The 72,089-nt window shown below is 39.1% G+C and overlaps 1 protein-coding gene across 1 annotated transcript; it reads right to left on the bottom strand.

Moving 5' to 3' along the window:
* Positions 1 to 43,820: 43,820 nt before the first annotated feature.
* Positions 43,821 to 70,631, bottom strand: LOC145979829 (arylsulfatase B-like). The gene is made up of 9 exons (XM_083112855.1): positions 70,528 to 70,631; positions 68,039 to 68,147; positions 65,161 to 65,320; positions 58,766 to 58,992; positions 51,424 to 51,676; positions 48,499 to 48,659; positions 47,431 to 47,566; positions 46,575 to 46,733; positions 43,821 to 44,532 (listed from the first exon to the last, which is right to left on the bottom strand). Exons 2-9 carry the CDS (start codon positions 68,132 to 68,134, stop codon positions 44,084 to 44,086), a joined length of 1,641 nt encoding a protein of 546 aa, XP_082968981.1. The 5' UTR covers positions 68,135 to 68,147; positions 70,528 to 70,631; the 3' UTR covers positions 43,821 to 44,083.
* Positions 70,632 to 72,089: the final 1,458 nt, after the last annotated feature.

Below are 72,089 nucleotides of genomic sequence, written 5' to 3'. Positions count from 1 at the left end.
GTTTGTCCATGACAATACCCCTGCCCATCGAGCAACAGCAGCAGAAATTGCGAGACTTGGGCTTTCAGTGTATTGATCATTCACCCTATTTCCCCGATCTGGCTCCATCGGACTACTTTTTGTTTCCTCAGCTCAAAAAACACCTGCAGGGACACCATTTTGCCTGAGATGAGAAGGTGAATACTGCCACAGAGCAAACTTCAGAATTTCTTTTAGGCAGTTCGCAAAAGTTGGATCACCGGGCCAGAAAGCGCATTGAGCTTCGAGGGGGCATGTTGAGTAGGGTGGAGTGAAATTTTTTTTTCTTGAATTTCGAAATGCCTGTAGTCAGAAAAGTTGCATTTTGGTATCAGATAGTCAAATGAAAAAAATCAGCTCTTTAAGTCAATTTCTTCTGGTGCCCCAAGCCCTCCTAAGTTTTCATATTTCCACTTATTTTCGCGTATTGAAAGATACATGGAGATTTTTTCTTTTTTTTAATTTCGAAATGCCTGTAGTCAAGATAGTTGAATTTTGGTATCAGATAGTCAAATAAAAAAAAATCAGTTCTCTAGGTCAATTTCTTCTGGTGCCCCAAGGCCTCCGAAGTTTTCATATTTCCACTTATTTTAGCGTATTGAAAGATACATGGAGAATTCTGGATGTGATGAAATTATATCTTCATATCCGCCTTTAAAAGCAAAATGACAAAAACTCGGGAACCTCATGTTTCAGAAATTAGTGAAAGTGTTTCTCACCAAGTGGTAGGAATTTTGATGAAAGCTTCATTGCCATCAGTGTCACATCAGCAAGTCGTTGCAAAAGTGAAAAAACTTCACGAACAATATCGAAATCTCTTAAAGCCCTTTAAGCGTAGACAAAATGAAGAAAACTAGAAGAAAAAATTGCATTGTATTGCTCACATGCTAACTCTACATTATTTGATATATCGTGTTGCAAGTGTAAAGACTTTTCAACCTGTGTTTGTTCTAGAGAGAAGAAAGTACCTATTCAAGAAAGAGAATTTCTTTTGGATCAAAGAACAACGAAAAAAATGTTCATTGGAAAAACTGATTTAAAAAAATCCAAAGAATTGCAGAAGAAGCAAGCAAGAAAAGCTATGGAAGAAGCAAGACTTCAGAAACATTTGTCAAGCTGTAGTGTCAATGCTGCTACTAGTAGTCCTCAATCGAGTCCATCATGTGAACTGGAGTTTGAGTTTGAGTTGGTGTTTTAAGTCCACTTTATGCACAGTAAGGCTAATCGGGACTGGACCTACAGTTTAAAGTGGGATCCGAACCACTTGTGCCTCCACCGGGTATCGAACCCGGGACCCCTTGATTACAAGGCAATGACGCTACCACTGCAAGTGAACTGGAGGAAGAAGGTTGAGATACTGACAGCGACACGAGTAAAGTACTTACAACCAAATCGGAAATGCCCTCCACTTCAGCGAATTCCTCATTAACCTCAAACGAAACTCAAATGCGGTCGCCTCTTAAGAATTTTGCTAGAGTGTGTGACAGACATCGCATTATCTGACAGAAGTGCAGCTAAAATTGCTAGTGCAGTTCTTCAAGATGTAGGTGGTATTAGTGATGCAGATGTTTCTAAAGTGATAGATGGGAGCAAGGTTAGAAGGGAAAGAAGTAAAGTCAGGAAAACAGCTGCTGATAGTTTGGATACTCTGACTGGAATGTATTTTGATGACAGGGAAAATTAATGAGAAGAGAGGAGTGAAGAATTATGGTCGCGTCGTAACAGAAGAGCATGTGACTTAATCCAGGAGCCAAATTCCAAGTATATAGGACACGTTACTGTATCACTATAAAAAATGAGACCTTGAGCTTCTGTGCTAGGAAGGAAATAAGTATGGACGATCGTTTAGCAGTTGGATGTGATGGTACAAATGTGAATACAGGAAACAAAGGAGGAGTTATGGTGTTACTCAAAATAGAACTTGGTAGACCCCTCCAGTGGCTTATTTGTTTCCTGCATATAAATGAACTCCCACTGCGCCATCTCTTTCAGAAAATTGATGAATTCACAACTGGTCCAAAAGATTTTTCTTGGGAAATAGGAAAAGCTCTACAAACTTGCGAAAAACAACCTCTTGTGCAATTCGATCCAATAAATGTTCCTTCCTCTTGTCAGCTTGTTGGGAATGTTGACTTTGAAGACTTAAGTACTGATCAGAGGTATCTCTATAATTGGTGTATTAGTGTAACAAATGGACACTGCAGTTATGAATTAGCGAATCGCAAACCAGGCCCATTAAACCATTCCAGGTGGCTAACATCAGCTGCAAGACTGCTAAGGTTGTATGTATCGACTGATAAATCCTCAAATAATTTGACAACTCTTGTGACCTTTGTGGTGATGGTATATACTCCAGTGCAAAGAGATGGATTTATCTTTTCAACTATCATGTCAAGAGCATTGACGAAAACATTTCACACTAAGAAAGAATATAAGTATTCTTGGGCTATATGTAAATGTAAAAGTTTAACATTGTTACATATTTTGGGTACTAATGAGTACTTGGGTAGTTTATTTTATGTATTTCGGTAGCACAACTTTATGGTTGTATTCAAATATCTATTTTTTGCACTTGTTTACTTAAAAAACAGTGTATTCTGTGTTTCAGTTCAGGAAAATAAATAAAAAGTTATAATTTTCGGTGAGTAAATGCTGATTTTCAATATGAAATCTTCAGTGACCCTGGGGCACCACTAAAAATCAATAATTTTTTCTGAAATAGTTAGGGTTAATTAACTGTATAATAACACAGCTTTTCCCACTACAGGCATCTTCATTTTTTGTAAAAAAAAAATTGCCCTATATTTTCACTCCACCTTAATGTTGAGTAACTATGAAGTTTCATCATTCCAAGTGCATTCCTTCTACGTCGGGCTACGAAATTTTCAGCATCCCCTCGTATATGTAACGTTTATGAAAAGTTGTTAGACTCGTGAGGCGTCATCACTACTACATGCTGGCATTGACGTCCTTCAAAGTTAAGTCATTTCGCCGGTAGCTGTGTGGTTCAATATTATTGATCAGTGCAACTAATGTTGCCGTGCAAAGGTCAAGGCCAAATGCTCTGCTTGCTATCGGTCAATCTTCAAACAACAAATTACATGAAGTAAAATTTGAACAATGCTACCTCATCTACGTGCAGATGTAAATTGTATATACTTTTTACCAGCCCTCAGTGAGCACGGAAAAGATAAGGGTTGTTGAATCTTTTATAACTATCCAATGATTGAGAGCTATATTTTTTTCAATTAATCCTGTCGGAGCAACATTTGTATTTGACACATTATTTATGTCATTCCATACGAAATCAACACAGCCCACAACCTGACCATTTAAGATTTTCATGAAATTTGGGTAGTTGAAAGTACGTATGCATGAAACTTACTAACTGTGAAAATTTTGAGACTCGTGCGTCTTGTAATTGTCAAATTATTCAAGGTCAAAGTTCGCATAAATTGCCATTTTTGAGACCGCTTAGCTATACTAAATGTGCTGTAACTCCCCCCCCCCCCCTATTTCGCCTAGGAAGCTCAAATAAAGCTTATTGTGCAAGGAATTGAGCAAGCGTTCCAGTGATTTATAACAAGCCTACCTTTGGATAAAAATGAAATTTTGTCACGTGACCCTTACTTTTGACCTTGAATATCTCAAAACATGTCATAACCAAAAATCGAGAAAAAAATATATTTAGTCCGTCATGCCATACTCTAAAACATATCTTGTTCTGGAACTACAATGGAATCAGAAGAAACAAAATAATATGTGTAACTATGTGACTGATAAAAGCCTCATTACATGAACTATGATGAGTTAAATGTCCCTTAACACCCCCTACAAAATGTAAAGAAAGTTATCCTGGTCATGAAAGAAATAGGTTATGCACAGAGCGATACCTAGCTGTGTGTGTCAAGCGCAGGTCCGGCACATTGTTGGACACCATATTGAATTCAATGCAAAACATTTTCGAAGGAAAGAGGGTGATGTGATATATCAAATCAGGCTAGAATTTCACGAGAAATTAAGTGACGAATGTTTTTCCAACATATCTTTAACCAGCAAAAAGTTATTACTACATGCTTGTAACCATTTTCTCCTTTTTGAAGTGTTAAAAAACAACGCCTTAGAATGCTCCTAAGATGTTAGAATCACACTGACATCTCGGGAGAGACGTTTAAGCACCATTGCATATGATTTTAATCAGCCACTTCTACAAACGTTGAATAGTGAAGAATATTGGGAAAGGTGTCTCAAACAATTTCGTGACACTTCCTTTGGAATTTTTATGTTCACGGTGAAGTTAATAAGAAGAATATGCAATACCTGTGATTTGATAATCTACAGTAGACAGATCCCAGCCGAATGGTTGTTGCTGGTAAGTTAATGATGTGGTATGGTGTATGGAGAACGGGAATGGTTGGTCCATATTCAACAACGGAACCTTAAATGAGGAGGGCTCATTGGATTTGTTAAGTGAACAGGTTTTTCATCCTTGCTTATGGGATATAGCACTTTCCAGAGTTTTGAAACAGGACAGAGTGTGACGACACTATGGGAACATTGTGGCAATTTCTTCATGTAAATTTCTAGGTAGACTGATTGGCAGACGGGTATTTATTAAAAGGCTTGTACGTTCTCCAGATCTACGTAACACCTAAGGAGGACTTTTACCTTCAGAAACATTTGAAGAGAATGGACCATGCACTAAAAGTCCGTAAATATTGACCATCTCAAAGAAGGCATCGTTGCTGCTTGCGATGATGTTGCACCTGCTACATTGCAAAATGTTCTATGTTGTTACGCGCTAAAATAAAATTAACTAAGCAACGCAACAACGCAGAATCGCTCCACGTGACACCTGTCAAGCGGATTAAACATTACATGAATTATAATACGGTCAGGATAAGTGCCTACAGTCGGAGTTACCGAGAATAAACCTAGGAGGATTTGATTTTAAGTACCTGAAATGACGTTACATAATACTACGGTGGTTCTGAATATACACATATATTAAAGCACAGATAAATACACAGTACATCTTGCCCTCTTTCACTCGATCTCTCATTCATACTCTCATTCCATGGCATATTGCGACAATATGACAATTACAAAGGTTAGATTAATTAATACTTTGACTGTACTCATGCTACTTCTTGGCTACATTGCCGTTTACAATTTACCGTTTAGGATTTTAAGTATAAAGTGAATAATTGTTCCTTGTGCGAACCCCTTTTATCTTTTCTGAAGGTATAAATATATTTCAATGAACTATTGTTTAGCTGTAAACATAAACTCTGATCTTTAACATTGATTGCCCGCCGGAATAACGATGTCTAGGTATGCCCTAGCACTGATTTAAGTTATGCAATGATTTGATTTACGCAGATTCGCGGTAGATTGGCGTCATCTCTCTCACACACGCACATGGTTGGATCTTACCTTCGCTGCATTCCCTCTGACCTGGGTAGGGTGAAAGTGGTCCTACAGTTTTGGAAGACGTCCGCATTCCATTGTTGCACTTCGCGGTTATCCTGGTTGGCGAAAATTGATCTCCCGGCAGTTCCGTCTGGCATCCTCGGATCCTGGCTTCACTCGTTCACTTCTCGCGGTTTCCCATGGACACACATGGATATTAAATGTTATTAACTTCTGCTAACTTAGGACGTTGTTTCGGACGATTGACACAGGTGGACGTGTCTGGCGTTATTCTCACATACCACACGTATGTGTACGAATGCGTTGACGGCGAGGGGGAAACGACCCCCTGGTTCTACTCTGCTCTACTCCATGGCTCTGAAACACTCACGCGAGTAAGAGACAAATCCAGACCACGAGTCTGATCGCGACTCCGAGCTAGGTCGCAGCTAGCTCACACTCCGGTGGCGATTGTAGGCAAACTGTTTTTCGCTATTCCGAATCATGCCTTTTATTCCAGATTTGAACGAAGGGACGCTCTAGCCTCAGTGTTTAGGTATTTATTTATTGTTTCTGGTGCTTTGACCGTTGTCCTCCTATCCTGGTCAACGCTCACTCCGGTCCTTAACCTCTGGTAGCAGCCCCTCGTGCAGAGATTAGGTTAAATCCTCGGCTATTGTATTCGCCACGTACAGAGAAGGCCAACTCAGTAGGGTAGCGTCTTCCATTGAATCCAGCGATGAATCTTTAATAATTCATAACTCCCGTAGTTCTGTTCTGATTAGGCTCAAATCTTGGAATCAGTACTTTCATGATGTGGTCTTCCGCTGGTGAAAATCTCATCCAATTCGGTCCATTGGTTTAGAAGTTGCTCTTTTCCTGCTATTTCCATAAGAATGCATGTAAATCCGAATTCGAGCGAAAAACGGTGGTTGAGCAAGCTAGTGTTGGCTAAGACAGTCGCTAGACATCTTTATTCGCGACGGATTTTAATATTACCAATTGTAATTAATTCTTAATAACGGGCAATTAGATTAATTACCTGTTACTCAATATTTGACCGTTATAATGTGAGTGTGTGCTACGACCCTGGGGGTACGTACTTAAATGTTATTTACCACGGCTATAGAAATATCTTAATCTCAGGGGATAGGTTCTTTATTCGAGAATTCCAAATAAGAAAGCGTTTTATAGCCAAGAGGATATAGTTAAATGCGGATCTATATTTTGAAAACTGTACCAATACAGACAAAATATATAGCGAAGCTTGTATATACATTGAAATATATATATATATATATATATATATATATATATATGCTGATTCCAAATTTACGTCGGTTATATTCTTCTTATAAATATATGTATAATTGAAAGGAAATCATCTTCTTTTCTTCCTTCTATTTTGGTAAAAGGCTTCTTCTTCTTTTCTATCTTTGATTAGGGAAAAGGCTTATTCTTATTTTCTTTCTTCTAATTTATTGTCCTTGCCTTTAAAGCGTAATCTCATTTTTACATGTATGCGCTCGTTTTCCCCGCTTCTTTGGCATTATACAAACGACACAAGCTATACTTATAAGAAAATTAGGGGCGACTAAACTGACAGTAGCGCCACCTCCTATGTAACGACCAAAAGGGGGAATAGCCCAGGATCGCTAACAGCAAGCGCTGCCTATGGCCCAATGCGTCTAATAAGGAGCGCAACCGTAAGTGCTTCGGGTCGTCTAATTTGACACAGCGCCATCGAGGGACGGACAAACACAAAAGCTGACGATGTTCTCCTCGTGAGAGGTATTAAATCAAATTTTGATCACTAGGATCAAAAAGGAGATACATTTCTGAATTCATTTGCTCACTTATTAACTTTCTAATTATTTCATATATGAGCATATTCTTAATTATCTTAATTGGATATATACAACATTTTATTCACTCCTTCTATAATTTTTATACTCTTCCTTTATATATTTTGCATTTACTATAATATATATAATCGCTCTTCTCCGCTCCTAGTTTCTACAATGAACGCTGCTCTTCTTTATATGGCGTGCTGCCATCTATCGTCGCTTTCGGGAAACATTTCTTCCTTGCATTTTTTATTGTGTCGTCGGAACTGGCACGTGACATGTGAGAGACGTCAACGACTGTGTACGCAGGAACATTGACATTATAATGTGCATATATCGTAAGTGGAAGATATGCGCATAACTTTTTGCTGGCTAGAGATACGTTGGAAAAACCTTCGCCGCTTCATTTCTCGTGAAATTCTAGCCTAATTTGATATATCACATCACCCTCTTTCCTTTGAAATTTTTGTGTTGAATTCAATATGGCGGTCAACAATATGCCGGATCTGCGCTTGACACAAACAGCTAGGGATCTCCCTGTGCTTAACCTATTTCTTTCATGACCAGGATAACTCCTTTACATTTTGTAGGAGGTGTTAAGGGACTTTTGACTCGTCATAGTTTTACCAGTCTCATAGTTACACATATTATTTTGTTTCTTCTGATCCCATTGCAGTCCCAGAATGATTTTTTGATATGTTTTAGAGTATGGAATGAGAGACCAAATATATTTTTTTCACGATTTTTTGGCTATGACATGTTTTGAGATATTCAAGGTCAAATGTCAAGGTCACGTGACAAAATTATATTTTTATCCAAAGGTAGGCTTGTTATATATTACTGGAAAGCTTATTCAATTCCCTGTACAATAAGCTTTATTTGAGCTTCCTAGACGAAATAGGGGCGGAATTGCAGCACATTTAGTATAGCTAAGCGGTCTCAAAAAGAGCAATTTATGCAAATTTTGACCTTGAATAATTTGACAATTTCAAGACGCACGAGACTCAAAATTTTCTTAGTTACTAAGTTCCATGTGTACTTTCAACTTATCGGTGATGGTCAGGTTGGGAATTGCACATATCTGTGTTGATTTGGCACTCTTGTACATTTGGCCTATATTCAAAAAGGTAATTAAAGAATGAAAATATAATTGTACAAAGAGATACTGCGCAGTCGTTCTTCATATATACAGGGTGTCCAAGAAACAACTCCGCGGTTTTGAATTCAAGTTATTTTGTTTCTTTCTGAATTATACGCGTGTGTCACGTATTTCATGGAACTACAATGTTTAAATTTCCTTAACCTTTTTATGCTATCCATTTTCCTGGGACTCGGTTACACGGCTTCGATGAACAGTTTAGGTCGTACAGCTACGCGAGGAATGTGTGAAATAAAACTTGCTTGTTGTCGTTTCACGGCTAGCCGGACAATTGCGATGAACACAGTTAGAAGTGAAAGGGCGGGTGGACAATTGCAATGACATTTTAAATCTTCTTTCAAATTGAAGGGTAACTTAACACCCCGTACAATACGTCTTACAAGAGAATTAGGGTAGGTTGCTATAAGAGTACGCACTTAGTGTTTAAAGTCTTATTACGGAAACGTAAACAAACAGAAACACAAAACAACTGCACCTACTTCATAAGTAGTATCTTTATTTTCGTATGGAACTAAAAATAAAATGAATGGAAACAAAATATAGGATATACAATTATATTTTTAAATGAATGCAAAATAGTACTCTTAGGGGACTAGTCCTTAAAGAGAACGCAACACGTCCTCTAAATGTACGCACTTGAAAGTGTCGTGGAGATGAAGGAAATGAAACCTCTAACTACATGCCACGCTGAAAGGCACCCTGTCCTTCATATGAAGAGCAAGCTTCATGCCACCATTGCTCGCAACCTCCACATTGAATCCAGTCTTCTGCAATTGGTTCTCCGTAGATTTCGCGGCATCCTGGGCAGTTGACAATATCTTGAAGGTCTGTAGATGTGGAAGGTACAGCAGCATCAAATTTCAAATGCTTTTTCCGTATGCAGCGGTTGCCTCCTTTACTTGGCTCCGTATTTTGGGATGATGCAGACTCCAATGTTGTTCGATATGGTGATGTTGTCATTATGCCTCCATGATTGGAAAGGAATAGGCTAGTTAATTTTTTGTAACATGCCAAAGATTTTGTTAAACAATGATTTTTTTGTAGGAAAACGGACTTACAACCTTCATTCTTTTCTGGAGTGTGCACTCATTTACTCCCATCGATGCGGCAGTTTTCCTTTTGCTTTCTCCCAGTTGTAATCGCCTGTAGCAGTCATTCAATACTTCCTCCATTAACACCAATTTACGGTTTGTTTTCCTTTTGTAGCCCGACATATTTCCTGTAGATGAAATAATGACTATTGTCAAAAAGTTTGTCATTTATGTATGAATTTATGTATTTTGGTCTAGGAATTAATTCGTGCGCCTGGATAAGAGATGGCGTAACGAGCGTATCGTCCCACAGTTCCGTGTAGCCACACATGCGTTGAAAACTCCTGTCAGCGCTCATCGTTCGTAGTATAGGGCAGTTGATTGACGCGTCAACAACAGCATTTTGTAGTCAACTGAACATGGCGCAGTTCGTGCCAGACAAAGTGTTTTTGCGGGGTGTTCCGCTTCATTACTTTAACATGCAGAAAAGTGCTACAGAAAGTCATCGTATTTTGGTGGAAGTGTATGGCGACCATGCGCTAGCTGAGCGAACGTGTCAGAAGTGGTTTGCACGGTTTAGAAGTGGTGATTTCGGCCTGGAAGACCAAGAGCGACCTGGACAGCCAAAAAAATTCGAAGACGAAGAATTGAGAGCATTGCTCGATCAGGATTCGTGTCAAACGCAGGAAGAACTTGCAGAACCATTAGGCGTTGATCAAACAACAGTTTCCAAACGCCTCAAAGCCATGGGAATGATTCAAAAGATGTCACATTGGGTTCCACATGAATAATTGAAAGACAGAGACGTTGAAAGACGAAAAACCATTTGCGAATTGCTGCTTCAAAGACAGAAAAGAAAGGGGTTTTTGCATCGCATTGTTACTGGCGATGAGAAGTGGATCCATTACGAGAACCCGAAACGAAAAAAGGCCTGTGTGAAGCCAGGTGAACCAGGTCCATCACAACCGAAACGAGATATTCACTGTGCAAATGTTATGCTGTGCATATGGTGGGATATGAAAGGTGTGGTGTACTATGAGCTGCTGCAACCGGGTGAAACTATTAATGGAGAACGTTATCGACGACAATTAATGCGTTTGAAGCAAGCTCTGGCCAGGAAACGACCAGAATGGGTGAACAGACATGATAAACTTATTTTTCAACATGATAACGCTCGCCCACATGTCGCAAAACCGGTCAAAACCTATTTAGAAAATGTCGGATGGGAAGTTTTACCCCACCCGCCGTATTCACCAGACGTTGCTCCTTCGGACTACTACTTGTTCGATTGTATGAATAACGATTTGATTGGACAGCGGTTCACTTCTTCAGAAGATATCGAAAAATGGGTCTCTGACTGGATCGCTTCAAAGGATGAGGACTTCTTTCGCCACGGAATCCGTAATTTGCCTGACAGATGGGCGAAAGTGGTGGCTCGCGATGGACAATATTTTTCTTAAGGTATTTATGTATTTTATGTTTGAACTACAGCTTCAATGTGTGCGTAACAACCGCACGAATTAATTCCTAGACCTAAATACATAGGATACTGTACTTTCATTTTACGTGTGATTCAATCTATGTAAATTCTTCTAATTTTACAGAAAATTGAGAAATTGTGACCTCAGACATCTTTTTAAAAAATCACGGATTCAAGGAATTTTACTACGTAGAAACTGCCCTGTCCCTCAAGAGTACGCATGCGAACTCTTTGGGTCCTGTTCAATGCGTACTCCTTGAGGACAACGCCACATTTAATGTTTGGTCATCAGATGGCAGAATCAATCAGACTAGGCATGTGAAATCAACACCTATGTATTATCAAGGGGTGCACAGATATTTACTATACAGGTCATTGTCTTCCCGTTTTAGCGTTATTGTGCAGACGTTATATTCTGCAAGCGTAATATTACACTGAAATGGCATTAAAGTACTTACATGCTAATTCCTCAGACCCTGCCAGCTGCTTGTTACCTTCATGCTCATACACAACCTTCCGCACTGCTACTTGCTAACGTCTAGAAGCTACCATCCCACAATGCTGCCAACTTTGAAAATTGGCACTGCGTAGTCTTTCAAGAACCTACCCTATATGAAATATTGATATTTTCGAATAGAACACTGATTCCTCTCACACTTGAGGCTTGAGACTGGGAAGGTAGCTTGTCAGCACGGAAGTGCTTCGACAAACTTGCTGGGAATTTGTTTCAATCAAGTTTTTGAACATGGGCTAGAACCAACCTTTTGAAGTCACCCGTCCGTTTCCTCAATTGTGCGAATACACTTACTTTCCAACTCTTTCGTCGATTTTAATGTCACGCTTCTTCCTTTTCTGACCTTCTAGATTAAGTTCCATCCGCATGTACTTGACGTTAGTGTCTTCTGCTTGGCTCTCGAGGCAGGCCAGACCATGATGAATGTTTGGATGCGGTCTTCCAAGCCACCTATTTATTTTGTTGTTTCAACCTTCTACAGCATTATTAGTTCTGTAGCACCTTAGGTTAGGTTAGGTTAGGTCCTTACAGTCGCAATTGTTCTACCATTAATTTGTAAAATGACTTTCACGGTCAAAATCATCACAAGTGTCCGTGATTTTGGCTTCATCGCAATTGTCCAAGATTCCGCTTCACGATCACGCTCCTTTGTTTGCTTGAGTTTTTCATTTAAGTGCACTTTATGCACAGAAAGGCTAATCGGGACTGGACCTACAGTTTAAAGTGTGATCCGAACCACTATGTGCCTCCACCTAATTAATATATTGGTGTTTTTTTAACCCGGACAAGCGGTTTTTATCACAAATTCCTGGAACCATAGACAGTAATTTATCTCGGAAATTTGAAACACCGGTACTCAGTACATATCTTCGAGCTTTCTGGGACAATGGAATTACTGCATCTAAAAAAATCACAGCAATAACAACATGAACTCCCCTCCCCCCACCCCCTGTTTACACATCTGTGCCTACTCTTCCAGCGATACCACGTTTCGCCACTGCCTGTCACAATTTTCTCTTGCTACTCTCTCATTTCAAACAATTTAGAACGTTGTCACCCTTCCACCGAGCCTTAACATTTACATTATTGTCTTACAACAATATACCAGAACAACAATGGCGACATGTTAACCGTTTCCCCAGAGATGGTCTTGCCAAAATAGCTATGAATGGAAAAAAATCGGTGACTGAAAAACAAATTTCACAGTCGGGCAGAAGTTGAAAGCCAAAATCTATGAAGGAAAACAAAGTAAGTGTGCCTCTCATCCAAATTTTAAGGTGATCACAGTGTTTCTCTTTCTTTTTAATAATAAGAAGGTGCGTGATAATTTCGTCCATGAATATATAAAATAAAGAACCAACAGGAAAGCATACAACAAGCGCCAAAATTCGCTAATTGGGGCATTTCAACGTTACGTGTGTGACATTTTAGACACAAGATTTAGGGTTCTAGACGTGAGATTGGATTCAAATATACACAATGAACTGATTTCATAGAATCATGAAATACTTTGTGGTGTCTGCTAACAAATGAAAAGAACTTGAGTATGCTGACATAGTCTGAATGCATGAAAAGCTTTAACACAGGTACGTTACGTGTGTGACGCTTTAAAATGTAGCAAATTTTGACTTCATTTGTCTGTGAAGCATACCGGCTGCAGATGCTAGCAACATTTATTGGTGAATGTGCAAACTATATGCATTCACAAACCTCTAAACCTTAATGCAATTTTTCAAAAAAATAATTTGCATATTAATTCATTTTGTAATTTACATGGAGCAAGACCACCTTTCGTGGAATACCCCTCTTTCAAGTTGCACATAATGTAGGTTATCATTACAAGCGCGCATGTTTGTTGTTAAGAAATAAGACATTCGTTTAAATTAGCATCTCCTGCGTTCTTGCAATCCGAAAACATTATTTTGGTTTTAAAATGAAGACATATAGTATTTACTATAGCGCCTTGAATGACGTAGTGTGGAAAACGGCACTGTTCTGGGCTCTCTGGCTGGTTCCACTCGATTATGATACCGCTAGAGGCGCTGGTGTCCGCACAGCTGCATGGTATTCGTCTACTGATAATGGAAGTAAATGGAGTTCCTAACTAAGTGACAAGCGATATGGTGCCTTCAGTCTATTAGCAAGCGTTTGCTGCTAATTTTACGAACAGCAGATCTAGCCGACATGATAAACCGCTGTTACAACAACAGATCTAGGCGACACGATAAGCCACACGTGTCGCTCATACTGGGCCCTTTTTCCCCAATAGCTTGCAACGTGTTGCCGTGATTTGGTGTTCGCGCATGCGAGATGCAATGATTGTCTTGCTTTAGGGATATTGCGCACCAAAGCGATAAGCGGCACGCGACACTTATCGTTTGAGGATTTCACCAACAGAACGCTAGCCTGTGCTGCCCGTCATGCCGCTACAATGTGAAATGTTGCTCTTGATTGGCTCGTTTCCAAGTGACATGTGTCGCGTGTCGCTTCGGTATGAAAGTTGCCTTGGACAGAAGGACCCGTGTCGCTTTGGTGTGAAATCCTCGTATCGTTTGTCGCGTGTCGCTTTGATCTAAAATTTCCTTAAGGAAATAGCTTGTGTCCCTACGGTTCGAACCAAGCGACACTTGTGGCTTGTCGCCTCGGTATGAAATATCTCTCAGGATACTATTCATATTCTAATAACAGAAAAATTAAACTCTAGTACACAATCCAACACCTGACGTCCGGAATCACATTTGCGACGTTTCTTCTTGTGTTACGCATGCTATTTTTTTTATTAATTTTATTTTACTTTTCTTTCCAAATTAATGCCATTTCGTGACTGCAAATCACTCCACAAATATAACTGTTTCCATCAATTCACATACCGCCTTTCTAGACAAACAAATCTACACAATATATTCCAAAAACTAACTGAGCCGCATAAATTTCATTAGAAAATTAGCAGCTGTGCTGATCGCACTGCCATCTATGTTGTCATCCGCCTCGGGAACCAGTTTCTTGGGTCGTTTTCCACACTACGTTATTCAAGGCGCTGTAGTATTTACTAACAAAAGGTCACTCATACACAAAGACAAAGTCATTTTACCTACATGGCTCTTTACAGTTTAAACGGTGAAGCCAGGATTGAATATTTCTACAGATACAAGCGTTGCCTTTTACTGTGGCGGTTAAAATGATTGGCGAGGTGTTCAGACAAGGGTGCCAAAAAGGCGGGGGTGGGGGGGGGTAATGGCCTGGTCCGCCATCAAAATTTTGAGGGCGGCCTTACAATAGAAGGATTGTTAATTTGATTACTTATGATTATGTAATTGATTACTTGTATTATTTGTTTGTGTATGTATGTACGTTAATTGTATTGGTCCTGCTTATTTTTTTGTGTATAAACTTATATTTTGTGTGATTGCTTATCTCCCATCCGTAATTTGGAGGGTTTACCTCTGTTGAGGCAGTAAATAAATAAATTCGAAGACTGACCACATGTAAGAAGAAATATTAGGAAGTTATGTTTGTTTGAATAATCTAAACGCGTATATAGTAATTTAATGTATGTTCTGACGCAGAACATTACAATAACAGCTCAATTTTGCTCAATTTCTTGTGTTGATTACAGTGTGGTAGGAATGGGATAGTAAAACGAAAGCATTTTTGTTTCTCAGATGACAGTTGAAGGCTTCGACCAGTGGGAAGAGAAGCCACCAATAGAGCACTGCCAGAGTGGTGACGCATGAAGTTCGACTTCACGACTTCGAAGCCTCCTCAGAAGCCAATGAAATAGGAGAACAGAAGAAGCAGCACCTTTCAAGAGGAGTACTGTACGAGCAGAAGGTAAGAATTGATTTTTATTTATATAATTCCTCTAATTATTAAATGTGCAACCCAAATGGCGACATGGATTTTCATTTTCAACATGAACAAGATACACCCTTCTAGACGTACAGTGTCTCTCAAAAGTTTTAGGACAACGACATTTTAAACTAGGCAAACCAATTTACACAAGACGTTGGTGGGTTGCGTGTAGAGTTAGGCTCAATTTCAAGGTTGCCACATGCACAATAGATATTTATGATATACGCGAAATAAAAAAAAACAAGTATTATTGTATAAAATTATAAAAATATCACTATTATATCGCAAATTACAAAATTCTTTCTGAAAGATTGATTGACTGATTGATTGATTGATTGATTTAGTTTATTTTACTTAGAGTTTTGTGTCTCTTGGCTAATTTGCAAAGATGGGCATGAGTGATGACTGATGGATTGATGAATGGACATTCTCAAACAACCAAGCCCGAGCGGGATTCGAACCCGGGACACATGGATCTATCAAAAAGAAAATAGGTTTTCTAGTATTTCATTGTTGATGAGTCTACAGAAAGAAAAATAGGTGAAAGAAAACGAAAGGTGACAAAGGAGAGGAGAAAACGAAAACTAAAGGAGAACAGGGAAAGTAGAAGAGAAGAAAGAGAGGATAGACGAGGAGAGGATAAGTAGTGAGAAGAGATGGGGAAAATGGACCAAAAAAGAGAAGAGAGGAGGATAACGAGAGGATAGGAGAGGAGAGGAAGAGACGAGGAGAGGGGAGTGGAGAGTAGAGTAAAAGAGAGAAAAAGAGAAAAACGACAAGAAGGGAAGAAGAGTGCAGTAGAATCGGAAATCGAAGGCAGGAGAGGAGATAAGAGGAGTGAAGACGAGTGGAATGGAGCCAAGATGCCAGAAAAGTAGGGAAGGCGATATGAGAAAAAAGCAGAGGAGAAGGAGAGGAAAGAAGAAGAAGAAGAAGATAAGAACTAGAAGATAAGAACAGAAGGGACTGGAGACGAGAGCAGAGAAGTTGCAGAAAATATCGTCTCATCGTCAAGATTTGATGACATGAAACATTCAATAACATTTTGAAATGTATTGGAGAATGTATATTAGATCGGTGCGAAATGCCTTTTGGCTGAGTTCAGAGCAAGATAAAGTTTTCCACGCAAGATCTTTGATTTTACCTACGATTATATCACTAAAAGCATGAATGTAATTTTAATATTTATAAGAATTATCCAATTTTTCTCCACTTCTCGGTTCGTTGAAATGCAGATTTTGTAATTTAATATTTCCCCTCCCCCTCCCATCGTTAATTCCAAACTGAATCATTCCGTTTCACAGGGCGTGGACAATGAACACAGTGGGATATGTCTAAAACTTACGAAAATTTTCTGCCACCGGAGGAGTTTGAACCTACGACCATCCGCTTGTAAATCCTTACCGGAAACCAATACTCCGAAAGCTTTCGCTCCTGAAAGCGGGTAGAAGGAGCTACCAAATGTGAAATGTAGATGTAACTCTCCTCCTACATATAATGTGCAAAGCATACTTGTTTGCAGCAAAGAAAACGAAGGTAGTACGAATCGGTGAAAACATTTAATGGAGAATTACACGTGATGAAAACTTTTCAGTCGCTATTTGCGGAGCTATTGAACTCGAGTAGGAAAATGGGTAAAATTAGTATGTCCTGAATTGCCAAAAATATAAATAGTTATTTCATTAATATTTGTCAATGTCTTTGAAGCAGTACACAATTATCGTTAGAGTATCATAATTCACGATCTTATGCATGAAAATATCTCTTTGAACCTGGCACGTATCTAGAAATATGTTCCTGGGGGTGGGGGGGGGTCCGGACCAAGTGTCTGAGGAATAATAATAATAATAATAATAATAATAATGTTTAAATTAAATAATTATATTAAATCAAATTAATAATACTAATTACAATATATAAATTAATGTTAGTACTTGGTAAGTCTTTCGGGGAGTCCTGACCCCTGGACACCCCTAAATACGTCCTTCCTGTTCAAAGCCGTATGATCCCAATATAATCCTTGTCTTCCAATAAGTTCAGAGAAGTCTCGTTTCCAGAACAGTCTGCATCTACATTTCACATTCGTCAGCTTCTTCAACCTCTTGATTGGATTGATTTGGTGTTTTAAGTCCACTTTATGCACAGTAAGGCTAATCGGGACTGGACCTACAGTTTAAAGTGGGATCCGAACCACTTGTGCCTCCACCGGGTATCGAACCCGGGACCCCTTGATTACAAGGCGACGACGCTACCACTGCGCCATCGGGGAGGCCCATATTCAACCTCTTGACTAACACTGTCAAATGTTATGTGATTTTATTAATATAATTTTCCGTCTGTTTATGTATAACGTTTCGCACATTTGGCAGTTCGCAAGCGGTGTAATTATTTCGTGTTACCTTACGCAACAGCAACATTTCATAAGACTGTTCTGGACACGAGACTGCGTCAGTAAACAAGCATTTCGTCTGTTGCAGTATCAAAGGAAGAGAACATCGTCCTGCAATGTTCAAGCCTCTAGATATTTTCCATTAATAATGTCTAATCACAATAATAAGTTAGAAGAAATAACTCGCATTTTCAAAACTACCAATATTCTTGTTTTTCTTCATCACTTCGAAAATTATTTCTCGGAGATATCTGCTATAATTACTACAAGAAAGCAATTCGAAACTAAAGTAACAGTTGAACTACATGTATACCCAACGACATTTACAATATTGGAGGGACAGAACACTTAAAAATTGTTGTTACAACAGAAGGAAACGTCGTGGTGTAGTGCTTAGAGTTCTAGATTGGACTGCTAGGGGATGCAAGTTCGATTCTCATTACGAAATGGTTTTTTTTTTTTTTAATTCTCCTTTTATTAATGAAGAGCATGGTGACATTATTTGTAATAACAGAGTACAGTGGTCACATTTTTCTGCATTTTTATATATATACAAAAATGAATTGACACACGTTCAAAGCAAGGACGTATTTAGGGAAGTGGTCCAGGGGGTCCGTAACCCCCCCGAAAGAATTATCAAATAAATAATATAAAATAATGAAAAATTTATTCGTTTAGCTGTTGTTATATAATTTCCTCTGAACTTATTGTAAGACAAGGATTATATTGCGATCAAACGGCATTGAAGAACGGAAAGAACGTATTTAGGGGGTTCGGACCCCCCTCCCTCTCCCCACCCGCAAGACTTATTAAGTATGAAAATTAAATAATGAAATTATACTCGTTTAGCATTTGTTGTATAATTTCCTCTGAACTTATCGGAAGACAAGGATTATATTGGGATCATACGGCTTTGAACAGGGAGGACGTATTTAGGGGTGTCCAGGGGTCAGGACTCCCCGAAAGACTTACCAAGTACTAACATTAATTTATATATTGTAATTAGTATTAATTTGATTTAATATAATTATTTAATTTAAACATTATTATTATCATTATTATTATTATTATTATTATTATTCCTCAGACAATTGGTTCGGACCCCCCCCCCCAGGAACATATTTCTAGATACGTGCCAGGTTCAAAGAGATATTTTCATGCATAAGATCGTGAATTATGATACTCTAACGATAATTGTGTACTGCTTCAAAGACATTGACAAATATTAATGAAATAACTATTTATATTTTTGGCAATTCAGGACATACTAATTTTACCCATTTTCCTACTCGAGTTCAATAGCTCCGCAAATAGCGACTGAAAAGTTTTCATCACGTGTAATTCTCCATTAAATGTTTTCACCGATTCGTACTACCTTCGTTTTCTTTGCTGCAAACAAGTATTCTTTGCACATTATATGTAGGAGGAGAGTTACATCTACATTTCACATTTGGTAGCTCCTTCTACCTGCTTTCAGGAGCGAAAGCTTTCGGAGTATTGGTTTCCGGTAAGGATTTACAAGCGGATGGTCGTAGGTTCAAACCCCTCCGGTGGCAGAAAATTTTCGTAAGTTTTAGACATATCCCACTGTGTTCATTGTCCACGCCCTGTGAAACGGAATGATTCAGTTTGGAATTAACGATGGGAGGGGGAGGGGAAATATTAAGTTACAAAATCTGCATTTCAACGAACCGAGAAGTGGAGAAAAATTGGATAATTCTTATAAATATTAAAATTACATTCATGCTTTTAGTGATATAATCGTAGGTAAAATCAAAGATCTTGCGTGGAAAACTTTATCTTGCTCTGAACTCAGCCAAAAGGCATTTCGCACCGATCTAATATACATTCTCCAATACATTTCAAAATGTTATTGAATGTTTCATGTCATCAAATCTTGACGATGAGACGATATTTTCTGCAACTTCTCTGCTCTCGTCTCCAGTCCCTTCTGTTCTTATCTTCTAGTTCTTATCTTCTTCTTCTTCTTTCCTCTCCTTCTCCTCTGCTTTTTTCTCATATCGCCTTCCCTACTTTTCTGGCATCTTGCTTCCATCCCACTCTTCTCCACTCCTCTTATCTCCTCTCCCTCCTGTCTTCGATTTCCGACTCTACTGCACTCTTCTTCCCTTCTTGTCGTTTTTCTCTTTTTCTCTCTTTTACTCTACTCTTCACTCCCCTCTTCTCGTCTCCTCCTCTCCTCCCCTCTCATCTCGTTTTCATCCTCGTATCTCCTCTTGCTCGATTTTCCTCATCTCTCCACAAATATTTTTTCCTTTCTCCTCATTACTTCTCCTATCCACTTCTGTTTTCTATTTTCTTCCCTCCTTTACTTTTCCTCTTCCCCTTTCTCTGTTCTCCTCTCTTTTGTCCCCTTCCGTTTCCTTTCTCCTCTTTTCTTTGTGTAGACTCATCAGCAATGATATACTAGAAAATCCATTTTCTTTCTTTCAGAAAGTATTTCTCATTTGCAACAAATGTAATACTGATATTTCTTTTTCTAGTTTTATACAATAATACTTAGATTTATTTATTTCGCGTATTTCATAAATATCTATCGTGCATGTGGCAACCATGAAACTGAGCCTAACTCTACACGCAACCCACCAACGCCTTGTGTAAATTGGGTTGCCTAGTTTATAATGTCGTTGTCCTAAAACTTTTGAGAGACACTGTACAGGAGATACAGTCACTTTCAGGAAAGCAAAAGATGCAATAAGAGAAAGGATAAAAGTCCTTGTTAGTGTTGGAAAACAGTGATAGAGCCGAGACCGAGACGATTTCGTAAAAATTGGAACGAGAACAAGACCAGACCAGTGGACGCTAAGATTAAATCCTCCGCAATAATGTAAACATTATTTTGGTGCGTGCATGTGCATTAAGGTCCTCCTCTCATCCACTAGTCTTCAGTGATTTCGCAGCCTGGGTGTTTCAATGGCCGACAGTGGTCTCCCGAGAATAGGAGCCGTTTCCACATAGGCATTAGAATTGCCTATACTAGTGCTTTATGGGGGACTCCCCGATGGCGTAGTGGTAACGTCGTCGCCTTGTAAGTAAAGGGTCCCGGGTTCGATACCTGGTGGAGGCACATGGCACATTGGTGCGGATCCCACTTAAACTGTAGGTTCAGTCCCGATTACACTTCCTGTGCACAAAGTGGACTTAAAACAACAAATCAATCAATCAGTGCTTGATGGCCTCACAGAATAGAGGATCTGGGTCATACGCCGTCGTCATCTCCTGGGAAAGTTTTTGGAGTGTGTTGCTTTTCAGCAAGAAGTACCTGATAACTGCTCTGTCGTTAATAGCTCCATCCTCACACTTTACGACCCTCAGACAACAACAGTTATTACTTCGTGGCTACAGATTGCAGTATGTCACGTGTAAAGAGTTTTCCCAAGGGCGCTGTAATTCCCATACGGACACTGGCAGTGGATTAGAAAAAAACCTTTATTGAATTCTTCTCGTGTGTTCGCAATTAACAAAACATTAAACATTGTGGAACTCGTATAGCTATTTTGTTTATTATCGTTTTCCATAAAACTAAAATGAATACTTTTTTTTCCAGGTTCAAATAGACGTAAAAAAAAAAGAGATTTATGCCTTTAATAATAAGAAAACCCGCCCTCGATGAATGGCCTGCTTGGGCAGAGGGGAAAAACTAGTGTTCCATTTTATAAGGGTCTCCTCAGCCTTAGAGGGAAGGGAAGGGCAGGGGAGGGTGAAGCCCACGGATCCCACAAGACACTGGGTTCCATGGAGCTTCGTTTTGGCTTAAAGTCCTGGGTCAACCCCACGGGGCAGCAAAATAGGGTTTGGTGGAAGCGTCAATAACTGAAGATCCACCTTGCTGTTTGATCCACCGCCCTTCCCACAGCGGACTTTTCTTAACAAAGATGAGAAACGCTGACAAATTCCAGCCAGTCAGAATGGAGCTTCCATGTTCGGAAGCAAGAATCCTGCTGCATAGCAGTGGCGTGCACAAGGGGAGTTGGTAGGGGTCATTACCCTCCTTTTGGCCAAAGGGAGGAGAGGATTACAAAATGAGATATGACTACTAAGAGTGATTATGTACCCCCCCCCCCCTTCCAAAAACCCTGAGCACGCTACTGGTTTGACGCTGAGTTAGTTTGCAACCATTTGCCTCTCGAAACGCAGGAGCCACCACCCGACTTATCGCCCCGTGGGAGGATTATGGCTCGTGGCCACAAGGGGGTGGGGGAAGGTGTGAATGGAGAAGGACGACACCGGTCGATTTGTCCATTAGCGAAAATCAAGAAAGCTCCACCACAAAAAGAGCCTTGTCTCAAATATTCACTCTGGAAAGGAATTTATTTAATTTGTACGACACATCAAATGAGACTGCCCTATCACTAAATATCCCCCACCCCCGTTTCCCCCCCCCCCGTTTCCTCACATTAGACCCAAGACTTAAATCTGTGTTCGAATCCGTTTTGTTTCCCGTCGCTTTCCCCTACCGTTCAATGCGTCCTGATTTAACTCCTAAAGAACAGCACTGTTGCCGCTTTCTCCCGCCAGGTGGAAGTTCTGACGTCAATCGCACACTCAAGGGTGCAATTGTCGATAGCAATTCGCTATCGGAGGTAGATTGTCTGTTGTCATTACCAGTGTATAGTTAGAGAATCGGTTAGTTGATTGGACTATCCAGCCTAACTGTTGCCTACTTCGGGGAGAGAATTAAGTCTTATTAAGGGTGCACTTGTGGCACCTTCCTCCTGTCCCTCAAACTCTGCCTGTGACGCAGATTCAGAGAAGAACGGTACGGGGATCCGACGGGTAGTAAGGTGCTTTGGAGTGTTGCGCCCAGAGCTCGAAGTGGGACAGGGGGGGACACGGGGGATGCTTTTCCTCCAGTAAGAAAATCTGATGGAAGCGTTCACTCGGCTGAGATAATTTGAAGCATTCCCCACTTGCTTCATTGTCTCCAGGTTGATCCATACGCCCATCCCTACACTCGGAATAGAATTCCCTAACTATACTCTGTCTGTTGACCAAGGCGTCCCATAACGTTAGAGAATGGGAGAGAAAGAGTCACTACTTTCGCAGAGACTTGTTGTCGCTCGCTTGCTCCAGAGACTGCCGGGACAGAGCATAGTAATTCCCACTTCGAGCGAGGGTTGCACCTGCGGATTCGGACACGGGCCACAGGTCAAAACGGGCTTCATGGAATCCAGGCCTACACTGGGGAGAACCAGCACTGCGGAGGGGTGAATGGCCAGTGGGATACGTAACCCAAGTCGGTGGGGACGTAGGCACCAGCGGCTGCTGAAAAGCACTCGTTGGTGTGAAAACTCCACACTTCCACCCTCATGTGCCACAGGGGGTGGGTCCTTTGGGTAACTGGACGCCGTGTTGGGCGGTGTAGCAGTGGTGTCGCTCGGGGGAGTGCTCGTCGCAGTTGGTGCCGTTTGGGGCGGGGAGGCAGCGGCGGTTGGTGTTCCGAATTATAAGGGGCTGTCATTGGAAAACAGGCCGCCTCGTATTTCGACATGTAGATGCCACGGCACCACGAAACTCTTGCTGCCACTGGGAGGGGAATCCTTTGTCGCCCGGTAGATGGCAGTCGAGTCGTACGCTTGTGTGAAGCAGTGCTAGTGTGAGCCGTGTGAAGTGCAGATGTGCAGAGACTTGCCGTCCAGCATATCGTGGAGGCCAGTAAGGAAGAGCATCGAGCAGTGGTGCGTCTTCTGGTGGTGGAAGGCGCTAGTACGCGAGATATTCACCGTCGAAGACGGCGGTGTATGGGGAGCATTGTTTATCTAGGTCACGGGTGAAGGATTGGAGTCGGACGTTCTCTCGCGAAAGAAGAGCGTCACTGCAGTACGATCCACTACCTGGACATAACGCCAATGTTGTCCGTTACCTGTTGATCAGATTTCGGTGGGAAACATTTCAGCACTTACCTTATAACCCGGACATGTCTCCTTGCGATTATGCCATCCTTGGTGGTCTTAATGGGCACTGCATGTTTGCCGGTTCAACTTGGACATTGAGGTGAAGGATACAGTGAGTGACTGGTTGTTGTAGCAACCGCCCACCTTCTACAGAGCTTCCACTAGCCTACTGCCAGGACGGTAGGACAAATGCCTGAGCGTCTACAGAGATTGCTTTTAAGGTGAGCACATAGTTTCATATTTGTTCAGAGAGGTCTTTTTCTCCACTGGATAACCCTTATGCATTATAAATATACACTTAAATGCACATGTTCCTTAAATTGAGAATTTAAGAGGCTTAGAGATCAATTATCATAATGAACATTTACTACGGTAAAGTTAACTGTTAATACTACAAAATTTTTAAAAAAACATAAAACTGGGTGCTTGAATGGTCAGATTTAGAGTGAAAAGGTGCGACTCCAGCAACTTTCATCGTACACATGCTGATGCACTGTAAGAGAGAACAAACAACATTAGTGACCAGTCCATATTATTAACTACCACCCTTTTTCTTTTTTGAACGTACCTAACCTGTAAAGAGTAGTCTTGAGAGTCGCGCGTGCTGGAGAAACCACATCACAACCCGCACTACACATTTGGCGGGATTCTTTATCACCTCAGCCATTTCCTTCACGCGTGACTCGTACAGGACTCAACTATGTATCCCTTTTGTCTTTACTTTCCAAACACGCCTCGTACTTCTATACCTGTATAGTTATAAATAGACCCTTGAACTATAACTGCCAGCATCTAATATTTTTTTAAGTTCAGTTATCTATTGCCCACAGCAGTTAGATTACAACTCTGCATGACCATATTCACCCTTAAGAGTTTTGTGTGAATCGGGTCACATGTGAGGGTTACACGGGTCAGCTATGTAACATTGAAATAGGCAATATTAGTATAATATTATTTATATAATCTAATTTCCAATTCAAGCCTTATGTTCGGAGTGTAGGACCTTTTCGTTGTTCCAAAAATAAACTTTTCCTCTTTCTTGAACATACCTGTGGTTCTTCAGACAGACTTTGTTCCATCAGAGCATAAACACATATGGGATGCAAACAATTTTCTACGATTGCTGGAGTTGCTACCATAAGCCATGCTGCCTTCAAAATGCTTCCAAAGTTAATGTATTTCTTTTTCTCACACCCTCATGTAGCTAACAGTTATTGCACTCAGAGAAATATGTGATTTGGAGCCTTGAAAAACGAAAAATGCAAAGGCTGTAGTCGATGTGCCATCTGGCTTGGTAACAAATCATGTGTATGTCGTTCTTCTCATACAACTTCAATGTATTTAAGTTCCTGTGTGGCGCATGTCCATCCAAAAGAATCAAGCAGGATTCAGGAAACGCGTTGGGTCAGAAAGTTGTCAAAGAAGTATTGGGGAAACAGTCGGAAAATTACGGATGGTGTTCTTTCCTTTAACCATTGATTGAATGATTGAGTTGGTATTTTAAGTCCACTTTATGCACAGTAAGGCTAATCGGGATTTGACCTACAGTTTAAAGTTGGATCCAAACCACTATGTGCCTCCACCGGGTATCGAACCTGGGTCCCCTTAATTACACTACCACTGCGCCATCGTTTCCTTTAACCATTACTATTTGTGGAATTCAGCCACGTATGGTGTTGAGCTTAATCCCCGGAAAAAATATCTGTTCATCAGTTGGAATCACTGTAATAGCGACAAATATTAAGGGAAATATCATGTCTTCTTCTAAGACAACTAAAAACCATCTTACGCACAAATGATCTTTAAAATATCGCATAGAGTACAGTGCAACTCTATTAAATACACATAGGCTAGGTATTTTTAAAACACAGTTTTTCTTCTCTACTTTCCTTTAACACGAGTATTTTCTGTTCTTCTTGACAGTTTCAAATACACTACTCCCTGGTAGTTTCTACGTTCACTAGATGCTAGAAGCTCCAAACTTCACTGCCAGATCGAAACATTTCCATTACTTCGTGTGGTTTTGTGTTAGGAGAGAGAATATCAAGAATATCAAAAGTGACCCAATTCACCCTGTAACCCGATTGACCCTAAGTTACCCTATGTATCTTCTCATTCTAAATCTGGTCTTTCTAGCAATGAGTTTCATGTTGCTTAACTTTTAAAGTACCGTAATCTAGAGTAAATTCGGACGCTTTGGTGACATTTTAATAAGTATACCATACAAGCTTTTGAGCACGCACAATTCTTATGCTATTGCATTGTGGGGTATATTTAAGAAGAACACAACTAAGATAAAACATTCCATGAAAGCGCCATACTTCAAATTTTATTAAAACACATATGGTGTCCTAAGTCACCCCACGTTTTGGGATGATTTCAGACAAACAATTGTACAAACAGTTTGTCTGAATTTTTACCATCGTACCAGAGATTTCTGACAGAAAAATTAGTTTTTAAAATGCAAAGGACTACATAGAGACAAAATAAATGCATAGATACAAACATCCATTACATAATGTGCATATTAAACAAGACAATCACATCATTTTATGATTAATTGTACTTTCTTAAATCATGCTTCCAGTACAAATTCTCAGAATATCATATCCAAATGTGTATTTTCCTCTCTTCTCTTTCGGCTTTGAAAGAATCTGCATGATTTGATCTTTTCCAATGGAATCCTCATCATCTACGGTAGGAAACACAAAGACTCTTCTACTGTTATTATAAGGACAGAAATTTCACATGAACATTTCTTGCTGCTCCACCAGTTACAACCTCAACATAATTTCGTGTTTGCTCTTTTTTGTTATCTGTGTATGTATTACGCATGTTACAAGCACATCATATCCTCTTCTAGAACACGATTACAGGTTTCTGACATTGTCTCTCTCTCTCTCTCCCTCTATACCTGTCTCTCTTTCTCTCTCTGTCTTGTTGATCTCTTGCATTTCTGATTCGTCCCTGCTGTCTACGTACCCTGTTGTGTATTGATTTTCCAGCCTTCACATCTCTTGTGACATTCTTCAAATCTTTCTTATCGTAGCTTCCATAATTCTGTCCTCCAACTTCTTTTCATTGTCCGAAATGACCCCGATGAACCACAGATTAGTGATTAGCAGATACCTTTACCGTAGTAAATGTACATCATGATTGATTTTTAAGCCTCTCAAATTCTCCATTAAGGAACATGTGCATATGAAGTGGGTCCGAAAGTTTTCAACGAAGCATTGGAGAAACAGAAATTTATGTGTGGTTTTCTTTACTTTAAACATTACTATTGGTGGGATACAGCAACATATGAATACTGTTTCAAATACACTGTTCGCTGGTAGTTTTTACGTTCACTAGATGCTAGAAGTTTCAAGCTTCACTGCCACATCGATACATATCCTTGACTTTGTTTCGTTTTGTGTAGGGAGAGAGAATTTGAAAAGATTTGATTTGCTTTTCTTTATTTTACTTCGCTTTTTTGTGCCACTTTTGGCTAATTTGCAAAGATGGGGATGCCCCCACAGGGGACGGCAATTTCAAAAGTGCCCCTATTCACCCTGTAATCCGATTCACCCTAAGTTACCCTATGTATCTTTTCACTCTAAACTTGGCCCTTCTGGCACTGAGTTTCATGATGTTTAACTTTTAAAGTTAAACTTTAAATCACATAACTTTAACGAAGTAAATACACATTATGATTGATCTCTATTCCACTCACTTACTTACTTACTTCTTCTTGCTGCAGTACATGTAGGGCCTTGGCCTCCTTCACAACCAGCCTCCAGTTGTCTCTATTTGTTGCCTTCGTCCTCCATCTCCGGACTCCCAGTCTTCTCAGGTCTTCCTGCACATCGTCGAGCCATCGTTTCCAAGGTCATCCTGTCCTTCTACTTCTACCTGGTCTCTCGCTTAATACCTTCTTTGGCACCCAGCATTCTTCTATTCGCTACACATGCCTAACTATGTAATTCGTCCACACTTAATCTATGTTACAATGTCCTCATTATTATGGTTCTTGTATTTCTATGTTTGTTTATATCCTCCAGGTTTCGTTCTCCCTCCCTGCTCCAAAAATTCTTATCAAGATCTTCCCTTCCTATCTTCTTAAGAACTCTTCATGCTTATTCCCTAAGGTCTAGGTTTTTGACAAATATGCTACAACTGGGCGTACAATTGTTTTGTATATATTATATTCTTTCTCTTATCTCTTTGGAAGAGAAAAACTTCTTTAATGCCACTGAACATGCTAGCCATGGCCAAATCCTATTATAGATTGTCCCTCCTGGGTTTATAATCAGATGGCTGATTGCCTTTTCTAGTGCTCGATTAAATAAGAGGGTTGATATGACATATCCTTGCCTTACTCTTCTCTCTATTTGGAATTCTCTTGATAACTCTCCATCATTACTTTACTTGTTGATTCTTTTAATGTCCTTCTTTTTAATCTTACTAGTTTCATTGATATTTTCGGCTCTTTCATGATAGGTAGCAGTTTGTTCTTCTTGATTCTGTCATATGCCTGTTTGAAGTCAATGTAGAGGTGATGCAAGTCAATATCGTATTCATAGCACTTTTACCATTATTGTAATTGAAGAAATTTGATCTGTGGTCGACCTGTTTCTCCTAAAACCACACTGGTATTCTCCGATCATCTTCTCTACTACTGGGGAAAGTCTCCTGACTAGTATATTTGTAAATACTTTATATGCCATATTGAGAAGTGTAATTCCTCTGTAGTTTTCACATAGCGTTTTCTCTTTACTTTTACGTATTGGGCATGTGATCCCACTTCCCCATTGTTGTGACATTTTCTCTTCTTCCCATATTTGTTTGTACAGTTCTTCTAACTTTTCCATTATGATGTTCCCTCCTGCCTTCAGCAGGTCAGCCTTTATATTTTCATCACCTGGGGCATTATTGAACCTTTGTTATCCAATTGCTTCTTTAAACTCTTTTCTCGAAAGGGCTTTGATCAGTTCTGATTAATCTGTGTCCTCCGTTTCCATGTCCTTTTTTCTCTCTCTTCTACCGTCAAGCTTCTTTCTTCCTCATGATTTCCATTATCCTCATTCCCTTGTTCATTTTTACTTTTATTCAAAAGTTCACTAAAATACTCTGCCATCTATTTAGTGTGCTTTACTTGTGTCCTTACAGATTTCCCACTATATCTTTTGAAGAAGGAAACCCTGGGTTGAAATCCATTGCTTTCTTCTTTAAGTTTCAGGAATTACTCTCTCCTTTCTCTTGTTTCAATGTGTTTTCTATCTGCTATGTTTTGCGTTTCATATTTTCTTCTGTTTCTTCTGCATAATTGATCTGCCACTCTTCTCTTGTTCTTCAACATTTCTCTATTTCCTCTTGTGTTGCTGAATATTATTTTCATCGTTACTTCATTTCTTTCTCTTATGGCTTTATCACATTCCTGTTCTCAACATTTTTCTCTTCTTTTTGGTTTCTTCTAACCCAGTACTTTATCTGCCGTATGTTAAATGCTGTCTCTTATTGTTTTCAATTTTTGCTCTACATTATAATAATGCCATTCCTCATCTTTCTGTTCCAATATCTTCTTTAATACCTCTTTACATCTTGCTCTATACATTTCATCTTTTATTACCTTTGTTGTATCATACATTTTTGTTTCATACCTTTTGCTATTTCTATAACAATCAATTTTTCTCTGGATTTAATCTTTCTAAAAAGTGGTCAGATCCACAGTCTGCACCTCTGTAGCTACTGACATCTATTACATCTGAAGAATGTCTATCATCTATTACCAAGTGGTCTATTTGGTGTCTTATGGTTCCATCTGTGATCTATGATTCCTTCTTAATGTTTTTTCTTTGCAACTGCGTACTTTTAACTACTATTCTTTTGCTTTCATCTCTATGCCTTACTATCACTGTGTAAGCTTCCTTTACCAATTATTTTTCTATAAATTTATTTTCCTATTTTCGCATTTACATCTCATGTAAATAGTTTTACATCATGTTGTGGTGCTGTATCATAAACATACTGCAAATTATCATAAAACTCATATTTGATTTTTGATCTCATCTCATCTCTTCATTTAGTGCATATGCACAGATTACTGTGATGCTAAACATTCTTCGTTTGACTCTCGTGGTGCACATTCTCTCGTTTATCGGTGTGAAATTGAGTACAGCGTCCTTTATATTCTTATTTACAATGAAACCTGCCCCATAATCCTTTCCGTTTCCGCCACTATTAAACACTATGTGGGATCCTGCCCTTTCCATATTGTTTCTCGAACTGCCATAATGTGAATCCCATATTTCTCAGCCTGTTGTTTAACGACTCTCAGTACACCTGGTTTCCTTAAAGTGCGTACATTCCAAGTTGCAATGTTGTTGTTCATTCTTTGTTCACCTTTCTCATATTCCTGGTCTATCCTGGTTCTCTTCTTAAAGATCCACTCTTCCGAGGCTCGTATACTTCTAAACGAGTTGCTCTTTTACAAGGCAATGGCGTCAGCCTTAGGCTCAACCCCCAACCTGGAGGGCCATGTGATTTGTTTTCAGGGTTTTCTGCCCCTAGCCTTTGTAGATCCCTCTACTAACTACAAGGCAGTAGTCATGGTATTGTTCCGCTATGGTTATTTTGATTGCCCAGTTCCATGTATACTTCTAAAAGAGTTGCTCTTTTACAAGGCAATGGCGTCAGCCTTAGGCTCAACCCCCAACCTGGAGGGCCATGTGATTTGTTTTCAGGGTTTTCTGCCCCTAGCCTTTGTAGATCCCTCTACTAACTACAAGGCAGTAGTCATGGTATTGTTCCGCTATGGTTATTTTGGTTGCCCAGTTCCATGTATATCTAGTGAGCGTCCCTCTATCCTCCACCTGAGAATCCCCCGATATGAGAACAGGAACTCCACGCTGGTTAAAATCTCTTAAATTCTCAATTTGAAGAGCATGTGCATATCAAGTGTTTATTTATATGTATATATAACAGTCATTCATTGGAAAACAGACCACACTGTATAACTATGAAACTATGTTCTCACCTTAAAGGTAATCCCCATATACGTTGAGGCATTTGTCTCAACGTCCTGGCAGGAGGTCAGTGGCAGCCATGTAGAAGGTAGGCGGTTGCTGCAACAACCAGTCACTCACTGCATACTTCAACTCAGTGTCCAAGTTGAACCCGGCGACTTTGCAGTGCCCGTTTCAGCTCATCAAAGATAGCATAATCGCACGGGGACAGGTCCGGATTGTAAGGAGGGTGATTGAGTATTTCCCATCGAAATCTGAGTAACATGTCTCGGACAGCATTGACCGTATGGTCCACGTTGTTGGTCATCCTGCAGTGACGTTCTTCCTTTGCGAAGGAACCTTCGACTCCACTCCTTCACCCGCGACAGAGATGAACAATGTTCCTCATACACCGCCGTCATTCGACGGTGAATGTCACACGTACTAGTGCCTTCCGCCACCACGAAACGCACGACTGCTCGCTGCTCTTCCTTACTGGCCTCCACGATGTGCCGGACAGCAAGTCTCTGTATGTCTGCACTTCACACAGCTTGCACTCGCACTGCTCCACACAAGCGTCCGACTCCACTGTCATCTTCCGGACGACAACGGAACACCCTTCCAGTGGCAGCAGGGGTTTCGTGGAGCCGTGGCGTCTGCACGTCGAGATATACGAAGTGTCCTGTTTTCCACTGACTGACCCTTATAGGTGACGAGCTAGTAGTATTTTGCTACTAGCTCTGAACCTAATTCGGACCCACCAGCCGCCGCTTTAATCGTTCTCCACCCTCTTTTCTTCTTAGTTAAGGTAGGAAACATCCCGCTTCTGCGCCGTAGGGAAATAGTTGCTTGTATACTGTCTCCTATCGCATCCAGGCAGTTCGTTCTCCTTTGCATTTTTTCATCACTTCCACCTATTCCCCCAGTGACTCATGGTGTCACTATCAGAACAGTCAATTGAGAGTACGTTACTTTCTTAGGCAAATTTTCTTGGTTATTACGCGTTCAATAACATGACAGATGATAAGATTAATAGAATCAGGTATTTATGTCCTTACCAGGATTCGAACATAGGATCTTTAACTTCGTGAATCGCTACGCTAACCACTCCACCACCGCATTTATTTACACGTAGTATAAAACGCTATTATACAGGGTGACTGGTAATTAGATGTATTCCCTGAAAGGGGTTAAAGTAGAGACAATTTGCAATAAATTTGACCATATGATACCCCGTCCGAAAATTAGTAGTTTTCGAGATAATCGAGTTTCAATTGTTTTTTTAAAAAAATGACAATTTTCCACATAAAAATATGAATTGAGAAAAAACTGCTCATTGAATGGAACTTATTTCAGCGTTTTCTCATAGCTAACAAATAAGTGGTTCGTTGAAAAAAAAAGTTTTTACCAAATAACAATCACATGTAAGTAACGGGTGGGTCTAAACTTACAAGTGATGATAAAAAAATGCACTCTTACTTTACTTGGCAACGTATTAATAACAAAAATGGTATGACACGAAGCGTACAAATTACGTAAATTACTTCCTTGTGGCATGTGCTATCCAACAAGATAGAAATGTTGCTAACATTCACATTTGTGTACAAGAAATAATACTTCATTTATCTTCATGTGAATGGAATCAATGAACAATACAATTAAAGAACATTACACGTCTTGCTCAAAGTGGGCACCTCCGTTACGAATGCAGGCACGCAGGTCTTTACGGACATTTGGTCTCTTAACTCGTGATGTGGTGGTGTCCTTGATGTGTTGACCAGCTGTTCAGATCCTCTCCCTGAGCTCTTCTTGCGAGTTTACCGGTGTCTTGTCATGTGGCTCCAAATGTAAAAGTCGCAAGGCGTCAAATCGATCGGGGGATCGAGCTGGGCAGTCATCATGATGATAAATCATGTCACGTCTTGTAGCTAGAGGCACATCCTCCAACAACATTGCCATCCCGTTTCTCAAAAAATGTTCATAAGTGATGCCATTTAAGATTTGGGGCAGGAAAAATGGTTCGATCAAATTATTGTTGATTATGCCCATCCATACTTCTGCCTGGGCGTGCGACAGTGGCTGGATGAAAATTACCCAAAGAAATAGATTGACCCAGGCGGCCCGATTCCCTGGCCGGCTCGATCCCCCGCTTTGAAGCCTTGCGACTTTTACATTTGGAGCCACATGACAAGACACCGGTAAACTCGCAAGAAGAGCTCAGGGAGAGGATCTTAACAGCTGGTCAACACATCAAGGACACCATCACATCACGAGTTAAGAGAACAAATGTCCATAAAAACCTGCGTGCCTGCATTCGTAACGTAGGTGCCCACTTTAAGCAAGACGTGTAATGTTCTTTAATTGTATTGTTCATTGATTCCATTCACATGAAGATAAATGAAGTATTATTTCTTGTACACAAATGTGAATGTTAGCAACATTTGTATCTTGTTGGATAGCACATGCCACAAGGAAGTAATTTACGTAATTTGTACGCTTCGTGTCATACCATTTTTGTTATTAATACGTTGCCAAGTAAAGTAAGAGTGCATTTTTTTATCATCACTTGTAAGTTTAGACCCACCCGTTACTTACATGTGATTGTTATTTGGTAAAAACTTTTTTTTCAACGAACCACGTATTTGTTAGCTATGAGAAAATTCTGAAATAAGTTCCATTCAATGAGCAGTTTTTTCTCAATTCATCTTTTTATGTGGAAAATTGTCATTTTTTAAAAAAAAAACAATTGAAACGCGATTATCTCGAAAACTACTAATTTTCGGACGGGGTATCATATGGTCAAATTTATTGCAAATTGTATCTACTTTAACCCCTTTCAGGAAATACATCTAATTACCAGTCACCCTGTATAATTTATCACAACATTCAGTTTATCAAATATGATTGTAAGAGTTCAATATTTCCTTCTGCTTCAGATGAGAAGGTTTGGCTTGATTGGTCAAACTTTTGTCAATTCGACGTTCACATAGGTATTCTCGCCCTGTAAGAGTACAAGGCTTTCTACCCTGATTCTTTCTAGTATCTATTCGTGGTTAGGAACGGTCACTCCTAACAAGAGGCAAGGAACAATGACAAAGAGTTAGGTTCAAATTTGCTTTAAGAGTAATCGATAGAGTTTACGTGTTACCACTGCTTCTGTGAAGGGGATTGTTTTGTCCTTAGGTTGCTCTTCGGCTGCCAGCAGGTGGCTGGAGTCAGCATAGTTCCCTCATTTCCTCCCTTAGTTCTCTGCTCTCTTAGTACTTTACGTCCTTTATTCTATTTGACTTTCCGTTCTCTATTCTATTAGTACTTTCCGTCATTTGTTCTATTCGTACTTTCCAGCTTTATTCTATTAGAACATTCTGCTCTTCACTCTCGTATTAGTATTTCGTGCTCTTTATTCTATTAGTACTTTCCGTCTTTATTCTATTAGTAATTTCCGTCCTTTGTTCTGTTAGTATTTTCCGTTCTGTATTCTATTAGTACTGTAGCTTTTCATATCCTTCCTTGGTGTTAGCCTCTCTCGCCCCTTGCGGCGCTGGCCACGGCGGGTCGTCCTCTGGGCGCTCCACCACTGCACCATCCGATACAACGTCTGGGAACCCGGGGGATCCATCCCCAAGTGGCGGGAGGGAACTGGTGGGAAGCAGGGTGGAAGACGGAGTTACCCCACGTCCCCTCTGACCCGGAAGGCTCCCTTTGGCCAAGACCTCCTCCTCGGTGTTGGTTTTCCCCCAGAGGGACCTGGGGTCTCTAAAGGGGGGCCTGTGGGCCCTCAAGGGATTTAGGGTGGGGGGTGGGATGGGTGAGCGATTGACTCACCAAAACATCTGAGGCTGAGGAACCAAACAGAATGGAACTCCAGTTCGCGGCAACATGGCAAACGGGAAAACAATTTATATGCAAAAGATTAAGGGCAGGAATCTTCGTCTAATTATGGAACCATGAAGGCTCCCAGATGAAGGACTGCAGGAAGTTAAAGTAAGTTTTGTTACTTTTTGTAGTAGACTATAAAATATACGTAACAAAAAGAAATAGTGCAGTTCGAATGTAAAGACAAAAAAATTCTTATTGATATTAGTGTCGGTTGAGTATTCCACACAGACACGTTTCAGTTATTCAGTAACAATAGTGTTTAGTTTAACAATATTTTTTTGTAGTTGCTGCAGTTGTATCACCGAAATGAAAATTCCGTTTTGCAGTATTGTGCTTGGACCAAATCCGAACTTAATTGTTACATTCCAGTTTCCATGTCTGAAGACTAGCCAAGTAGTATATGGTATTGTTTAAGGGGCACTAGAAACTTACGTGATTAAAGTGTATTTATATCTGACATTTGCACTGTAGTTTGCGTTTGCTGCTTTTAACCGTTTTTGTCTTTCAATTCAAAATATTAAAAATAGCTTCAACCTTAGATATTTAAAGTTTTGTTATTCTTCTACGATAAGCTGTAACATACAAAGATATATCTATCAGGTGCTTCGGTTTCCTCGATTGGGACGTATGGCATATTTTTCAAATGTACGACGGGAGCTTTAAAAGTTTTGAGCCTAACGCAGAAAATGGGTAGCTAAGAACAAAAGTATAGTTATGATAGCAGCACCCTTGATTAGTATGTCCCATGCTCATGTTTCTAACGTTTCTCGTTTTTTATTGCAGAATTTTGAATTGGAGAAGGTGCAGCGATTTGTTGAAAATGGAAGAAGTGGATTATCGCGTAGTGATCAAATATCTTCACCTGAAAGGAAAGTCACCATCAGAAATTCATCAAGATATCCTCAATGGCTTACATGACAATGCCCCTTGATATGCCACAGTCAAACGCTGGGTACAACAGTTCAAGAGTGGCAAGGAGGTTCGGGAGATCAGAAACTGTCATCACCAAAGAGACAATGACCTTGTTTTGGAGATCATCATGCAAGATCGCCTATTGTCAGCACGTCAAGTAGCAGACAGATTGGGGATCTCATAGGAGAGAGCCGACTGCATGTTGAAGAAAGAGCTTGTCTTCTCAAAAGTTTCTGCTCCTCGATGGGTCCCACATCTTCCGACTCCTGAGCGGAAACGCACTCATCAGAAGATGTCAAGAGAAAATTTGGAACTGTTTGAAGCAGATGTGGACAATTTTCTTGCTCGATTCATTAAAATGGATGAGTGCTGGGTCCACCACTATCAGCCGGAAAGAGATGAAGAATCGAAGCAATGGAAGCATGCGTCATGTTTCACAGCGAAGGAGGTCAAAAGTTCACCCCGTCAACCTAGAAGGTGATGGCATCAGTTTTTTGGGATTCGCTAGGTTTTCCATTATTAGCTGATTGATTGCCCTGAAAGGGGTCACACCATCACCGAAGAGTATATTCTGACCTACTGGAAGGTCTCAGAGTGCAGATCCTGGAAGAGGCCAGGCATGCTGACCATTTGCTGACGTGATTTTCGGCTTCTGTTTAAAATGTTTTCCTACCTCTCGCGTTATTCGGAAACAAGGATAAATGTTTAACAATGCACACTGTGACGTACATTCATCTTGCTTTACCTCACTTCTGAATAAAAGTTATGTGAAAAACTTAGTTTTTTTGGATACAGAGAAACACACTAAGACAAACGATGAAATTTACTCTAAAATAAAAATATTGCCATTCACAGACAAACAGCTTACATATTTGTTCAAAGTAATGAAAAAATGTTAACAAAATTAACTAGGTTGTGTTATCTATGTCTTCCTACAATGATTATTTCATTCAAACTATTGTCAATTGCATGTGAATCGTTTGTGCGCAAACAGCACAATGGGTAACACAAGTTAATTTCTTCAGATAGATTTAATTGTTCCATCCTTTAATTTATTATTATTATTTTGATAAAAAAAGGCGTATATGTTATTTCATAACTTTTGAATTGGACATAAAACTGGGTCATTTGTTCAAGTTGATGCAATCGTTAACACAAGCTCTTTATGTGAGGCTTACTTCAACTGACGATTCCCCGCAAATGTGAATTTCGATCAAAATAGTGTTAATAGTTTGCGAATCGTTAGTGCACTTTTTCTATAAACTTGAGCTACGTAATATAGTATAACCAGTGGCGTGCCTAGGCCAAGAAAGGTAGGATTTCATATACCTTTTCCTGCCTTTTATGATTATTTTTTTAGGAATACTGGGTCAAAGGAGGCAGAGGGGTTATTACCATCACCAATTCCCCTTTTGGACACGCTCTGAGTATAACGTATAACTGTGCATTGGAAGAAGAAAATTGAAATAAGTTCACATTCAATGACTATTTTTTTTTCAGGTGCCTTCTCTTATTTTATAGCGCGTTTTTAAGTGCCTATTTTCATCATTTTTGGTGCCTTTTTACCTACCTGTTTGAGAGGTTTGCGGTGCCTATAAATCCACACCCTAGTGACCCCTTTATTTTCAATTTCAGATACACTGAGATCAGTTGAATTTCTTTTTGTGTGGGTTGTGTAATTGTGTGAGAAGATTTTATTAGTATGGTGTACTTTTTTTCTTTTTTTCTTGCTCCTTTTAAATGGGAGAAGTATGTAAAGATCGGATTGATCTCTATTGGCTTTTGTGTTATGTTCGTTAATAGCTATCTGCTACGTAAAAGGGATAATTATAAAATTTGTGTTTATGTGTGATTGCCATGTTTGTGTACATGTACGTACTTATTTGATTATGATTTACTGGACATTAGATTCCCCTATGCTTAGCTTCCCAGGGGAGCTGCCGTTCAAAAAGAGGCCTTGCAGTGTAGAATTCTAGGTCTGCGGAGAGAACTTCCCTCCCCTACTACAAAAGCGCAGGTTGAGTAACTACGAAGACCTAATACTTACCCTATTACCACAACTAATCATTTCCAATGTCAAATATTCTGGGCTGCTACTCCAATTATGTGAACCAGGCAGTAGGCAGCATAGCCTCTCAACCAGTCAAAAGACTAACACACGCCATGCCTAGGCCATAGAATTCCTTCCACCCACAATATACAATCTACAGTCCCCAGTCCGAAACTACACCTCAGCTCCTTCAGCAAATGAGCAGTTGGACGAAATGCATGATGACAAATTACATCACTCCCAACTTAACGTTAAAACCCAAATTAGGAGTCAGAAGCTTGGCCCCATATTCCAAACATTGCAACGTCACGATAACTTCGGACTTCGAACATTTTCACCCAGATTGAGAACGACGAGGAATCTTCTTACACCAACCCCAATGAACAGCTATGACAATTCTGTTTAGAAAATAATATATTTATGAATTAAATGGTTCGTGTTAAATATATACATACGTATACAAAAAGAGTACATTCGATGTGTTTTCCTCTCGTAGCGTAGAAAGATTTCGAATTTGAACCTCGAAATGACACAAAGAAACCTGAAGTTTTTATACATATGTGTAGCCTCCATTACGTTTATTAAAAGTTTAAGGAAGAAAATCCCTGCCTTGGTTCCCTTTGGGATTGCCGGCAAATATGGCGGCCGTGATGTTTCTTTTAAAGCATAAATCTCTTGTAGCTAACTTTGCGGTAGAGGTATGGAGTTCCAGTGTACATAATTTGTTAGGTTATTGTGTATAGATTAATTAATTAGCAGTTTACGTACTGTGTGTCAATTCTAAATGTGGTGTACAGTCTTGGACACTGCTGGATTGTAACGACCCTATTGAAGAAGCACTAAAGCAAGCCATCCATGTCTGCCCACCAAGCGCCTTGTGACTAGACAACCCAAACAACATTGCAATTCTGCGGCTTGTATACCAGTCACGGGTATACATCTCTGTAAATTGAGTAGTGATGCCAAAGAGAAATACGAGATTTTTGGCTTCTTGAATAATGTGATGATAATTTGAGATAAATAATTATAGAGAAAAGACGGAGAATGTTCTATAACCCTGTTATTGTTAATAGCGCGTATCCAAGGTGGGCATCAGGTGGCTCGTGCCCCCTCCCCCAGGAAAGTTTTCAGTTTACACTGATAACATTAGTTTTTTGTCTTCTTGAATAATGCGACGATAATTTACCCGATGGCGCAGTGGTAGTGTCGTCGCCTTGTAATCAAGTGGTCCCGGGTTCGATACTCGGTGGAGGCACATAGTGGTTCGGATCCCACTTTAAACTGTAGGTCCAGTCTCGATTAGCCTTACTGTGCATAAACTGGACTTAAAATACCAAATCAATCAATCAATCAATCAAAACCAAGATGGGGATCAGGTGGCTCGAGCCCCCCCATCCCCACCAGGAAAGTTTTCAGTTTACACTACATAAAATTAGTTTTTTTTCTTCTTGAATAATGTGACGATAATTTAAGGAGAGAAATACTTATCAAGGCAAGACGGTGAATGTTCTATAACCCTGTTGTTATAAGCTTATCTTGCCTTTCGGTGTTGTCGCAGCAAACTTGAACACTATGTAGAGACTTGTCAGCATTTGGAATGTGCTCAACAAAGGTAGCGCAACACGTAGGGCGATTCGTTGTAATTTTAAATCTCTGGAAGGGGCTAGAGCGAGAAGGAACGTTCTTGAATAAGAGAAGGAGTCGAACTACTGGCAATATTTACGAATCGTTTTATCTGCGGAACGTTCTAGTATACGTATAATGAGGATATAAATAGGCGGCTTCAATTTCCCTGTTGATCTGTACAACAGAATCGGTTGAGTCTTCAGAGGTTAGTGTGACAATTCATACAGTCGATTAGTGATCAGTCAGTGCCCATTGGTTGCTTTATAAGATCTAGTGATTCGAAAATGAAAAGGACTAAATACCGTAAAGTAACGAAGTATACTACTAGTTCCAGTTCGGGCCCAAAGCTGAAGACATTGACGACAGCGGAACTTCCGGAGCCTCAGTGTAGTGCTACGAGTAGTTCGGGTCGAAAGACAAAAGAGATCGAAGGTCTCTCTCTCTCTCTAAAGTAAATATTTCGGCAGTACCGTTACACCGGCATTAACATAGAGAGTTGAATAAGCCCCTGGAGTCAACAAACTACGAAAACAGACACAAACGTACCCATACACGCAGCTGTAAGATGTGAGGAACCACTCTTCATTCAGAAGGCTTCCACCACATAGAGACCAGAAGGCGCTCCCTAGACTGTGCCACAGGCGACCCATGAAGGGGAACTTACCAGAGGCTGCCAGCTGACCTCCGGCTATTCTGTCTCCAAATCCTAAAATTTTCATTTGGTACATCTTCAGCTAAAAATATGCACATTTTATTTATTTATTTATTTACTTAAAGTTTCAGACCCAGTACTGAAAGACCATTTTATACTGGAACTGTAGCAACAAGAAAAAAATAACAACAAAACAAGACAATACAAGATGGCAGAGGAAGAAAATTGTTACGCGTACATTCTTAGTAATTGTCGGGAACTGCGTTCTGACAAGAAAATATCAATATTTACAGGCAGGTTATTATATAAGTGGGGGAGCCTATAGTAAAGAGACCGCTGTAGGAGAGAGAGCCTTGTAGGGGGGATGTGAAAGAGCTTTACGTTGCGGGTTGGCTGTGCGGGTACTCGTAGATGAAATTGGTTGACTAGGAATTCGGTTTTAATTTTTCCATTAATGCTTTTATGCATTTTTCGTATCTGCTAGTTCGTGACGAGTGTGTGGTGACTGGATGTTCAAAATAGACATAATGTCTGTTGTAGGGAGGTGTCTGAGAGAAAGTATTCTATGGCGAGCAATGGCGAGTAAAAAGCTGTGGATAGAATCAAGCCCGGGTTGGAAGGTAATAGATTGGCAATTGGCCGTTCTATCTGTTCGAGAAAGATCATATAGATTTCGACGCAAGAAGTAAGCAAACGTTAGAAGTTATTATAAAAGAAAAGAGCTACCGTTACAGTCATTTACCCAAAAAAGCAATACAGGCAGATTAAGAAACAAAACATTTGTACCACATATACACACACCATACCCCAACAACATGCGTATGCTGACATCCTTGTTAGTATCGATTCTACACACTGTCCCGGAATCTCAGGAACAAACGAACGAAGGGGTGGTGGGCATGTATCGTCAGTAATGTTAGTGTTATCCTAGTTATAGACATGTTCACGCTTACGATCTTCCAAAATCTGATTCATTTTCTTGCAAAAATTGAAGAGAATGTTTGCGAAATCAAAATTGATGGATTGGTGTTAATTTAAGGATTACAGTAATTCATGATTTCATCAGTCTTAACATAACAACACAAACATCCAATGTAATGTTATTTTCTAATCATAAATATTACAAGGCACTGAACATTACATCCATCATTTGTAATCTAACCTAACCTAATTTACAAGAATCAGGACAAGAAGATTAGGTACGGTAAGATAACCTAAAAAATCAAATTACCTATTGTTAAGTCTCCCAGAAGATTTTGGTAATGCAATGCCTGTGGAAATGAATAAATATGGCAGTGTCTGAGTTTGTTTTTTGTAATATTTAGTAACTTATAAAAATGCTTAAAAGTGAAAATAGAAGCGTACAAGTTTAACAACTTTTTGGGTGTTATAAATAGCCCCACTACAGTCAATAGAGACGAAATTAGATTTTTAGCTTTCTAAATTTAGAATCAATCTTTTTTTCTTCCCTTTTCTTCAGTTATTTTGCGTCGCGTTTGTACCTCTTGCTTAAATCGTGGCGATGAGGAGAAATTATACAGGGGTCACGCTAACTCCCGACCACCATTCACAGTGGAGAACGGATATTTTGACAAAATCCTGTGTCCCTGCTGGAGGAGGGATTCTAAGGTTGCCGCTTCGTGCCCAAACAGGGGGGCAGCGGTAGGTATAACCAGCTGTTTCACTGGAAATGACTGCAACAGCAGGTCACTACCGCAAAGGCGGGTCCAGCGCCGGGAGTAAGCTTGGCTAGACTCTAGATGGTGGGACAATTATAATGATACATCCATGCCTTACCTAGGATTCGAACCTGAGAACTCTGGTTTCGTAGCGCGTTACGCCGACCACTCTGCCGCGGATGAAGGGTCTACCAGCTAGAAAAGAATAACGATATCCCATAGCTGAGCAGTTACAAGACAGATGACAACAAACAGAACGTTCTTCATTGTTGAAAAGTGTTCAAAAATTATCTGAGTTATACTTTGTAGACATTAAGCTAGAATTCAGATAACAAATATTGCTCCTGATAACGTCAAGTATTTGCTTTATGTGCGCAAGTTAATCGGAAAGTTTTTTAAAAATTCTTTTCCTTCTCAGGAAACAAGGGAAAGGTAACTCGTAGGCTGTAAGATGGCGATTGCCACACCTTCTGTTCTCTGTTGAGAGGTTAGAAATCACGGGACTTATGTCAGTTCCAGCTTCCTTACTTTAGGACCGTATTAGGGCTTTCCCGGGCCATTATACAATCTTATTATATGGATATTATGTAATAAGTATATATATATAATTTTCACCTAGGCTAGATGGATCTTTGGCGAACCCCTTTCTTCTACCCAGGCACTCTCCTAACGTTCCATTCTTGTCCCCACACTTTCCACCACCCCTCAATAAAGAGACCTGGCCATATTACGTATTCATTGTTTTAAGTGCTACTGTTAAAGAGAACGTTTATTGTGGGTATGCATCTATTTAATTCCTACATAATAATATCAGAATATCAGTAATCTCTCATTTAAATTGCTACACGATTTTGCAATACACTTATTATGTTATCCAGCAGTAACTTGAATTATCCCGGGTTTGATACCCGGGAAAGTTGTTTAAGTTCAGTGCAGAATAACAAGGGGCGCAGGTTATATTACCTGCTAGAGGCACATAGTGATTCGGATCCCACTTTAAACTGTAGGCCCACTCCTGATTAACCGTTCTGTGCATAAAGTTCACATTACAAAAATAAAATAACTTCAATTAATTTTTGTCCACACAAATCCAACGCTATTTTTTTAAATGCCACGCTTACATGACCAGAAGTAATGTTTTGTCACTACTCAATAGAGGGACATTCCGGTTTGACGCTCGCGAAGGCGGCGCCACAGGCAGTTGCCCAGTTCGTCTGGTCGTTAAGCCGCTTCTGAACAAGTAATTCAATACAAGATGTATCCTCTACCTGATACGACAAATGCAACTGTATTCTAGATTATCCATCGTAAATCAAATCAACTGCTCTAAACACTAATTTAAAATAGCTAAAGCCTTTATTCTTCAAACGGGGATACGTTTAATGAGAACTTTCATTTAGATGTGTTTTAATATTGCAATGGTCAAAATGGAACACATGACGGTGGTTTGAACGAAGATTATCGTGTTCGGGAATCTTTGCCTTTTCACTTGTGACTTAGAGGTCAGCGTCACTTTATTCTCGTTTCGCCTAATGACTTATCGTCACAAGGAGGTAGTCCGCTACTTGAGTCGAATTCGAATCCTTGTTTCATAAGGGGGAGAATCAAGAATGAAGAAATTATGAGCAGAAAGAGCAAAACATACCTTCCAATGCATCGAAATTTACTTTGCTCACTAACTTTCGTAGAAATCACACAAATGTCCAACAAATAGTAATACGCTCTAAGATTACGGCCCGTTTCGCCTTATTGCGTATTCAACTTCCCCAATACAATTTCGCGTGATTTATGTGACACTAACTTTCTAAGGCGAAACGGAACATCCCATTTCGTCTTATCCTGTTTCGCCTTACACACAAAAAAATTTCCACCGGGGAATATTATCGACATGAAGGGTCATTATTATTAATGTATTATTAACCTAACCTAACCGACAGGACAATGGGAGCCAAGGGAGGCAACATCACTAGCTCTACGCTCCCATTATGAATTACCCTTCAAGTCAATAATATTCCCAGGAGGGAAATTTTTTGTGTGTATGGCGAAACAGGATAAGGCGAAATGGGATGTCCCGTTTCTAAGGCGAAAGTTCGTGTCACATAAATCATTTGAAATTCTATTGGGGGAGATGGAATAAGGCGAAACGGGAGGACACGGACTGTAAACAGAGGTTTGTAACTAACAAATAATAAACAAAGAAGGTTAGTTATTGAATTTATTTATTCTTGTTAGAAACACGATATCTCTACAATCACAAGTAACCTATAGCGAGATATAAATAAAATAAAATTCCTCGTGATTCGTATCATACCTTGGATTGACATATTCATATAAACAGAAGTTTCCTTTAATTGAAATATTTTCCTTTCGACGAAATGACCCAAGCGTGCAATACTGTTTTGCCTAAAATGGCGGTCAGGGGAAATCACATTATTATGTGATGATAAGCTGTTAGGCGAAAATGAAATAAACTAAGGAATTGGCATTAGATGACAGCCTTTAACGCGTTATCGCATATGTGAGAAATTAACATTGTAAAACTTAAAATTTTTGCTCACAAAGTCTCACTCTTTCTCTCTCACACACACATGGAGCTTCCAGGCGATGTCATCTTAACGTGTTCGTTTAATATCCTGATTGGTTCTATGTATTTCAAATATTTGTTGCTATTTTGGGGTATTCTCAACTGTGCTGCCACCCAGACGAGATAGGCGAGGGAAAGTCTTGCCAATTTGTCCACGAATAGCCCCAGTACTTGGGATTTCCAGCTGGATCATAGTCTGTCTGTCTCGAAGGTTCAGCCTGGTTTCTATATTCCTGTATACGTTCCACAAAGTCCGTGACAATATCCGGATAGTCCTGGGCTAGATTCCGCCTTTCACAGGGATCCGCTGTGACGTTGAACAGACACGGCTCCTTCAGCGGTTCACAGGGAACAGAAGCTTCGTTCGTATCGCAGACAATATCTATCTCCTCTCGAAGACTTAGAATTGCTGATTCCTCGGGCAGAGGGCAGGAGTATCCGGTCAGAATTCGGCCGACTACGCTCTCCTCTAAAGTAGAGACATTATACGAGCCTTCTCTTCCAGATGGACCCCACCATATGTCATAGCTTCCGTTAACTATGGTACCTAGAACATGCAAAAAGAAACACCAGTTAACACATTGATAATACATTCTAACCAAGTGAATAGTTACTTTCTAGAGTTTCATGTCCATACCACATATTTTTTTCACTTTGAGAAAAGTACAAAAGAAGGAGGCAATTTAATTATGTTGGTTGAGGTAGTATGTGGTGGTGGCTGCAATTACAATATATATATAAATCTGTGATTGGCTCCTTCTTGGAACAATTAATATCATGGATAGTTTATTTAGAAGATAAGTGCTGAAATTTAGACTCTCATCTGGTGTTGTGAGTTCTGTTACCATGTCCTACACTGTCCAACAATAGCAACAATTTTTATCACTATGCTTATGTACATACATCAAGTTCATTTCGTGAAATCCATTAAAATTATAGCTTTCGTGCTACAAAAATTTTAACGTTTGTCAAACTATCGCTCTGTTATCGATTCTTTACATATGTTACGTTGAGCTTTATGTGAATTCTACTTATTATAAATATGGTTAGTTTTTATTTGTAAGTGGGCAAGCACGTAATCAATAACTATAACAACAGAACGAATTGAAATTATTGTAGAATTCTGGAAGTCTTTCTCATTCTAGAGTATGTAGGTTCAAAATGGTTGGTAAATGTCTCGTATCGGACAAACGGATTTCTTCAAATTTACAGGAGAAATTACTTACCGAATGCAGTTTCTTTAGACTTGTTGAAGTTCGGGAAAGTGTTTTCTCGCATCGTTCATTGAATTTTACCGGTAAATCATCTATTTTTCGATATAAATGTGTGACCGATGCACGAAAGCTCTTACATCCATTTACTTCCAGATGGATGTTGCCTGTGTCTGATGACGTAATCCCGGTCAGTGTTTCCAAACACGTGTTTTTGTAACTGAAGAAGGTACGTTTCCGCAAATGGTTTGTGGGGCTATGTGTCAATGGTTCGTGGGGCTATGCGTCAATGGTTCGTGGGGCTATGCGAGAATGGTGTGTGGGGCTATGCATATTTTTTTCGAAACCAATTTTTAACTATTGTAACCTATAGTGACCCTACCTAACCTAACCTTACCGGAAATGGTTCGTGGGGCTATGTATGAATGGTTCGTGGGGCTATGCGTCAATGGTTTGTGGGTCTACGTATGTATTTTTGGGTGCAGTGGGGTGGAAACACTGCATGTCGAGTACGGTAGTGAAACTGTGATCGCCATTTTGCGTGTTACCGAAGGCAAAAAGAAACGAAGAAAACTTACTCGATATGTCGCAAATAGAGCTTATTTCCGTGAAATAAGCGAAATGCCACTTTCAGCAATGTTTCTCAATGCAGAATACGTATGTACGAATATTCAAATTAAATGAACTAGCAAATTTCAGCCGTTTGTCCGATACGAGAAATTTACCAAATGGTTTCAATAGTGCAAGATACAATCTCATATACTAAAAATCAATTAGAACTGTACATAAATCCTACAAATAATAAGCTAGGTAATGGATCCACTGTGAATGAAGACTACATACAGGGTGTATTATAAGCAATAGCGCAAACTGACACTTGAAAGTACACGGTGATAGAAGCAAAAAAGTCTCAGTAAACATGCGTCTGCAAACGATCCGTTTTCGAGATAATTGCGAATGTGTGGTTACAAGTCGCCACTGACTTCATTGTTTGTAAACGTCGTCCTAGTTGGTAAAATGTACTCTTCGTTGTTGTAAGGTTCCATTTTCACTACGTAATACAGCACAACTGACGTGACTCCCACAGTACGATTAGACTGTGTACTGATTGTTTGATTACAACGCCACCTCTCGGAAATGTTCTGTTTTGTAAACGAAGAGCAAACCTCGAAACGCGCAAGGAATAAAGCACTCTGTGTTTACAAAATGCAATCCGTGACGGCTTCTAACCACACATTCGCAATTATGTCGAAGACGGCTCGTTTGCAGATCTATGTTTACTGATACTTTTATGCTTCTATTATTGTCGTGTACTTTCAACGGTGTTAGTTTGCGCTATTACTTTTGATACACCCTGTATAACTGAGAAGAGTTGTACCATTTAACAATTTAAAGTCATCGACTCGAACTGCAGAAATTCCGAGATCATCGTCGATGTTGAGTAGCATTTCTCGACGAGTTGATTCGCTCCCTTCAGAAATCATGGACCATTGACTCTTTCCGTCTATATCTCCCTCTGTGGTCGTTGGGTCCTCCCCTGCAAGCAAATGAACAGCGTATTTATTATTAACGCATTTTCATAAGAACTTGTAAAAATAGTTGCTCCTGCCGTGTGATCAGAAAGTTCCAGGCAAAGTTGGCAATTGTGTGAATTATCAATGGCTATTTTCATTAATTTCTCTCTTGCAACCTGAATGATTTTATGAGTACATTCTTACGTATGCTAGTGGAGAGATCTTAAGCAACTTGTTTGTTTTTTTGTGTCAAATCTTGAAGCTCTAAATCATTAAAATAGAGTTCGTCAACGTGGTGATGGACAATTTACTTGACAATACTTATGCATCCTACTGTACAGCCGAAACATTTGTAAATTATGCACTTATGTCTACATACAAAGATAGGAGTAGAAATATGATGTTGAAAGTGTCTCTTTCTCAAGATGTTGAGTTAGTTTCCGACTTTTAAAACATTTATGGTCATTATTATTTATTTTAGTTATTTATGGAGGAAAAATTGTTTGCGCTGTATTACGTAAATAATATTGGAAATTAAGCACTCTCATTGAAAATATTGAACATGTGAAGGTATATAGCATGAATGAATGTGCTAAGTTTCACGGTAAGAAAGTTATATTTATACATGTATATAATGATGTGGTCATAGTCTTGATCCTAGGGTTCTTTGATTTTCCTTGTGGTACTTTTATTCTTCCAATAAAGAGATACACTAATTACCTACGGCGGCAAGTATTGTAGGAATCCAGTCTACCAGGTGCATCATACCGTTTGAGATTCTCGCAGGGAGTGAAATTAGAGGACTCCAAACAAAGGAAACTCCTCGAATACCCCCTTCAAACAACATCGACTTTGTCTGAAATACAATATTACAAACATAGTTTAGTAATAATAGGACATTTCGACCATCTAAGTAATAACAACAGGTTTAATAGAAAATTGAATGACTAAGTCATTAAACAAAAAACCACTTAAGTTTTCAATATACGATAGTATGAACCTGAAATATCATAAATGCAATCAAATGTGAAGTTATTTCTTTACGAGCTACCTATAAATTGCTAATGCTTATTGAACAATTCCAGAGGTAACAGACTAATACGTTAGAAGCAGTTTTATTAATATTTATTTTATTTATATATTGTTCCTCTGTATGTGGTTCTTGAAATATTTGTAAGTTGTAGTATTTTTTCTTGCATTCCAAATTTCTTCACATGTATTCTACCAGGACTCTATAAACAGACTGACACAATTAACAACCTATGAATCTGAATTTTCTAATCAAATTGACTTGAATAGTACTCGATTAGTTATATTTCTACAGACAAATTCTAGAGTTTAGAAACTCATATGTAGTTGAAATCTAAAACAATACACAGCAAATTTGCTCTTCATTGATAATATAATTGTGGCCATCAAGATTGACATCTTGCTGGAACTGCTCTGATGTATGTTTCATTCATTTGGTTTCTAGAAGAGACACTTTTATTGCTACTCTTTGTAATATAAACATTGAGCGTAATAACTATTGCTGGAGTACTAAGAATACAGAGCTAAATTTACGTCTCGTAAATAAAAGATAATATTTTCCTGTCAGTTCAAAGATAGATTAAAATAAATGCAGTAACGATTCTTAATGCCATATCCGTGGCTATACTCTCTGAAAGTAATATAATGATGATCAAGGAATTAAATCTTCTTGTGATTCACAATACCTGCACATGTTCTTTCAGTCGTTTAATATTATTTAAGGATCTGTAGTCTGTACACAGTCGCACGTATACGTACTCCTCTAAGCGGCCAATTAGATCCAGCGCTTTGGTCTTCGTATCCTTCTGGGGCTCCCCCGTTGTCAGTGCTAAAAATAATTATCGAGTTTTCCAGCATTGAAGCATCGTGTAGAGCTTCCACTAATCTTCCTACTGACTCGTCCACTTTATGCATCATACCTATAAATTAAGAGGTTTAGTTGCATATTCGTTCTGTTGTGGTTGTGGTACATACTCATTGTCTTAAAACCATATCTCTAGTAATAATCACACTCTGAAACAAAATGCTTTTAATAGTCACGATTATTACCTTGAACATTTGCGGGGAAAATAGAACTACAGTGCTTGTCCAGTCTCGCGGCGGGCGGCCTATATGTTGGCACAGGAAGTGGGAAGTGGGAAGACTGCTTCGCGTCTGAAGTTTTCTGTCCATTGCCAAATAAAATACACAAGCCTACCGCCATGGCAAGAAGAGTTGATTTCGTCAACCTTATTCGTTGGAGGTACGTACGTAGATCACATTTCTCGCCGCACGCCGTTATTGAGTTGAACGCGCAATTGATATTTGGTCGTTTTCTCGGTGTTACTAACAATAGCTCCTTTTGTGCATGGGTTTTGGATTCTTTTAGAATGTAAATATACTGTTTCTAAATTACATCCAAATGTTATCATAAGATTTAATGTTCTAGGTACGTAGAACTCGAAGGCAATAGTAGAGTTTACTAATTGGAAACATACAAATTTGCATACCTAAAAAAAACTACCCCCCTGGAAATGAAATCACAAACAAGACACTCCCAAAGCAAAAGATTAATTCTCACACTGCTATTTGGTATATTGTACCACTAGGCTAACACTCCGCTATTGAAGTCGGCACAATCATGTAAATACTTGCAAGATATTGAAGAACAGTACAAAATGCTACGTGATGACTAGACCTCGGATTTTCAGGTTCTAAAAACTGGGGTGTAAGGGGTGACCTTCCACGTAGGTGCCCAAAAGTCAACCTCACTTCCACGTAGTACACCCTGGACTGCAGACTAACTAGACTCTGGCGACTAGCCCCATGGCCAGTATAATTCTGTGTCGTCCTGTGTTTTGTCCTTATTTGTGCTGAACGCCCTTTTTAGCCTCAGCTTTTACCCAAGGTAAGGAAATTTTAGTTTACAGACACGCTTTTATTTTTATGATAAGATGCTGGAACCCGTATAGAGTGACGGGTGCAAAATAGCCTCAGTGCCGACACACCCAAAAATTTTTAATTCAAATTCAAAATTAAAATAGGTTCTAAAAACTGCTTTTAGGTTCCTAAAATAGTATCCAAAAATTCTAAAATAGGTTATAAGAATCGTGGCGCAATGGTAGCGTCGTCGCCTTGTAATCAAGGGGTCACGGGTTCGATACCCGGTGGAGGCACATAGTGGTTGGGATCCCACTTTAAACTTTAGGTCCAGTCTCGATTAGCCTTATAGTGCATAAAGTGGACTTAAGACACTAACTCATTCAATCGTAAAATAGGTTCTCAAAATTTTAAAATAGGTTCTAAATATCTTGGGCTCGAAAAATCCTGAAGTACTGTAAGTTACAAAAAACTTAAAATCGTCCTGAAAGACATTGGTACAATCGTTAAAAACAAAATTTCAAAAGAACCGTAAGAAATGTTAATAGGTATATACATAACAAATAATTTCCTAACCAAATTATCATTTCTATTCATCATTTTCAAAATTATCTACAAATTATTGTAATACTATACTTTTGCTGTTAACAAAAGTTACTTGTTTATATGAGGCGCTACACCCTGGGAATTCCAGGAATTATACGGGATGTTTTCCCCATACGTAACTTTAAATGCCCAAGGGACGTTTCTCACGAGGATGGAAAAGAAAGCTGCGTGGAAAATAAAACAGAATTCTCTCCATCCGTTTACTTTGTTATTGTCCTTTGCAGAACAATCTATCTGAGAGACGGAATGGGACATCTTGAGTTGAATATGTAAAATTGAATTTGAAATTCTAATACAATTAGCAATTTTTATTAGATTAATATATCCCGTAACATTTGTGACGTGTCTGTAGATGTATTTCCAGCCTGAGTATGTGAATGACAAATGTAAACCTTAAATTAAATATTTTTAATATACCGCTTAATTGAATTAGAAATTTTGGATGCATTGGAATCACACGGACCCTTTATATTTTTAATATAATATTTGTGTGAGTCTGTGTTCGGCTGGTGAGAGTCAGTAATACAATAGGCTGAAGTACTTACGAAAAACATCTGCTTGTATCCTTGAACTTTTCGGAAGTTCCCCTTCAAAACCTGGAATTATTCTTGAATTTTATCATTGTGCTAGAGTGACCATCGACTACATAACAATATTTTTCATGTTACCCACAGTCTATCTTTGCCTCTTGTCTGCGAGGAGATCATCTTAATGCTGAAAATTATATTTCAACAGAAGCATTGCCAGTGGCGCAAATTTGAATGCTGAAACGTTACTTCGCAAAGTGTGAATGCCACAAAGCACTGAACTGGCGCGAAAGTGAGCAAGACAACACAGACCACTTTGGACTGTGCACGTAGCAGTGGTGCCAGACATTTTGTTTAGAACTTTGAAAAAATATCGTGCACTTTGGAGGTGGGGAGGTAAATCGACAGAGAGAGTGTTTCATACACACTAGTCATTGAATTTTTTCGTCGCCAAACAGAGCAAATACCTCTGCGTGATATAAAATCCTGCAAAACCTAAAAAAAGGATAGATTTAGGCGCACAAACCTAAAATAGATTTTAACAAGGAAAATAGGTTATTTTTGGCACAATAAAACTTCATCAGTTGTTGCAGTTATTAATGAAACGCTGACGTAACTTGTTATTTCTTATTTACCTGCAAAGGAAAAAATAGGTTAAAAACATAAAATTCGAAGTCTAGTGTTGACTTGCCTGCAAAGATTCTCCTCTTCTTGTTTTCAATATTACCGAAAAGGTCCACAGCTTCGGAGGGCGCCTGGAGGGGCTCGTAGTCGTTGCCAACGTGGACGGCGAGATGCGACATGTAGAGGAAGAGGGGTTGGCTAGCATTGTGCTCATTGATGAGGTGGACGGCTTCGTCCGTGAACAAATCAGTCGCGTATTTTCCATAAGCGTCTCTCTCGACGTCCATATCTCTTCTAAAGTCGTATCCCCAATATGGTTCCTAAAAGAGACCAAGGATGTGAATTCAAACTGTTGGATTTAATTGATTGGATTTATTTATTTTACGTCGCTTTTCTTCCACTTGTGGCAAATCGCGAAGATGAGGATGAATGGTGATAAGACATGGTGCGAAATCCTCGGAGGACAGGGGTTACTTCCCCTTCACCAACAATCTTACCATAAAAAGAAATTTTCTCACCAAGAATTTCCAGGAAGCAAGAGTTTCGTTACAACAGAAAATATAATGAAATTATTTTTGGCTTTGATTAATTAATTAATTTGGTGTTTTAAGTCAACTTTATGCACAGTAAGGCTAATTGGGACTGGACCTACAGTTTGAAGTGGGATCCGAACCACTATGTGCCTCCACCGGGTATCGAACCCGCCCTTAATTACAAGGAGATGACGCTAACACTGCGGCATCGAGGAGACCCTTGGCTTTGAATATAATTTACTAATAATAATATGGAAAACACACACACAAAAAACGTAGAATCATGTCTTCTCTAGTTGTATGCTTAAAACAAGAAAGCAAGATAAATATATACTACGTATGAAATCTAATTGATTTATATTAATTGAAAGCAAAATTAAACAAAACTTGTAGATACTAAAGCCATTTCAAATATTTTGTAATTTGTTGTCATTTTTTACCAGCTGGTAAAGGAATTAGTTTGCTGCTTCACAAATATTTGATATACGAGGGACATTCCGAAAGTAAGTTCCGACATTTTTTTCACAGGGAAGCTCCATTACAAAGTGAGAAAACACATTGCCATAACAAAGGACAATCTTTCCTGAATTCACGACGGGAGGAGCGAGAGCAGAGGAGCGATGGCGCATGCGCAGAGTGCCGAAGAATAGAGATAAGCAGCTGACCGACGTGCCCGAGTTCATTCGAGTGCAAAGCAGTATAGCAGAAAGACGTGTGCTGGAAACGTGGTAATAAATGGAAGTGCGGCACACTATTGACACACACTAAGCAAATTGAAGTCCGTCATTCGATGCTAGAGACGATGGCTCTTGCGTCGACGGTTTTTGTTCTTGGACGACAATGCAAAACCCTACACAGCAAGGATCACTGCAGACCATATTCGTCGTCTGGGATGGGAGAGATTAAAATCGCCCGGCCTGTAGCCCCGATTTTGCCCCAGCAGACTTCCACCTTTTTCCTGCGTTCAAGTCAGCACTCTCGAGACTTCACTTCGGAAGCAACGAAGAGGTGCAACAGGCTATGGAGAACTTCCTTAAATCGCTGGGCACCGATTTTTACCAGGAGGGTTTCTTGAAATTGATTTCACGGTACGACAAATGTATCAGTGTCGGTGGCAACTATGTGAAAAAATAGCCAAAAGATTGAATTTTGTTATGACATTGTATTCTTCTGTTTGTAATGAAGCTTTCCTGTCAAAAAATGACGAAACTTACTTTCGGAACGTCCCTCGTAGTATGTTGAAGTAACAAATGAATTCCTTCGTTCTATATTAATGTTAAACTATTTAGTAATTTACTTTCACATGTAAAAACTTAATAATTAGTTAAAATCTTTCTTCTTCCCACCAGTCTTCATTGATTTCGTACCCTGTGATACGATGAAATGGATCAAGGGACAATGGTAAACATATGCGGACGATACAACTCGAGCCCCACGGGAAATTGTACCGTCTGTGAATCCAAACGCTGGAGCAGCGCTAGTGTACAACTTCGTGGAATGCAAGGCCCATGGGTCGCATTAAGGATGGGCCATTGGGCTGTGTCATCTTAAATCATCGACCGCCCAATGGGCGTATTGAGGAGGGGCCATCTGGTTCTGTCTTTCTCTTAATTTCATCGACCGAAAAGATCAACCCACATAGGGCAAATACGCACAGACCAAATGTGGGGCGTGAAATATTGCAGTGCGAAGGTTACCATTATCACAGCAAATATTCTTGTCTTTCATGTTTTTGTGCTAAGTAAACAGTTACGTTTAGTAATAATTTGAAATAAAATTTGTTTATCTTTATTAGTTTGACTACCATGCGAGAGACCCGGGTTCGATCCCCGGCGCGGGAGAACCGGATTTTTTTCCCACCTGTTCAAGCTGCTCCGGTGCCCACCCAGCCTCGTATAAAGTGGGGTACCTGGAGGAAACTGTGCTGGGTAAAGGCGGCCAGGGGCGTGGTACTGATCACATCACCCCACCTTCAGCCGTGATCAAGAATTTGTGGGGCCCTAACTCTATACACCTTCATGGCGTGGGGCAAAGCACAGGGGAGCACTTTAATTTTTTACTTTTTATCTTTATTAGGTTATAATATTTATTATTTTATAATAACATTTATAACCATGGCAATATCAATTATAGTTATTATTAATTCTACTATTCACAACTTTTATCAATTGTCTCTTCGGGAAGAAGAGAGGGAAAGAGGAGGGTGGACATCCCCCGATCGACTTGTACAACCAATTTAGTCGTTTCTAAACAAACCCCTCCCCATGTGAAATACGACACTCCATAAAACTGAAACCCTCACAAGGTTGTCTTGCAGTAATCACCGCTTTCAATTGAATTATAGTAAGGTTTGAAGAAATTGATCAAGTTGACAAGTAACAGCCGTGACAAACATTTGAAAATCATATGCAGAAATTAATATAACTATGAGAGAAAATCTGTCCCGCGCCGTGGCCGTGCGTCATGCTTTGGGCTCCCCCTACCGATCCGCCTTCGAATCTCCTGGGGGAAACGTAACAACTTCTCTCCTGAGATTTCGGCCTGTGTATGGGACCGATGGACACCCACCATCGTGAGGAAATTGGGAAGCTACGAATGAGTAGCGTAATCCTGTCATGGAAACCTACAACGACGACTGGGTATTCGTCGTGCTGACCACACGTCACCTCGTAACTGGTTGGATGTTTTCCACCTCAGCAGAATCGTGAACTTTTCGTTTAATAGATAGTATTTGGTTTTAGACGACGGGAGAACATTGGTCGAATTTCCTTTCTTGCTCTTTTGAGAGAATATATACTTCTACAATAGCAATCGCGTTCGGAAACCGTGAAACAAATGACTTGGTTTTCAAAGGCAGACAAGCTTGGTAGTCTAGCTTGCTCGCGATCAAAGTGACTCACTAACGCTATTCAAGGCCGCTTCTTATCGCAAAAGTCTGTGCTTCGATGCACAGTGTCTGCACCCAGCACGTTACAAGTGACCAGAGTCGAATTTTAAAGAGAATCTGAACAATGGTAGATTTCATCAGAGGCGGCTAGGTAGGCACCAGCTCAACATGCAATAGTTTAAGTGATAATTCCTTACAAACAAAAAACCGTATTGAATAATTATTGGGATAGTAATACGTGTATCCGCTCCTTTTTAACAATGTAAGCTCGAAGACAATCTGTATTCCATTTATTTATATTGGCAATTTGGTCAACCGGAGGTTATTTTATCGCCTTCGATAATCGAATTGTCTGATCGATTATATTTTGTTTGCCCAAGAACATGCCCCATAGTAGATTTCCGAGACCGGGTTACGCTACTCACTCGTAGCTCCCCAATTTCCTCACGATGGTGGGTTGCCACCGGTCCCATACACAGGCCGAGAACCTAGAGAGTGAGCATAGGCGGACTCGAATCCATGCCGTCCTGCAGTCTGAGGTCACGGAGGAGGACTTTTCTTATTTTACCTTTGGCTAATCGCGACGATGAGGATGAATAATGAATAGAAAAATAAAGAAGGTCACGCACAAAGTAGAGGACGATCTTCAACCTCTTAGGTGACGAGTTCAAGCCCTAAATATGAGGATTTCAACCTTAGACGACCTCAATTTTAAAATTATAAACAAAATGCCTACTTACACTAAACTTCTCATCAAGACCAAAATAGTGTGTAACTGTGAAACTACCCCTGAATACAAATTGACATTTTTTTTCCATGTGAGTAAGAATTAAATGTGTGGCATACAGAGATAGATGGTACTTTTTGAGAAACAATTAACTGTACCCTGTCCCAGCATCTCTGGAGCAAAGCCGCGCATAGCGGAAGAGAAGTGGAGAAAGGGGAGAGGGGATCGAGTGGACATAGAGAATCACTGCACGCTGCTGGGAAGGCTGGTAACTGCAGTGGCTTTCCTCCCTCCACGCAATCCCATTCCTCTCACGTGTTAATCGCTGCTCAGATACTTGTTTTCGTTAACCTGCTCCAGAGATAAGTGGGACGAGTGAGGTTCGCATACATGCAGCAAGTAAAGAAACTTATCCCAGAATGAAAATTACACATAGTTTTAAAACGTTTGTTTAAGCAATGAATGACTGGAAATCTTGCCAAAATCTAGTGATCGATAATTAATTTCAAGACATTTCATATCTATTCACCATATTCCAAGTTATAAGGAACTATTTTGTAGATGTTCATGAAACCGTTATAAAATTACAAATAAAATATATTCACAAGCTTAGATGTACTAATACGAAGAAAGAAATTCAGAGTTAAATTTCAAATGCATGTGTATAAAGTAATTCTAGAAGTACAGAGCTATATCTGAGTATTTAACTTTATTTGCAGATAACGTTTACAATATTGAGGCGACAGAATAATTAGGAACTGTAGCTCCAAGAAAACAAAGGGCGTAGTGTATTGGTTAGAGTTCTTGAAAGCATTGCGGTCCCATGTTCGATCCTCCATACTAGATGTTCCTTAAAAAAGAATCCCTTCCATTAAACAAGAGCATGGTGACATTATTTGTAATAGCAGTATATAGTGGCTACATTGTTCTGCATATTGAATTTATAAGAAAAAAATAAACAAATAAATGAATTGACACACGTTCAACGGGATATTTTTATATATAAGATCGTGAATTATGACACTCTAACGATAATTGTGTACTGCTTCAAAGACATTGGCAAATATTAATGAAATAACTATTTATATGTGTGGCAATTCGGGACATGCTAATTTTACCCCTTTTCCCACTCGAGTTCAATGCAAGGATACCTCCGCAAATATCGAATGAAAAGTTCTCACCATGTGCAGTTCTCCATTAAATGTTTTCGCCGAGTCGTACTACTTTCGTTTCCTTTGTTACAAACAATACTTGTTTGCACGTTACATGCAGCAGAGTTACATCTACATTTCACATTGGTCAGCTCCTTCTACCTGGATTAAGGAGCGAAAGCTTGTAGGGTAGTGGCTACCGTTCAGGATTGTCAATCTGATGGTCGTAGGTTCAAACCCTTCCGGTGGCAGAAAATTTTCGTAAGTTTTAGACATATCCCATTGTGTTCATTGTCCACGCCGTGTGAAACCGGAATGATTCAGTTTGGAATTAACGATGGGGGGAGGGGAAATATTGAATTACAAAATCTCAATTTCAACGAACCGAGAAGTGGAGAAAAATTGAATAATTCTTATAAATATTAAAAATTACGTTCATTTTTTTAGTGGTGTAATCGCAGGTAAAATCAAAGATCTTACATGGAAGATTTTAATTTGCTCTGAACTCAGCCAAAAGGCATTTCGCACTGATCTAATATATTCTCCAATACATTTCAAAATGTTATTGAATGTTTCATGTCGATAATTTGACCAATGGATCCATTCTTGACGCTCAGACGATATTTTCTGCAACTACCTCTTCTCTATAGTTCCTTCTCCTTCTTCTCTCCCCTCTTTCCGTTCTGTTTTTATCTCATATCGCCTTCCCTACTTTTCTCGCATCTTATCTCCATCCCACTCTTCTCCACTCCTCTTAGATTTCCGACTCCACTGCACTATTCTCTCTTTTTTCGTTCTTCTCTTTTTCTCTCCTTTACTCTACTCTCCACTTCCCTCTTCTCGTCTCCTCCTCTCCTCTCCTCTCGTTTTCCTTTTTTTCTTCTTTGTTCTTTTTTATCATCTCTCCTCGAATCTTTTTCCATTCTCCTCACTACATCTCCTATCCTCGTCTATCCTATCTTTCTTCTCTCCTCTACTTTTCCTCTTCTCCTTTCGCTTTCTCTTTCTCCTGTCCGTTTCCTCTCACCTCTTTTCCTTACTGTAGACTCATCAGCGATGAAATACTAGAAAAACTATTTTTTTCTTTCAGAAAGAATTTTGTCATTTGAAATATAATAGTGATATTTTTAATAATTTTATACAATAATACTTGTTTATATTTCTTTCGCGTATTTTATAAATATCTATTGTGCATGTGGCAACCCTGAAATTGAGCCTAACTCTGCACGCAACCCACCAACGGCTTGTGTAAATTGGGTTGCCTAGTTTAAAATGTCGTTGTCCTAAAACTTTTGAGAGACACTGTACAAGATGGCGCGTATTGTATCTACCAATTTGAGTTGGCAACCCTGTCGGAATGAAGGTGCGCATGCGCAGAAGTTTCCCATGTTTAGGCAGCTGCAAGTTTCGCAAATAGTCTGACATGGATCGTTGGCCGGTTCAGACACGAATCGTGGCAGTAAAGGCGTTCATCGGAACGGGTTCAATTCAGGAGACGCAGCAGTTACTGCACTGGGAAGCATCAGGTCGCCAGAGAATCAGACTCCTTCGACCTGAAGACTTCTGTTTCTGCACGCTGCCATTGGCTTTCTATTGTCTGACTCATCGCATCATTTTGTCACGCTCTGACACTGGTTGATGACGACCCTCATTGGGCCTTCGTCGCAGTGTCTCCTGAATGGGACCCGTTCGGATGAACGCCTCTACTGCCACGATTCGTGTCTGTACCGGCCAACGTTCCATGTCAGACTAATTGCGAGACTTGCAGCTGCCTAAGCAAGGGAAACTTCTGCGCATGCGCACCTTCATTCCGACAGGATTGCCAACTCAAATTCGACGACATTCCTCTCTAAAGCCGATCACTTCGGTGGAGTGGTTAATACAGCTCTGTTCAACACCAGAAATTCCGGGTTTGAATTCAGGCCTGGGGATTAGTGTTATTTGAGAGTGTCCCTTCATAAATTTCATCATATCAACACTGATACTTATCTTCGCGATTAACCAAAATTGGCAGAAAAGCGAAATTGAATAAACCAAACCAGTCAATCATCACTCACCTGTTTCGATTAGCCAAAAATTAACGCTAAATAAAATAAATCAAATTCACATACCCCTTGGAACGCAGTGTGGTCATAGTAATCCTCGTGGCTACACCAGTATCCATAGTGGGAATCGAACCCACGGTATGTAGGAGTGTATTCCTTCTTGAAATATCCAAGATGCCACTTTCCGACTATCCTCGTCGTGTAGCCAATATCCTTCATGTACTGAGGCAATATCCTCTCCTCCAGGGGTAGGCCGTAGGGTCTCGGGCCAAAGATGACGCCATGCTGGAGACCTGTATAAAAATGTCAGCACAAGATTAAGTCGTGTCCGAAAATGCTCGAGAGTGAAAATAAGGGATGCTGGTTGGTCACCTCAGCATTCGTTACAAGAATTGAATTTTACAGAGAAAATATAAGTATCATAAAAGGTTCCTATTTGAAATTAATGTGTTTATTTTATTGTTATTTTAAACCCTTATCTTCAATTTAAAATGGACACGGAAGAGTTGAGGGTAGTGTAGAGTTTCAAATATCTAAAAATAGATAAGGAGGTAAACAGAAGAGCATAAATGGGTGGTGGCAGTGGCGTATACTGGGTTAAGAACCTGGGCTATCGCACCATATCGTAGTGTTCGAATGGACAAAAATTTACTGGTGGGGGTGTTTTTTTTAACTCATTTGGGGTGGCGGTTTGAAGTGATGTGACTCTGTGATTAAAAATATATACCTCATAAATAAAACATGGAAATATACACTGTCAGTAAGGAAGGGATTTCAAGAATTTCATTCTTATTTGCATAAATGAGAGGCCCATATTGTGATATATTATGTAGGCCTATATACGAGAATAAAAATAAAATTTCAACCTACCTATTTTAACGTTTTTAATTTCGGGTACTCCTTGTTGGCGCAGTAATAACGTCGTTGCCTTGAAACTAAATGGTCCCAGGTTCGATGCATGGTGGTTTAGATCCCCATTAGCTTATCTGTTCATAAAGTGGACATACAAGAAAAATCCACAACGATTTGGAGCTTATCGTAATTCGTAAGCCGAAAAGACAGCTTGTTAATTATGTCCCTCATTTCAATTCACTACACAACACACAGCACATATCATTCACAAAAATACAATCCACTCACTACTGTATTCACAAGCTGCCTCTAAATAAATTACACGCACCAAGACCACCCGACGCGATCTAGACTAGAACTGGTCCTTGTCATTTCGGTAAACGATTCCCGCTCAGCCAACCATTTTCTACTCCCCACTGTATCTCTAGTTGCTTGAAGTTCAACGACCTCTTTTTCAACTCCTCTGCAAGCGTTCAATTATGTTCTTGTCCCTGCCATATGACACACTTTTCCATTGCCTGCGATAATTTGGCTTCAAAATTCCCCATTCCTGCGAATATTACGTGCTGGGAAAAATTGGTTTGCAACATTGACCCAGACTGTTGAGGAAGTTCAGAGGGTTCTTTCCCCGCCATATGCAACCCTGGTCTTTCTCCTGTAACAGTTTGACTTAACAATTCCCCGATCCTGGGGAAATTACATGGTGGGAAAAATTGGTTTGCAACATTGATCGGAGCCCTGTCAAGCTTACCCGTCACCCCCCGTGGAGTTGCCCGCCAGCTGGGACAGCCGTCTCGCGAATTCAAAGAAAGCTGGCAATGTTTCCAACTTCTAAGAAATAGGTTCATCTTCTTATTGAAATGAAAAATTTTATGCACATTTTTTTATAGATATTTTTTTCTGTATTTTTCCCCCCGAGTCTGGGCTTCGCAGATAGGCTAGATAGCCCCGAGTATACGCCTTTGGGTGGTGGGCTATATCAAAGCGTTCGAAGATTAATATGGAACAGGGATGTACCTATGTAATGCAAGAAGGTAATATATAACACATACTATGTACCAATAATTATGTATGGAGCAGAGAATTGGACAATGACAGAGAGAGACAAAAGAAAGATGCAGGCAGTGTAGATGACATAAGGAGTATATTGGGGAAGACTAGAAGAGATAGAATAAGGAATGAGAGATTCAACAGAGAGTGGGGGTGGTGAAGATTAAGGACAAGATAGGTCAGGGACAGATGAAATGGTTTGGACACATGAAGATGATGGATGCAGAAAGACTACCAGTAAGAGCTTACAATGCACAAGGAGTGGGAGAAAGGCCAAAGGGAAGACCAAGATGTCGGTGGAAATAGCAGATAGTGGAGAATGTTAGGAGAACGTGGAAAGAGAGAAGTGGTTGAAGACCTGACGAAAAATGAAGAGGCTTGACTTCTATGTCGACCCAGTCAGAGGCAGGAAACGGCTAAGGACGATGATATTTTTCAATATACGTTTTGGATTTTACTTTCAGAAGCAAACTACTTTTTCATATATTATTTCTTTCACTGTAAATTCCTTACCCACACCCTAATGGTCTGAGTAATAGATAAGTATAGAGTGGATTCCATCAGTGGTGGGTTAAGTGGAGGGGTGCACGTTTAACCCCCCCCCCCAAAAAAAGCGATGACTTAGTATTATGAAAAGTGATGAGATCGGACAAATAAACTTGGCGGAACATGAATAGAAAAACCGAATATATGAAATAATACATAATAACAATACTATGGCTAAATATTACCTATACTCTCTAATTAACGGTGTTCACAGAAAATTTCTTACCAAGAATATTCTTTGTGCCACTACAAAACGCTTTCTTCCTAAACTACCTGCGTAACAATAAACCATTATATTCTGCTACAAGAAATTTTGTTGACAAAATTGTTTTTTCTTAAAAATATTTTGCATAGTAATTCTTTATTTTTGGACTGTACTGTGGTGAATACTAAGAAATCTTAAGAAAAAATATAAGTCACTCAATTTCGACACACTACCTGCTATATATGGAGACTGTACTTCTACAGATATTGTACTACTTATGTAGGTTACTGTGAAAACTATTGTGTACATTGTTAAAATTGTTTTGAATTTTTTACAAAAACAACTTAACAATCGTTTGACACTCTAGAACAAATAGAAACCCTTGTCTAATGAGTGGTTTCTTCGATTACATTGTTATAGCGGCTATTTTATTTAGATGGGAATATTGTGTACCATACTTCTCACATTATTATAGCGAAAAGTGGATTTTAATAGCAAATTTCCAATGGCAAGTTCTACTACCCCCGTAGAGTTAGGCAACACACATAACGCCTTGCAGATAAGCGATTATTTCAGGATATAGGTGTTCCATTTTTGTTGCCTGTGACCACTTCCTGATACGATAGTTGACACAAACTGTTATGATGACAGACGGGTGCAAAGCTTTGATAGATAACTTTTACCTACATATGAAAAACAGTGTAAGGTAGGTAAGTCCAAGGTAGCCCGTGTTCCCAATGTGGCCCACTTTACGAAAATCATATTAGTATTTAACACAGCTAACAGATGGCACTACATTAATATACCCAGTCTCCATCAAGTGCATCATGTACGAAACGAACTGTCTCGGGCTGCCAGCAGCCATTTTATGTAAGTTATTGTGGACCCCCTGGCGTCGTACGCACTGTACTACCCACTCCCCCACTGAGGTTGGCTACTCGTCGTTACTTTATATAATGCTTGTCAACAATCAAAAGTTTTACACCAACAATTTTATCTAATAAGATGTAGAAACATGATTAAACAAATATGTTTTCGTGAGCACAAGCATCATTTTGCAAGCCAACTATAAGCCGTGGGTCATCTTGGGAACAGATGTAATGGTGTTGTAATTATTTCTTTTTCTTTAAAAGTTACAAAACATGTTACAAAATAACCATTTGGTACACGTTGTTAATTAGTTAACTAACTAACTAACTCTCTAGCCTTCTTAAATCCGAAGGTTCATGGCTGCAGCAACACAGGCCTTCCATCTTTCCCTATCTTGAGCAAGATCTATATACTCTTTTCCATCCCTACCGATTTCCCTTAGGTCCATCTCAACGTTGTCCCTCCATCTTCGTCTTGGCCTTCCTACAGGTCTCTTACCATCAGGTTTCCCAACAAGAATCCTGTAAACTCCTCTTTCCTCTCCCATTCGTGCACATGGCCTGCCCACCTAAGTCTTCTTGATTTAATTATTCTAATAATATCTGGACATGAATACAAATTATGTAGTTCTAAATTATGTAACCTTCTCCACTCACCTGTCTCCTCATCCCTTTTAGGTCCAAATATTTTCTTAAGGATCTTATTTTCAAATAGTCTCAATTTATGTTCCTCTTTCAATGTGAGGGACCAAGTTTTGCATCCATATAATACTACAGGCAAAATTACTGTTTTGTATATTTTAACTTTTAGTTTCTTAGATATTAAACGAGAAGACAAAAGTTTATGAAGAGAGAAGTAACAAGCATTTCCTGAATTAAGCATACTTTTTATTTCCTCTTTAATATAATTTTCGTTTGTTAATATTACTCCTAAGTATTTGAATTTGGAAACTGGTTCAAACGAGTTGTTATCAATAATTAGATTTTGATTATTACCTAACACTTGGTTTCGGCCTGTAAGCATATATTTAGTTTTCTCTTTGTTAACTTCCAAACCTATCTCTTTAGCAGTTTTGAAAAATATTTTAGCATTATTCTTAATTGTATTCACATCATCCCCCAGTAAGTCTACATCATCTGCATATGCTAACAACTGAGTCACACCATTTAATTTTAGTCCTTGTTTAGTTTCTTTTACCTTCCTAACAGCATATTCTAAGGCAAAATTAAAGAGCAATGGAGATAATGCATCTCCTTGTTCTAACCCATCATGAATTGTAAATTTGTCAGACATATTAATACCCACACGAATTTTACTTTCTGTTTCACTGGTGCATATTTTTATCATACTAACAAGCTTCTTAGGTATTCCAAACTCTACTAATATATTATATAGTTTCTCTCTTTTGACCGAATCATATTCTTTTTTGAAATCAATGAATAGCTGATGGACATTTTGATTATATTCCCACTTTTTTTCAAGTGTCTGTCTGATGTGAAAAATTTGATCTGTAGTTGATCTGTTACATTTAAATCCACATTGATAATCACCTATAATTTCATTAGCATATGGGGTTAGTCTTGTTAAAAGAATGTTAGATAATATTTTATATGTTGTTGAGAGTAGAGAAATTCCACGGTAATTATTGCAGTTCATTTTATCACATTTTTTAAACACAGGAACAATTATTGATTCTTTCCACTGTTGAGGGATTTCTTCTTTATTCCATATTAAACAAATTAATTTATGAATTTGACATATTAATGAATTTCCACCATATTTAATTAACTCAGCTGGTATTAAATCTATGCCAGGTGCTTTGTTATTCTTTAGCCTTTTAATAGCATCTTTAACTTCAGTCAAGTTAGGTTCTGGAACTAAAGGTTCTGCTATGTGCACTTCATTTACTTCTGATTTATCTCCTACATGAACATTTAAAAGGTCATTAAAGTAGTTCTTCCATCTATTTAGAATATCGCTTGGGTCAGCTAGAAAATCACCGTCTTTATCTTTTATCAAGTTTACTTTAGGTTGCCACCCCTTTCTAAATTCATTTACACCTTTATATAACACTCTGATATTTTTGTTTTTGCTGTTTGTTTCAATTTCGTTAATTTTGCTTTTCAAGTAATCTCCTTTTTTACTTCTAAACGTGCGGTTAACTTCTCGCTTTATTCTATTATAATTGTTTAGATTTGTATCATCAGAGTTATTTGACCAACTAAGTCTAGCCTGATTTCTTATTTCTATTAGATTATGACATTCATTATCAAACCATGGCTTACTTTTTCTTGGTTTATGGTATCCTATACTTTCTTTAGCTGCTGATTCTATTGCATTACGTAAAACCTCCCAATTCTTATTTACGTCTGTTTCATTTATATTTTCATCATCATTTAAATCCTGCAAAACATCGAATCTATTTGACAGTTTAATTTGGTAATCTTTCTTAATTCTTTCATCAGTAAATTTTCCTGTATCAAATTTTATAACTTTTAGATTTTGTTGCTTATGATTTATCACTGAGAGTCTTTCTCTTAATTTAGCAATTCATTAGTTATAGGAGTTATTTCTTTTAATTTCAGAAATTTACTACTCATTAGAGATTTGTAAATTGCTCTAGAAGCTTAATTAGGGCCACCTTTTGTTCATCTACCTTATTGTGTGAGTGCGGCATAGGTTACACACTGAGGCTATCAATAAATAGCAGTTCATAACAACTCTGGCTGTTGTGCATTTGCAGCTTTGGAGCGAGTCATATCTCCTGAACCAACCAATCAACAAGCGAGCCGCTGACGTTATCTCAACCCAAGCACCTGTCGCTAACCCTCCTGATGACGCTATTTACTGAGGGAAGGCTCGCTAGCCAGACTGGAGCAGTTAAATGGAGATGCCCCGGAATAATCTGACTATACAGAATTTTTAACAAGGTAAATACCTGTACGAATAGGATATTTTCCCGTCAGCAGAGCGCTTCTGGATGGAGTACACAGCGGCGTGACGTAGTAGTTGTGTAGGATTACTCCGCTGTACGCCAGGGCGTCAATATTTGGTGTTGGAATCTGATTGGATCCGTGAAAGCTGACGTCATTCCAACCCTGTTGGAGAATAGGGAATCTAATACATTTTACACTTAAATTGAAATCACACACATTCACAGAAAGGAGTGATTTGTTTGAATTAAAATTTTCATTTCGATTGATAAATTTGGTTTCTTTAATTTGCTCTTCTGAAGCTGTTGCCTAATCATGAAGATAAGTAATATGATGAAATTAATGAAGGGGCATTCATATACAACGCCCATGCCCAAGCAGGGATTTGAACCCGGGAGCCTTGCCGTCGTAGCGCGTGTGATAACCACCGCCACGTAGGTCGGAATTAAGACTTTTTGTAACCATGAACGAAGAAAACAGTATAGACTTTATTAAATTTGGTGATTTTGACTAAATTATTGACAATTGTGCACGACCACTAAAATATTTTGGTTCTGATAAACAATCTTTTGTTTCTCTCCTCAAGTATTTGGTTATCCAGAACTATCGTTCGGTTATTCCGCATAAACCTCTGTATAGGAACTTGTAATCTTCATGGGAAAAATATCGATGTCCATGTAGCACTTTTATGTCACGAACCAATAGTAATTGGGGAGATTAAAAAACAGAAAAACATGCACCGTCTGGCAATTTAGAGCCTGTAAACAGTGGCGTACGCAGAGAGGACTATTAGGGCTGCAGCCCCCTCCAAAATTTTGAGAAAATAAGCAGTGAAGAACTGTGGAAAAACAGAGGTAAATCTATTCCTTCACCTTAAAATGGCCCCCGATTGCCAGTTTTTAAAGTGGAAAGTTATAAATATTCGAAATATCTTATTGTGTATTCCCCTCTCTAGAAATCAGCTATGTACTATCCATCTTTCCCATTCCAGCACCTCCAGAAAAAAAAACCTGCGTATGCAAATTCCTGTGGAACATCTTGTAGCTATAAAAGGGATGTCATATCTTAGTTCGGGTTAACTTAGACATTTTTCTAACTTATTAAGTAACTTATTTAAGCTTAAGCACCGTGACTGTGCGGTCTAAGGTGCCAGGCTTTGGGTTCAAGCTACGGGACGCCTTCTGGTTCGAGTCTTCCCGCCTGCGGGTTCGTCGTGCTGACCACACGTCACACAGTAACTTGTTCGTTGATTACCAACCTCTGATGAGACATGTGGGAGGAGTGAGGCAGGCAGTCGCTAGCTAGGCCTAGGCCCTTAATGGCCGTTATTAGCTTAAAAGGTGTGAATTATTCAATTTTGGTTTTAAACAGACTTCTTAAATGTGTAACAAAGTTCCAACTCAGAAATTTGGTAATCGTTTGGAGAAAATGAGAGTACCACGATATTTAATTACAGTAAAATATGATTTGTTGATCAGTTTTTTAATCTGAGGTAAATCCTCCTAGTAGTCAGAACGTATTTACGAGATTCAGACCTGACCACTACATACGAAATAAACAATTCGGTGATCTCAGAGGACATGTGGCAATTTCCAACGAATATTACCAGCTGTACCATAGAATAGAATACATACGGACAACGGCATGTTGAAAATTCCTTCGGTTGCTACCAGCCAAGAAGAAAAATGAACTATAAACAAAGCCTTGTAAAACTATTGTGTATCAATATATTAGTACATTTAAAGTGAAGTTTTGTGATATAGTATTAGTATCTACTTAAAAGAATCTCGTTAGAATCCCTTCGTTTATCAATTTTTAAGCAATAGTCAAGCACCCACAGATGTCAACGTGGATGATTAAAAACCCACTGAACTTGAACATCCGCCTTATTCGACAGACTTTGCTCCGTAGCCAAGCATTATGATAATTGGTGCTAAAACGACTGCTGGGCTAATTCAGGAAAAAGAAAGATTTTTGAAGTCTATGGTGGCTTTTCCCTTCATTTCGTGTTTAACAGAAAAACCTGGCTCATTTGAGTTAACAAAACACGCATGGTTAAACGTTTTGGTAAACAACAAAAAAAAAGAATGGTAGCCTTTACTAAACTTGATAATTTTGACCAAACCTTTTGGTAACTAAACAAATTTGCACGATTATCAAAACAATTTGCTTTTGGTGATCAAAAAATTGTTTGTCGCATACATAAACAAATATTTGTTTGCTGGAAACAATTTTTTTGTTATTCAAAACCTTTCCCTCTGTGAATACTAGTGTAAATTCAACAACATTCACTTGCATTTCAAAACTTGGTCCATCCAGTGTAAGTATTTGCCATGTTATCTCGACTATACATGTGATTTGGTTATCCTAAAATCCCCAAGTTGGCTGATAAGAATTTTCTAATATTGGTAATCACAAGATACTATTTTCAGATTGCAATGAACTTGAACACCCGCCTTATTCGACAGACTTGGCTTTGCAGCCAAACAAGTGACTGCTGTACATAAGTGTGCCTTATAACCCTGGGTTCCTATTTTAAATTGTAGATTCTGTGCCAATTTACCTTATCTGATCTTAAAAAGGAAGTTAAAAGGAATTGACTGTCGTTGCATGGACCGATAAGCAAATCGAGGGTATACAAATAAGCTATTTTGTAAGTTTTTAATTTTGCAGAATTTCTAAAATATCAATAAATCATGTTTTGAAATGAACGTATAGACGAGCACAACAATGGTTATTTTTGACATTACAATAATGTAGTAAGAGGTCATTGTTAGGCAAATTTGGTATTTGTCGAGATATGAGAATTAGAATTTTTTGAGTCTTTGATTTTTAATATACATTTAAATCACGTTTAGAGTAAGGAAAGTGTCGAAAACTTACCAAATCGTCAACGAAGATAAAGATAACATGAGGTTTATTTGCAGCAATCGCTGTCTGGAGAATTGCAACTCCAAAACAGGCCAGAAACGTAAGCATTGTGATTGGTTATCTGAAGAAAGAAAAAAGTTATCTTGTTATCAGTAGACACAATAAAAAATCAGTGCATGAACACCTGTGGGTAAGGATAATCAGATGGATGATATGTTATCTACACTAGTTCACTTTTTGTCACAAATTAAAAAAAATATGATTATTATAAAAACGCTAATCTTTAAACCTGATGCCCATAATTGTAATTCGAATTCTGTACTATGTAAGATATAGAAATAATAAATGAATTAGTAATTAGATATGTCTTTTAAATATCATTTTTGGTTAGTGTTCAAATCCTGTGACGAGATTATGTATGACGACAAAGACGGATAACTTAAATCGCCTTCGCGGTCGCCATATCTGAACCACTTTGTTTCCTGTGGAGTATACGTAAACCATTCGGTTATAGTGTATCCCACTTTAACCTGTAGGTGCAGTTCTATTTAACCTACATGTGTATAAAGTGGACTTAAAACTTTAGAACTTTGACTGCAAGTTATATGAACGAGAATACCTCGGTGATGGCATATTGTGCTGTGGCTTCGATCTCACTTTAAGATGTACTGTAGGTCTAGAAGTGCAAACTTAGTAAGTGAGGCCCGAGCAACATGGCATCTGGATTTTAAATTTTGTGCACAATTAACTGCAGTATATGTAAGTGAACATCCAAATCCATAGATTTTGGTAATTTTTTGAAGTTTTGCGTAGCTTCTCTGGCACTTTTGGCTAACCGCGACCACTAGATGATAACATTGATTAAACAATACTTACAAAGATACCCACGCCCTGGCCGGGAATCGAACCCGTGAACCCTGCATGGCGACGTAGCGCGTTGTGCTAACTGCTCACTAACGGCGATAAACAACCCTCAAAAAAGCAATTAGCAGCAAACGTCCTGGACTCCTTTCTGCTGGTGTCATTCTTTTGGATGACAATGCTCGTCCCCATTCGGCAGCACTAACACAGGATAAATTAAATGGGAAAGGTTACCACACTCCCTACAGCCTTGACTTGGCCCCGAGTGACTTGTTTCCTGCACTGAAGTCCAAGCTGCAGGGTCAACGTTTTCACACTGATTTGGAGGTTCAAACAGCCGTGAAAAGTGTTGTTCGTTCCCTGGACCCCGAATTGTTTTGCAGATGGCTTTCAAAAACTTGTGCAACGATGAGACAAATACTTGTGCCGCCTTGGAAATTATGTTGAAAAGTGAGAAAGGGCCATGCTACTTGGTGCAACTTGATTTTTGTCTGTAACTTAAGAAATATTTTTTTTATAACATAGGGAAACCTTTTCCTTGAACGACCCTCGTATTTGTTTGAGTTAGTTTTTAAGTCCACTTTATGCTCAGAAAGGCTAATCGAGACTGGACCTACAGTTTAAAGAGGGATCCGAACCACTATGTTCCTCCACCGGACATCGAATCTGGGACTCCATTGATTACAAGGCGACAACGTTACCACTAAACCATCGAGAAGGTCCGTCAATACTATTTGTTATATAATTCATTGGCATTATGACAGGGCAACTCGCTGTTTCTTTTAACTTGAGAGTGTTACGTTTCTTGTTCTTTTTTAATCATGTAATCATGGAATATATTTATTTTCGAGAATCTTCAACTACATATTGTTTCGTATTTTAATCTACTTAAAAATTATAATTTTTACCTTTCAAACTACAGCTCGATAAATTTCTAAGCTGTTTAAGTTTTCCATACGATAAATCATGGCTTCATAAAACACGAAAAATTCAATACCAATACTATAATTGTAATCTATGAAAAACTCAATATGGTCACCAAGACGGAAATTTATTTTATTTTAAAACATAAACTAAACGTAACGTTTCAACCTTCTAGCAAGGTCTTCTTCAGACTCTGTACCAAGTACGTTACGTTTAGTTTATGTTTTAAAATAAAATAAATTTCTGCCTTGGTCAGCATATTGAGTCTTTCATATCATGGAAACAAGGCTTAATGGTGTTGTAATCTATGGTTTACTAATTTTGCTAATGGATAATATATCTTAGTTACGAATTATTGGTCAATAGTTATGTTTTACTTTCTACAAAAGTTCTCAGTGATGTTTAGTTATGCCAACTTTTCAATATCTTGTCATCGAGTTCAAACAAACTGAAAATATTGTCATGGAACGGGCTCATAGGTGAAATGCGTATAGGCCTACAGGTCCTGTCCAGCGAGCCTTTCTGGTGACAAACCTTTAGATGAATTTTTATTACAATATTTTATAGCAAAACTTATGCAAAATTGTTTAGCAGGTTAACAATTGAGCAACAATAACAGCCAGTATATTCTAATTATTCTCTAGAGTTCCTTCAATTGTTACTTAACAATGCACTAAGAATATTGGTGTAACCATGATAATTTTGAATTTACTTACCAATTCACGACGCTCTTTTGCTGTGTCGATATTATGCAGTTATCTACACATGTGATTACATACAACACCACTACATGGATAAGAAAAACATTCTTCAAGGTAAATATAGTCTTAGGTGCCGGACTGAAGTGGTTCTGTCGAACAGAATACAGACGAACGCATCACTGCAGACATATTTCGTTACGCAATTTGAGACAAGAGTGAAATTATCAGAACTTATCTCATTGATCGACAATAATAATACTTGACGTCATTGAACCCTGGTATCCAGGGTGTGTATGGGAAATCCATGCAATATAACTGCAAACTGGCCACGTGCAATACGAACAGAAATGAACTATGATAACAATAACCCAAGATAACACCTCTGTAGTGTATCATCTTTGAAGGAAAATAGCTCAATACTTATCCCACCTGCTATTTTTTACAATTTTCGTTATCGACTATGAACTTAGCCTTCTTCCAGTCATGTTGAAATCTCACGATTCAGAAGAAATGGTTACTTACCAATTGGAATAACATTGGATGTGTCGGGGGCCAAGATGGGTCACGGCCCCTCTCCTGCAAAATGAACGTCAACTTAAAATTATACAGGATGTCCGAAATGTCACGCAACCGAAATGGGGCCGCGGTAGCGGTAGGGGCGGAAGGTCAATTACCCCAGGGGCGGAGCCCGAAATCGGTGGGAAATTTGGACTCAACAATTTCAAACGACAATATCTCAACTTCAAACGGCTGTACATTCGTAAATACTTGTTTCCGCGCTCCAAATTTTTGTTCTTCATAATTAGCATCACATAATCTTCATAAAAAATATTAAAAAACTTCCGAAATCGAGGGTGTAGAATAGGACACCGGCCCACCGGCTCCCATGACATTTGTACAGAAAGCGATAAACACGTAAACCTTGCTCTTCCTTTGTCTATGTGGATGTCTTATTAAACAAATATGAAAATGTTTCTCTACATGAACGTTCAGCATGGGGAAAAGTCACTAAGGTGTAAAAAGGTTTTTGTACGAAATAAATAGAAGCATGGATTACAGCCATAGCGCCGATTGTAATTGTTTTCGATATGTATCAATGGTCTCTGTAGGTGTTTATTGAACTCATAAAAGAACCATAATTTCTTATACATTACAGACAATTTATGACGCTAATTATGACATACCGGGTATCCAGAATTAAAGTTACCCAACTCAGAGCCCTCTGTAGTCTATTTGAGGTATCGTAGAACTCTGAAATTTGATGAACCCACTGTGCAGACCAAGGGGAAGAGGATGGCGATAAAAGAAAAAAAATAGTTCAATTTTCCTCCACCAGGTTGAAATGTGGCGCTGTAATAATGAATATTGAAAAACATAAGTGATTTAGCCGAGTTATTAATTAGAAAGACATTTGTTAATGTCTGGAATTTTGCGAGAAAATAATCTTTCGTTTATTGGAAGATTGAAAGGTAAAGGCAAATCCATAACCAATTGGAGCAGTTTACGTCATTATTACAACCCATAATGGAAGTACAAGGCCACATTTCAACCTGGTGGCGGAAAATAGAACTATTTTT

This window comes from Lepisma saccharinum, chromosome 26 (assembly GCF_977018435.1).
Source record: "Lepisma saccharinum chromosome 26, izLepSacc3.1, whole genome shotgun sequence".
Taxonomy (NCBI): domain Eukaryota; kingdom Metazoa; phylum Arthropoda; class Insecta; order Zygentoma; family Lepismatidae; genus Lepisma; species Lepisma saccharinum.
The sequence above is the reverse complement of the archived record's forward strand: the minus strand, read 5'-3'. Positions and strand labels throughout refer to the sequence as shown.

Bases quoted from the DNA above. Each gene is read 5' to 3' on its own strand.
- LOC145979829 (XM_083112855.1), bottom strand. From the start codon at position 68,134: ATGCTTACGTTTCTGGCCTGTTTTGGAGTTGCAATTCTCCAGACAGCG. The intron at 51,677-58,765 runs GTATGTGAATTT...GGTCTCTTTTAG, and splicing joins ACCACACTGCGTTCCAAGGG to GAACCATATTGGGGATACGA. The intron at 46,734-47,430 runs GTAATTAGTGTA...ATTTGCTTGCAG, and splicing joins TACAATACTTGCCGCCGTAG to GGGAGGACCCAACGACCACA.